The 50,945-nt window shown below is 46.9% G+C and overlaps 3 protein-coding genes across 7 annotated transcripts; 2 read left to right on the forward strand and 1 right to left on the reverse strand.

Annotated features, from left to right (window-relative positions):
• Positions 1 to 336: 336 nt before the first annotated feature.
• On the reverse strand, positions 337 to 15,341 carry DNAJC8 (DnaJ heat shock protein family (Hsp40) member C8). 2 transcript variants are annotated; one of them, XM_054170665.1, is made up of 9 exons: positions 15,240 to 15,341; positions 14,057 to 14,158; positions 11,566 to 11,622; positions 9,862 to 9,928; positions 9,159 to 9,253; positions 7,751 to 7,822; positions 6,577 to 6,668; positions 5,678 to 5,753; positions 337 to 1,116 (listed from the first exon to the last, which is right to left on the reverse strand). In XM_054170665.1, the coding sequence occupies exons 1-9, from the start codon at positions 15,306 to 15,308 to the stop codon at positions 994 to 996; spliced, it is 753 nt and encodes a 250-aa protein (XP_054026640.1). In that variant the 5' UTR covers positions 15,309 to 15,341; the 3' UTR covers positions 337 to 993. The 2 variants fall into 2 exon arrangements, with proteins under 2 accessions (XP_054026640.1, XP_054026641.1); XM_054170666.1 differs by lacking the exon at positions 5,678 to 5,753.
• Positions 15,342 to 15,596: 255 nt separating this feature from the next.
• On the forward strand, positions 15,597 to 16,465 carry ATP5IF1 (ATP synthase inhibitory factor subunit 1). The gene is made up of 3 exons (XM_054170801.1): positions 15,597 to 15,782; positions 15,877 to 15,989; positions 16,195 to 16,465. Exons 1-3 carry the CDS (start codon positions 15,687 to 15,689, stop codon positions 16,331 to 16,333), a joined length of 348 nt encoding a protein of 115 aa, XP_054026776.1. The 5' UTR covers positions 15,597 to 15,686; the 3' UTR covers positions 16,334 to 16,465.
• A 7,378-nt stretch (positions 16,466 to 23,843) lies between these two features.
• On the forward strand, positions 23,844 to 48,389 carry HNRNPR (heterogeneous nuclear ribonucleoprotein R). Of its 4 annotated transcripts, none has more exons than XM_054170735.1 (11): positions 23,845 to 23,952; positions 30,368 to 30,536; positions 32,811 to 32,929; positions 33,346 to 33,453; positions 34,096 to 34,209; positions 40,557 to 40,733; positions 42,855 to 42,990; positions 44,088 to 44,293; positions 45,006 to 45,155; positions 47,132 to 47,253; positions 47,437 to 48,389. In XM_054170735.1, exons 1-11 carry the CDS (start codon positions 23,878 to 23,880, stop codon positions 48,047 to 48,049), a joined length of 1,989 nt encoding a protein of 662 aa, XP_054026710.1. In that variant the 5' UTR covers positions 23,845 to 23,877; the 3' UTR covers positions 48,050 to 48,389. The 4 variants fall into 4 exon arrangements, with proteins under 4 accessions (XP_054026713.1, XP_054026710.1, XP_054026711.1 ...); XM_054170736.1 differs by having other exon boundaries at positions 23,846 to 23,952; positions 30,371 to 30,536; XM_054170738.1 differs by lacking the exon at positions 30,368 to 30,536 and having other exon boundaries at positions 23,844 to 23,952.
• Positions 48,390 to 50,945: the final 2,556 nt, after the last annotated feature.

Here is a 50,945-nt window from a genome sequence, read left to right on the forward strand (position 1 = left end):
CTCTCAAAAATGTACACCACACACAAAGCAGCATTAAAAAGGCCAAAACTCCTGGGTTGAGCTCATCCCACAGCTCTGAGGAGGTGCACTCCCCCAGAGGCAGAGCAGCAGCTGAGCTTTCGGCGCGGGCTCTGGCACACCTGCAGCCCCAGGCGGGGAGAGGGCTCCTGTCCGCCCGGGTGCCCCCCGCAGCGCTGCCACTTCGCCTCGGCACACTTCGGGGTGCCGAAAGACCCTCAGCAGGGAACCTGCTCATGCTGAAGAGCAGCCACACCTCAGTGGGCAGCACTCAACTCACAGACCTGCAAATGCACCTTTGAATAACTCCAGCAAGAGAAGGTTACTTGGGTAAAAATTTATTTTACATACAGACCATCGCAACTCAACTAATCGTCAGGAGAGGTTACTGCTCCTCTGCAGCAAGGGAACACTTGGTCTGAGGTTAACAGAAGTCTGAGCCTGAGAGCTGGGATTTTAGTTTGCAAATCAGATCGTGGGGAAGGGCTCTTCCAAGCACCACTCAGTTCAGTGAGGAGCTGCAGGACTGGAGCCGCAGGTCAGCTGCACTGCACAGCGCTGGGAGCAGACTCCCAGGGTCGGCTCAGCCGTTCCAAAGCTGAACTTGCTGAGCATGACGATGCCTGGGAAGGGAGGGATGCATTCCCAACATTTTGTTCAGCTCTCAGGCTAGAAATGGAAGTGGTGAAACAGCACAATCCGTGAAGTACAAAACATCAAGTTACAGGGCAGCAGACAAACAGGACAGCAGGGGGGCACCCTCCTAAGCCAAGGGTTCTACGTGGAGCGGGCTCCTGGCCGAGTTCCTACTATGGCCCTAGTTCAGATGGACAGAGTACAAAAAATACTTTGACCAATAATTAATTGTACTGGAAACAAAGAGTCTACTAAAAAGCAATTCTTACTCTAGGTGCCAATGAGTCCTTAAAAGCAGGGAGGGAAGTGAGGAGCTGCACTCGGGCAGTGCTGCCGGGATCATTCGCGCTGCTCCATTTTTACTTTGGGAGGTCTCAGGAAGGTCCTGTTCTTCTTTTCCTTCTTCCCCTTTGTATTGGCCTGGAAATTTCTCCAGCTGTCCACACGACCATCTCGACTTTCCTGGTTATGAGAGAGGCAATGGGAGAGTGAAGAAGTGCATGAGCACAGGCAGCACACACTGGTGTCAGCAGAGCAGCAGCAATCTCCCAGCTGTCCAGCACGGAGCACCCTGGCAGCCAGGACAGACACTGTGAGGAGCCAGAACAACAGGCAGCTCAGTGGAACCACAAGTGAGCTCACAAACACCAGCACAAGCTTTAATCTTCTTTCAGAAGCAACCAGCTTGGGATGTGCAGCCCTGAGTGGTGTGGAATTCTCTGACGTGCAAAGGAAACAAGAAACCTCATGCTCAGGGCAGGGCACTAATCTGCCAGCCCAGAAGATGCCATTTCCTTGCTCTGTCCCACACCCCTGAAGCAGCTCTCCTTGAGCTGCAGCCTGGAGACAGGCAGAAAGGGAAGGGAACCACACTGCTGTCTTCTCTCATGCTTCTTGCCCCAAGCTTCATCACCAAGACACAGTGAGAACAGGTCTCCAGTGCCCTCTTTTCTCCTCTCCCTGACCTACCTGTAAAGCAACAGAAACCCCCCCTATAAAAAACAGAACCAAAAAGACTCCCCACAAAGCCAGCCTATGATCCCTGTAGGCTGAAGGTTGCACACAGTAGGACAGAAGTCATCCAAGAATGATCCTCTCCACAGCATGGAATCCATGCACTCAAGGCCCACCTGCCCATGCAGTGCCTGCTTCACTGCCCTCCTTCCCCATGGCACGATGGAGGCCAAGCACCAGCAGTGATCTGGGTGATGGGGCTGAGCACACCCTCAGCAAATTTGCAGGGGACACAAAACTAGGAGGAGAAGCTGACAGGCCAGAGGGTCATGCTGCCATCCAGAGGGACCTCATCAGGCTGGAGACATGAGCATTGAGAACCTCATGCAGTTCAACAAGGAGACAAGGCCTGACCCTGGGAAGGAACAACCCCTGGCACATGCTGGGGGCCACCTGCCTGGAAAAGAGCTTGGAAGAAGAGCAGCTGGAGGTCCTGGTGGACACTAGGTTGAATCTGAGCCAACAATGTGCACTTGTTTCCAAAAAGGGCAGGGGTGTCCTGGGCTGCATTAGGCAAAGTGTGGTCAGCAGGTCAGGAGAGGAGATCCAGTGGTGAGCACTGGTGAGGCCACACCTGGGGTGCTGTGTCCAGTTCTGGGCTCCCCAGTGCAAAGGGTGACATGGACCTACTGGAGAGAGCCCACCAAAGGGCCACAGCATGGCTGCTGGGTGAGCAGTGTCCAGCCTGGAGAAAGAGGCTCGGGGTGGGGTCTCATTGAGGTGCACAAGTATCTGAAGGATGGTGGGCAGCAGGCTCTTCTTGATGTCCAGTGCCAAGGCCAGAGGCCAAGGGCACCAACTGAAACACAGCAAGCTCCACCTGAACATCTGCAAACACGTTTGTGTTGAGAGTGTCTGAGCACTGGAACAGGTTGCCCAGAGAAGCTGCAGACTTTCCAATGCTGAGGATATTCTAAAGTCATCTGGACATGGTCCTGGGCAAGCAGCTCTAGATGGCCCTGCCTGAGCAGGGAAGTTGGATCAGATGGACCCCACAGGTCCCTTCCAACTTCAGCCATTCTGTGACCATACTTTTGCTAGGGACAAGGCTGTATAGCAGCTTCTGCTCTATACTTGTTTCTTCGTTTGCTGGTGGACAGAAGCCCAGCTGTAGGACAGAAACTCAGGGGTTTTCCTAACAGCTGGAACACCATCTGAAGCAGCCAGACAGCTCTTCCCTTAGGATAGCCTCTGAAGGCAGCCACTGAGCTAGCAGCCACAGGAGCAGCCAAGCATTCAGGTGTTTTGTCTCCAGCCACCATCAATGGCAGTCCATTCTGGACACTAGCACCAAGCTCTGATACTCTGTTCACATGGATTAAATGGGCACCAGCAAGGCTGGAGAAGACAGCTGCAAGAGCAGATGTTCAGCTGCCAGGAGTGGTGGAGGACTTGCCAGCTGCAGTATCAGCAGTTCTGCAACTTCCCTGTTTGGTCCCTCCTCACCTGCTTGCAGCACTTGCTCACATCTCAGCTGCTCTGCTTCACTGCATCCCTGCAGCACTGATACCCAACTGCTGTGGCCATGCTGGCACAGGACACAGAACTCCTGCCAGCAGCAAGGCCAATGCCATGCTCACTCTCTGACATGACAAACCACAGCAGCAGTGCAGCAGCTCTCCAGCACATCCCTGTTATGTAGCACATGAACATAAACTCTCCCCAGCTGAGTTTCCTGGCTGGCTGCTTGCCACAGGATGCCAACCCAGCTCAGGCACCTCTCTCCCACACACCCTCTTTTTTAAAGCCCTCTTGAACAGAGACTGGGATCCAGCTTTGGATTAAATGAACAATCCAGGTCACCTTGTCCTGAGGCTCTGCACACCACTGCTGACCTCCTTCCTGCCCACTGCCCCTGCATGTCTCAAGACTGTTGTGTAACAAGGGCAGACCTAGAAGCTCAACCAAATAACCAAATATTTTGGCAGGTAGCAGGTTTGGCCCCTGGCATAGCAGCACAACCACCACAAAGCTGCTGCTAATGGCCTCAACCCCGAGTGCAGGGAGGGTCAAAGTGACAGGGCTCACTCAGGCCTCTGACCTTCGTGGGACATGGGGATCCCTTCAGATCCCCAGCACAGATGGTGAGCTGCGAGGCAACGCATCAGTGCCGGCTTGCTCCGTGCTGTGCTGAGATCTTCAGAAGAGGAAAGAGAGCTCCCAGAGGCAGGGAGACCGAGAGAGAGGAAGGGAGAGGCGATGCGACCCGGCTCGGCGTCTCTCCGGAGGGTGCCCGAGAGGGGGCGTGCCTGGGGGCGTTCCCGGAGAAGCCACCGGAGATGTGAACCCGGCGGCACCGGCAGCGGCTCTCAGGCTTCCAGCCGCAGGCAGCAGCCTCCTTGCAGCAGCCTCCTTGCTCCTTGGAACCCAGCGAGGGGGGCGTGAGAGGGAGGGGCCCGGTCAGACAGCTGGGAGTGCACAGGGGGAGCAGATAGTGACCGAGTGTGCCCCAGGGGCTGCAGCTGCTGGCACGAGCGGGGCGTGTGGGCAGGACACCAGGGGCTGCAGTTCTACTGAAGGCATGAGGGAGGCTACTCGGAGGAGGACGACTCTGCTCCCTGCACACACCAGAATGGGTATCGGCATCTAGGTCACAGGCTGCGAGGAATGCCACAGCCTTTCACAGGCAACAGGGGGCAGCACTGACTATGTGTGCGTGCAGCGTGAGCAGGTTTTTGACCTGCTCAGCCGGTTGGCACAGCTCCAGGGTGAAGTGATGGAGCTCAGGGAAGAGGTAAGTTAAGAAGCATCAGCGAGAGTGACAGGGAAATTGGTAACTTTCACAAACAGATCTTTACAAATACAGAACAGGAGTTGACTCTGAGTGGGGCAGAGGATTTGCTGTCCTCTCATCAGCAAGCCCCCAGCCCTCCTGCAGTAGCTCACATGTGCAGGGTCCAAGGCAGCTACCTGACGAAACAAATGGAGCAAAGGTGCTCCTTTAAGAAGCACACCACCCACAGTGCCCTTGCAGAACAGGTATGAGGCTCTGCAGGAGCTGGTTGTGAGCAAGGACAAGGGCTCACACAGGCCAAAAGTGCCACAAAGGCCACCAAGGCCAGCCTGTGCCAGGCCAGCCATAAACACTGACCCTGAGAAGATGAACGGAAGGGTCATTGTTGTAGGTGACTCCCTGCTGAGGGGAGTGGAGGGCCTGATATGCAGACCAGACCCACTCCATAGAGCTCTGCTGCCTCCCTGGTGCCCAGGTAAAGGATGTCGCAGGTAAACTTCCCACCCTTGTGAGTCCTTCAGACTATCACCTACTGCTGCTTTTTCAGGTGGGTAGTGATGATGCAGCAGTGAGAGGCTCATAATCAATTACAAGAGACTTCAGGACCTTGGGGCAACTGCTAAAGAAGCTCAAGTTGTGTTCTCCTACATCCCTCTGACATCAGCAATGGATGAGGGAACACTGAAGAGCCAAGAGGTCAGCTCATGGCTCTGGGACTGCTGGCATTGACAGGGGTTTGGATTTTATGATCACAGCTCAGTTTACAGGACACCTGAGCTGCAAGCAACCAATGGGATGCACCTGTCTCAGAGGGGCAAAAGGATTCTAGGGCAGGAGTGGGCAGGGCTCATTGATAGGGCTTTAAACCAAGGGGGAGGGGGTTGTTAATCTCATGCTTGCCTGTGACAAACACTGGAGCAGCTCAGCAGAGGCAGAGGGATGGATGCCAGCACTGGCTCTCCACTTGTTGTCCTGAGGCAAGCCAAGGACAAAGCACTGGGGCACCCCAAGGGAATCAAGGGGGATTCACCTAAGAGGGTGGCACAGCCAGCCCAGCTGAAGTGCCTCTATGCTATGGGCAGTGATAGCAAAGCTCCATCAGTGACTTTCTGCCCGCGGCAGGACACCACCTGTGCTCCTGAAGGGTCTTGCCTGCATCCATTGGGATTATTTTACAACACCTGCAGACAGTAAGTCTCTCTGCTCTCTAGAAGCATTCCCTGCAGCATGGGCAAGAACTGCTGAGGCCATGCTGCAAGTTAAGCTGCTGATTACCTCAAAGTTCTTCTGCCATTCTCGCTCTCGTTTGGCTTTCTCTTGTGCCTCAATTTCCTCTTCCCTCTGTCGCTTCCTGCAAGGGAAGCCACAGAGAAGTTCTGAACCCACAAGCATCTACTTCAGAGAAACACAAAAATACTTCCAGAACAAGTCAGAGAGCTCCTCTGCTATCTTGAGAGATGCAAATGCTTATCAGAAAAGATAAATACACACATCTGAAACTTGAAATTTGATTTCAGATCTCGAAGAGCAGGGACCAGAGAAGATGGTTTGGCACCACTGACACCAAGCACCAGTAAGTCAGCTTCTCTTGCTCAGCAAGTAGGTCCAAGTAGTGCCAAGCCTCTAAAAGAGTTGAGAGTGCACATTTTGAGAGGTTACTAAACACTTGAGGATGCAAGGTAAGAATCAAGGGATTTCCCCTAATCAGCAGCAGTGCCCTGCAGTCACCTCCTGGACTGCCCTCAGTGAACAACACAAAGCCCCTGTACAAGGGACAGCCATGGGGAGCACTCAGCAGTGTGTTCAGAACACCCAAACCAGCTCCTGGTAACAATGCCACAGGGTATTTCTGGCACTGAATTAGAATTTAAGAACCAATTCTGGACAGCCTTGCAGTGCTGAGGCTGGCTCCCACTGTGCACACAGCAGGGCAAGCTTCCTGCTGGCAGTTTTCAAGCACAAAGCTCCACACCCCACAGGCTGCCCAGAGAAGAGAGATTCTAATCACTTGACACAACCCTTGTTAATCTAATCCAAGGCCTTGCTTTCAGCAGGAGGCTGGACCAGATGATCTCCAGAGGTCTGTTCCAATTTAGAACCTTTCTAAGACTCTTATCTTCTCTGAGGAAGCCTGAGGTGGGGAGGAAGAGCCTGAAGTAGAATGCTGCTCATACCTTTCATGCATTTCTTTTGCTTCTCTTTCTTTTCTCTTGATTTCCAGTTCAGCAAAAAGCTTCATTGTCTGTTTGTATACAGCTTGTTTGAACTGTAAAGCACAAATTCAGTCTTAAAATAATGCCCATTAACACAGTTAGAGAACTCTGCTTCACATAAGGCTGCTCACAAAGCCCCCATTCCCTGCCTTGACAGCAGGCAGCAGCAAAGGCACGTGGACAGGTGGAAAACACTGCTGACACCAGCAAACAACTCTCACTAGCCTCATTCTGGTCTCATTTTCATTTGTGTCTAAACAGAACTGTTCATTTCAAGCTCTCTTGATCCTCTGTTAAATCTTGCAAGGTTATATTTGACCAAAAAAAGGTCAAATGGTCACTGCTTAGACAATGATTTCCCAACAGAGCTTCTTGGTGTGTTGCAGAAGTCTAGCATTGGCTTTCCAATGGCTTAAACCAAACTCCAGTATTAAAGGAGGGCAAGAGACTTCTGAATGGAAAATAACCTGTTCTGGGGTTGGATACTGTGGTGACATCAGGAGGGGAAAATAATGCTGTGGGAAGGCAAAAAGTTGTCAGTGCTTGGCAATCCCCTGCTGTGGTGCTAAAGCCTTTAACATCACTTGGCTGTTTAAGGCTAGAAGCCAGGGAAGAACACAGCTGTGTCCTGCCTGTTTCACTGACAGTGTTGCAGAGCAGCACAGCAATCCTCACAGCAATCCTCACAGCAATCCTCAGGTGCTGCATGGCACACAGCCAAGCCACTGCTCACTACTGTGCTCCTAAGAGCACACTGGAGAGATGCTGCAGCATGTTCTGCTGGCATCAAGGACACCACAGCTCCAGCATGCAGAATGTAACAAGGAATTCCATTCAGGAAGACTGCCTGAGGCACAAGCAAGGAAGACTTGCTCCACAAAAAGGCCTGGATGTTGTGAGCTACATAATCTTCTGATACATTCACTCTTTACACTACAGGTGACTGCTTTCTAAAGTGCTTAGCTGTTACCCAACACACTGTACTCTGGTGTGACCAGAACTCATTTCTCTCTAACAGGAAGGATGCAGAACACTCTAACAAGTCTATTAAATACTCCAGTACTGTTTTTGACACTTAACTCCTCGAAACACACCTTGTACTCCCCAGTTCCTCTGAACAGTTATTGCAACTTACAACTTCAGGATCATCCTCTTCTACAGTAGGAGGTTTTCCATCCTTCTTCAACTGCTTCTTTTTTTCTTTCACCTAAAGATTAAGAACAAAAATAAGAGCCTAGGAAGTTTTACAGGGTTTACAAAATGATACTCATGCAGTTCTGCAGTCCTACTCTGTATTGTGTCCAGCTCTGGAGCCCTCAGCACAGGAAGGACATGGAGCTGATAGAGCAGGGCCAGAGCAGAGCCATGAAAATGATCAGGAGGATGGAGAATCTCTGCTATGGCTGAGGGAGCTGGGGGTGTTCAGCCTGGAGAACAGAAGGCTCCAGGGAGACCTTAGAGCAGCCTTCCAGTACCTGAAGGTAGCCTGCATGAAGGCTGCAGAGGGACTGTTCCCAAAGGCCTGCAGTTGACAGGAGAGGGGCAATGGTTTGAAATGAGAGCAGAGCAGATTGAGATTAGATGTGAGGAACAAGTTCTGCACCAGGAGGGTGGTGAAACACTGGAACAGGTTGCCCAGGGAGGTGGTTGAATTCCCAGCCCTGGAGATATTCAAGGTGAAGATCAGCAAGGCTCTGTGCAACCTGATCTAGTGGAGGATGTCCCTGCTGACTGCAGGAGGTTGGACTGGATGAACTTTGGAGGTCCCTTCCAAGCCAAACCATTCTGTGATTCTACAGCATGGTGCAGGAAGAACTCTGGATGACAGCAAACTCTTGATTTGGATCAATGTTTTATTTCAAACCAAAGTCCCTGGTCCTAGGTCTAGATAAAGACACACAAGATCACTATCAGCTGAACTCTATTAATTAAAAATCCTGTGTTAGATACTATTCATTCAACCCAATCCCTTTGCTGCTGTTTAAGATACATTAACATGCACCACCCAAACCAGCAGGAAGTTTGTTTTGTAGTACTCAGAAGACTAACAACAACCAGCAGAGCGTAAAGTGTTCCTCGTTGAAAGTATCTGAGCTTTCCCAAGCTTCTTGTGTTGTAGTCCATCCACACAACTCAACTAACTTCTTGCTCAGCACAATCCAAGCTCCTTATCTTGTAGGTCATTTTCCCCCAAAACTTCCCAGTTTCCTGCTGTCACCACTCACTTTCTTCCACCTACACACAACTCAACTGCATCATTTATTCACAGACTTGGAAAAAAAAAATGAGGTCAGATCATGTGCTCTGACCTAATTCTGTGAAGCACTGAATTTCACTGAAGTGTCTTGCACTGAGCTCAGCATCAGTCTTGGATCAAGCACATTTGCTCACGTGCTGAAGTGCTGAGTCTACCTGCACGCTTTCATTAGCTCTCAGCTCACCTTTCAATGACCTACACATGCAGGCAGGTGAACCAAAAAGCATGTTATGAATGACTGACTACCACTCACCTGCACCTCTGGGCATTGCTATGGCATACTTACAGTGTGTTCCACATATTCTTTTCCTGCCTGTATCACATCCAAGGCCCTCTTCTTCTGCTCCTGATCCAGCAGCAACTTGTATGCTTTATCTACAGCTACCAAAAAAGCACCAGCATCAATTGCACCAGCAGGCAGAGCCACAAGGCAGCACAGTACTGCAACCTGCTGACCACACACATTTTGCTTCCTAGAATTTGGGGGATTCTTTGGTTAGGTTTTATTTGTTGGTTTAAATACATATGGGTAAGTGATTAGTCAAATGAAATCTGGGGTACAGCAAAGACAGAAGCTGTCGGGTAGCTTTGGGAGTTAGCAGGGTGAAAGCATCAGTGCTGCCAAGGTACAGGGCATGAGGAAAGGTTAAGGTGCAGAATGCCCCACAGTGACACAGGGAACATCAGACTGCTGCTGTGTGGTCTCTGAATGACACACAAAGCACAGCTCAAAGAGCTTGCAAACAGCCTGGAAAGCCCAGGGCCGAGATTGTCCCCCGCAGGCAGCGCCAGCGCAGTGCCAGCACCAGCGCAGTGCCAGCACCAGCGCAGTGCCAGCACCGTGACTGCCACCTAGCGACGGCTCCGGCCTCGCCCTCCCCGCGGCAACCCTGCCGGGGGCTGCCCCACAGCCAGCAGCTAAAGCAGCTGCAGGAAACAGAGGTCTGACTGCCATCACGCAGCAGCCCAGAACCAGGTGAGAGCATTACCTTCAAATGCCTTCTGGGCTCTGTCTGCATCGTCCTGGTTCTTGTCTGGATGCACCAATATGGACAACTGTGAGAGAGAGGATCTGGCTGTCAACACCACTGTGAAAAGGGAGTGCTTCAGGGATGTTTGTGAGGGGAGGGAAACCACCTCAGACAGAGGGAACCACAGGGGTCACACTCCTTTGGAAACAGACACCAGCTGGTAAGTAGAAATGTGCTTCTGAAGCAAATATAAGCCCTCTAATAAATGTGCTGGCTGGGAGCGACTGCATCCCCAGACACCCTTCAGCTGGAGGGCCTGGGACCAGCACCAACCCCTGGGTCACCCAGATCTCCTTCATCTGAAGAAGAAACAAATCTACAAAAATCCTCCTCAACCACAGTTTACCTTCTAAACAACGTCTCCCACGATGTTCTGCAGTATCCCTAAGGCTCTTCAACTACCAAACCAGGAGGTAACTTTTCCTTAGGCTCCTCTAATGAAAGTTAAAACTCCTTCCTCTCTGCTCTCCCCAGCAGAGACAGGACACTGATCACTACCATCTGTAGTGCAATCTTAAATGGGCTGGAAAGCACATCCTACAACTTCTTCTGCCAGAGAAAGAGAAAATTCCTTCAAGCTTTCCCCACATGGCTTCCCCCCACACACAGCCCACTCTGGTTTTGCTGCTGCTGTCTGGACTCTGGAGTCTCTCACTTATCTGCATCTTTCCCAGCACAATGTTCAAAATCAGTCACAGTGCAGCAACTAAAATGGCATCAGTGCCAAAGAACACAAAATAATTCTTTCCTGAACTCTACAGATGGCACTTCCTGGCCCCCAGAAACAGGTCTGCCTCCAGCCTTAAGCAGCAGCATGCTGCTGATTTACTCTTTGATTTGCTACAGCCAAAGTCTTCTCTCCCTTCTGCTGCCTGTTCCATATTTAGGTGTTTGATTTCTTCAGTGCACAGCTCCATGCTCTTTTTTCCATTTCATCACACTGACTTCAAAGCATTTCTCTGTTATTCCATCAGCTTAAAGCTAAGACAGCCTCAGTTCATTGATTTGCAGAACTGAGAAGTCCACAAGAGTCTAAAAGGTTATCCTCACACTTCCCACACCTACGAGCAGCCCATAGTCCAACTTGGCAGGCATGTTTCTCTGGCAGCTTGTTCAGGTGGCAGGCTCCAGCCTCCAAATACTCTCTTTGCTGCATGCACTCATCAAACTCAAATTCCTCCTGGAGATCTGTCAGCAGACTAAGTCTGGGGTCTTGTTTTCTGCACTGCACAGGGCCCTTCGGAGGAGTTAGCAAGCAGAGCTGCTGCTGTTCACCGCCACCAAGGACCACTGAAACTCTTAAAGGAACCTCAGAAAAATGCCTTTCTCCAAGTCCAGATGTCTGAGGCAAAATATCCTTTCTCAGCTCTTACCTTCTGATGAATTCTGACCTCCTCAGAACTGAAGCTCCTCAAGCTGATTACACCTGGGCATATCAGTTTGCAGCAGCCCCATCACACTGCACAGGCAAAGCAGCAGCACACCATGCATGCAGCAGGGACACTTCTGCAGCTCTCCTCTTGCTGAGACCAAGATTGCTCTATGCATTTCTTCCCTCTACCCAGATATAGCTTTGCCACCATTTTTCTTCTTCCCAAGCACAGCAATCTCTACTGAGCTTCTAGTTTCTTTCCAGAGGCTTCAAGTGCAAAAGCTACATACCTGCCGGAACCTTTTCTTTATCTCTTCATCTGTGGCTTCAGGATCCATCTGCAGGACCTGAAAGAGACCACGAGAGCAGATCTAGTTTGACAACACTCCCCATGTTTCAGGTGCCTGGCAGCAAGCTCTAAACACTTGGTTCTCTGGCATACAATGGCAGAAAGCTCTCCCTACCAGAGAGCTGCTGCAGGAGATGAAGTCTCATGCAGTAAACCAGGAATGTTTAGAGAGACATCATGTTTGGGGTGCTCTGCTTGCAGCACACTACATAGCTCTGCCTGTGCTGGTGTCCTTTCCACACTCAGCTCTCATACAGACAGCTGACATGGCTGAACAGCCACAACTGGTCTAACCCTTCACAACCAGGCCTGCAGCAACACTCAGTCTGGCAGACACAGAAGTGTCTGTGGGGGCTTTGGGACACCATCAGATGATTTGTAAGTGAGAACTCTGGGCAGGAAGCACGCTGCTTTGTGTGGATTTACTCATTCCATCATGTTGAAAGAAGACAGCAGAGTCTGGCTGTTTGGATTCCACCAATAAGCTACTTGCCTGCTGCTCTTTAGGGACGTGGCAGATTTCAGGAGCTCTTGTCTGTCCTACTGAACACAAGTCCTAAACAACAAGTGAGCCTCCCCCATGCTGGTCTGACACTGAGAGCCTGTAACCAAACCACACTCACAGGAAAGCTACAGTCTACCTCAAAATGGCTTTCTTCATTTACCCTCCAAGTCAGGTACACCAAGATCTTCAGAACTCAGTGCTGTCAAGGTGAATCTGCCAACTGATCTGTCTGACCAGCCCTAAATGAGGATTAGGAAATGCACCCAAGGCTTTAAGAAAGGCAGATGATAATGATCTTAGGGAAAAATACACATGAGGAAAGCCAATTCCACATAACAAAAGCTTCTTTTATTTACTGTCTTCAGGACTTCATACTCATTAAGACTTTAGAAGAGACAGCAATTGTCTCTTCTAAAGAGACGAGAGAATTGTCAGGGTTGGAAGGGACCTCAAGGATCATCCAGTTCCAACCCCCCTGCCATGGCCAGGGTCATCTCACACTGGATCAGGTTGCTCACAGCTACCTCCAGCCTGGCTGCAAAAACCTCCAGGGCTGAGGCTTCCACCACCTCCCTGGGCAACCTCTTCCAATGTCTCACCACCCTCATGGGGAAGAACTTCTTCCTAACATCCAATCTGAATCTACCCTCCTCTAGCTTGGATCCATTCCCCCCAGTCCTATCACTCCCTGACACTAAAAAGACCTTCTCCAGCTTTCCTGTAACCTCCTTCAGACACTGGAAGGCCACAAGAAGGTCTCCTTGGAGCCTTCTCCCCTCCAGACTGAACAGCCCCAACTCTCTCAGTCTGCTGCACAGCAGCTCCAGCCCTCTGCTCATCCTCATGGCCTTTCTCTGGACACCTTCCAGCACCTTCAGATCCTTCCTGGAACAGAGGCTCCAGAACTGGACACAGTGCTCCAGGTGGGGTCTCAGCAGAGTGGAGCAGAGGGGGAGAATCACCTCCCTCAACCTGCTGGCTGTGCTTCTCTTGATGTAGCCCAGGCTCTGCTTGGCTTTCTGAGCTGCAAGTGCTCACTGCCTGATCCTGTTGAGCTTCTCATCCCCCAGCACCCCCAAGGCCTTTTCTTCAGGGCTGCTCTCAAGCCAGTCCCTGCCCAGCCTACACTGGTGCTTGGGATTGCCCCAATGCAGATGCAGGACCTTGCACTTTGCCTTGTTGAACCTCTTAAGGTTGTCATGGGCCCAGCTCTGCAGCCTGTCAAGGTCCCTCTGGATGGATCCCATCCTTACAGCGTGTCTGCTGCACCACACAGCTTGGTGTCGTCAGCAAACCGGCAAAACAATATAAGCAGAGCACTGCAGCAGGTTGCCCAGGTGGTTGAGGCCCCATCCCTGGATATATTCAAGGTGAGGCTCAACAGGACTCTGGGCAACCTGATCTAGTAGAGGATGTCCCTGCTGACAGCAGGGGGATTGTCCCAGATGGCCTCTGGAGGTCCCTTCCAATCCAGACCGTTCTATGATAATGTGCAAGGGAATTGTGCAGTGACTCCTCAGATTGCTCACTCCTGTGAGCACTGACAGCCCTTTGCCCATTCCATGCACTACAAGTTCAGTGGGATGAACACCCAAAAGACAGGACACAACCAGGAATTCTGAGGTGCTCAGAACACAACCCGAGGAGCATGCCACCTGCAGCATTCAGAAGACACCTGACTCTCCTCTGCCACACCTTCCAGTGCTGTTATATGAAGGCAAGGTGTCAAAAGAATACACTGTGCCTCTCATAAACCAGTGAAAGAGAGGCAGCACATACTCATCATCCCTCTGTCTTCTGTGCTGCCATCTATACCTGGAGAATTTTTTTCTTTCTTTATGTTTTGTCTTTCTACTGCAATAAATACCCAGTAAATCTGCAAGATATTATACCACCTCAGAAGAGAGAATAAAACATCCAAACTAACCTCAAAAGGGTTCAGGTTGAAGTAGGAAGATCCAGGTCGAGTCAGCCTGTCAATTTGGTTTTTAGATGTCAGAACAGAGTCTCGTTTTTCAATTTGCTTTACCTGAAGAACAAGAGTGACCTATGTTAACTGACCACCACAAGGTGCTTACCTGGGTCACCAGACAACTACTGCATCAGCCAGCATCATCCCATGCAATTAACACCACCTTCTGCTCATCCCAAGCCCGTAGTTCTTTTATTCAAGCACGTTTTATAGCCTTTTCTACAGCACAGCAGTGTTTTTAACATTACATTTTCACTATAACAAACCTTAGAATGCACTTCTGTCTCTCCTATTACTTGCTCAACAGCTGTGGCTTTTCCCCTCACTTTGCTCCTACTCTAGCACCATCACTAGGATTCCTTGGAAACCTACCCACATCATCTAACCTGCCGCTGAAGGCATTGCGACAAGTTTACAGCCCACTTCGTTCTGACCACTGCTCATTTAGGTCACTTCAGTTTACCTTTTGTTTTCGCCAAAGCGAATCATGTGTTTTCATCTAACGCTCACCTTTACCCAGGGTAACAAGCACCCACCGCCGCGGCCCCGGCTCTCTGCGGAGAGGCAGAGGCAGACCAAGCCGCGCACGGCAACGGAGCCTGACAGCGGCTGCGGGCGCAGGCCCCGCGCACTGCCCCAGGGCGCTCCGTCCACACACGGCCTAGCCGCGGAGCACAGCGGAGAAATGCGTTCAGAGGCCGAGGGGTGCACAACTCCCACCGGATTTACGCGGGGAGGGGAGCCAGGGGCTGCCCGCTCGGCTCCTTGACCCAGCCGCAACAGAAGCTTTCCGGAGGGCGGGAGCAGCCGCGGGGCCAGAGGCAGCGAGCACCGGGAACGCCCGCTCTCCCCAGGCCGAGCACAGCCCCGCCGGCAGCTGCCGCTCGCCCACCCCGGCCACTCACTCGTCCCCTGCCCAACACCGCCTGCGGCTTCTCCCGTCCCGCTCGTCCGCCCTCCCTCCCGCCCGCCAGCCAGCAGCCCCGGACGGCCCCCGGAAGCGCCAAGGCCAGGCTCAGGGCCGAGCGGGATCCCCCCCCAGGGCGGCTGGGCCCGGGCGGGCCGGGCCCCGGCGCTGTGAGGAGAGGCCGCGGAGCGCCGGCGGGCGGCGCCGCGGGGGCGGGCGGGCTGCTGGTACCTCGCTGTAGAAGGTGAGGAAAGCCTCCTCCGCGGCGCCCCCCGCCCCGGGCTCCCCCGCCGCCGCCATCGCCTGCACCACGTGACGCCGCGCGTGCGCACGTGACCGAGGCGCTGAGGCCGGCGGCTCCCTCGGCACGTGACCGCCTCGCGCGCCATGGCAACAGGCCCCGCCCCTTCCCGCGCGGCCCGACCCCGGCGGCAGGCGGCCGGCCCGGCCGGCCCGGCCCTCCTTGGCCCTCTCCGCGCCTCTCCGCTCGGGGTAGCTCCCGCCGGGCCGCGGGCCCAGGGCCGTGCAGGCCCAGACCCTCCAGTGCCGCCCGGGCCACAGGAGAAGGAGGCGGTGTGGGAGCGAAGGCTGCGCATGCGCGACCCGTGACGCGGTGGGCTGGGCGCGGCCCCGCGGCGGGGTGAGTCTCGTCCGCGGCGTTCCAAGGGCAGCCGAACCATGGCGGCCGTGGCGGTGGCGGCGGCACGGGGCGGCCTGCGAGGGGCCCTCCTGGTGCAACAGCAGCGCTGGAGCTCGGGCTCGGGCGCTGACCAGGTGGGCGCGGGGTAGCGCGGCGGGCCGGGCCGGGCCGGGGTGTCCCTCCTTCCCTGCCTTCAGTCTCCCCGTTCACCGTCTTCTCTCCCTACAGCTAGGCGAACTGGGCAAAGGCGCCGGGAAGGGCGGCGGCGGTGGCGGCAGCATCCGCGAGGCGGGGGGCGCCTTCGGGAAGAAGCAGGCGGCCGAGGAGGAGCGGTACTTCAGGTGAGCGCCGTGCGGCCTGCGACGGGGGTCTGCACAGGCAGCTTTCCCCGCCAGCCGGATGAGCACCACAGGGCCCGGCGAGGTGGCCTGCAGCTGGGCCTCTGTCAGCCTCGCTTCTAGCCGCCGGCTCCTGAGCCCCCGCGCTCGAGAGTTGCGGCCGGCCCGGGGTGTGCGGCTGTTGCACCCTCGCCGTGCTTTCTTGCAGGGAGAAGGAGAGAGAGCAGCTCTCAGCCTTACGGAAACACCATGAGGAAGAGATTGATCACCACCAGAAAGAGATAGAGCGTCTGCAGAAAGAAATCGAGCGTCATAAGCATAAGATCAAGAAACTTAAAGATAATTAAGATGATGCTGTTCTTGAATGTATATGGCCAATACTGATTGAAGACTGTATGCTTTGGCCACCATAATCCAAATTCATGCAATTGTACTGTGGTCTGCAGCAATGTCAAATAAACTACTCGGTCTCTTCTCTTCTGGTCACTAACTGGTTCATGAAAAACAAAAAACATGCACTGTCTGTTTTTAAACTACACTGTCCTTCCAAAATGAGGATATGTATGCCCTTGTGGAGGCAGTCCTGTGCAGAACTGCATTCTTTTCTTTAGATCCGTTTACAGAAATGACTGCATGTACCTGCTGTGCACATAGTTAAAGCTGCAAGTGGAGTCGGGGCAACAATGGTGCCTCTGGATTCAGGCAGAGGTGTCTCAGGAAGATTGCTGCTGTGGTGTTGGGGGAGGGGCATGGCTCTCCACTGTGAAAAATAAGGATCTTTTGCTACACTTAGTACTTTTCTCTCAGTTTATGGCACTCAATACTATCCTAAGTCTGGTTCTAAGAATAATTGTGATTTCACTTGTGGGGATGCAAGTTCTGGAGCAATACAGCTAAGATCTGGCTTCTGCAGGGACGTTCTTTTCTGCAAAGACTTTAATGCCCTGAGGGTGACTTTTCTCTGTCTCTTAAATCTTGATATTTCTTATCTAAGTCCCTTTCCAAAGAAGGTTGGATTAAGTAATTTTATGTAAATTCAGTCAGATTTGCAACTTTACTACAAGAAATGCATCACAAAACAGGGCAGGAGACCTACTGAAATTGTGTGGCCTTAAAGCAGTAAGCTCTGACAAGAAAATAAGAGTTCAAAGAGTGGTAGTTGGTGCCAAGTCCAGGTGGAGAGCTGTAACTAGTGGAGTCCCCTAGGGATCAGTGCTGGGTCTGGTCCTGTTCAACATCTTCATCAATGACATTGATGAGGGGACAGACAGAGTCTGCTCAACAAGTTTGCTGATGACACCAAACTGGGAGGCTTGGCTGAGACCCCTGAAGGCTGTGAAGCCATTCAGACTTGGACAGACTGAGAGCTGGGCACAGAGGAACCTCATGAGGTTCAACAAGGATGAGTGGAGAGTCCTGCAGCTGGGCAGGAAGAATAAACTGCAGCAGGACAGGTTGGGAGGTGATCTGCTGGAGAGCAGCCCTGTGGAGAAGGACCTGGGAGTGCTGATGGACAAGAAGTTCAGCATGGGACAGCAATGTGCCCTGGTGGCTAAGAAGGCCAATGGGGTCCTGGGGTGCATTAAGAGTGTGTCCAGCAGATCCAGGGAGGTTCTCCTTCCCCTCTGCCCTCGTGAGACCTCACCTGGAATAGTGTGTCCAGTTCTGGGCTCACCAGTTCAGGAGGGACAGGGATCTGCTGGAGAGAGTCCAAGGGAGGGCTACAAGGATGCTGAAGGGCCTGGAGCACTGCCTGGTGAGGAGAGGCTGAGAGCTATTTAGTCTGGAGAAGAGAAGACTGAGAGGGGATTTAATAAACATTTATAAATACCTGAGTGGTGGGAGTCAGGAGGGAGGGCACAGGCTCTGCTCACTTGCTCCCTGTGATAGGACAAGGGGCAATCGATACAAACTACAGCACAGGAAGTTCTACCTCAACATGAGGAGGAACTTCTTCATTGTGAGGGTCATAGAGCACTTGTTGGAACAGGCTGCTCAGAGAGGTTGTGGAGTCTCCTTCTCTGGAGAGAGATGGATGTGTTCCTGTGTGACCTGTGCTGGATTCCATGGTCCTGCTCTGGCAGGATCTTCGGAGGTCCCTTGCAACCCCTAACATCCTCTCATCCTGCGATTCTATGTAGCAAGAAAACAGCCCTTCCACACCTACACTGTCTCGTCCATAAATCAGCCTCAACAGGCTTTGTTTCTACCACTGGTGAAAGCCACTTGTGTCCCAGTCCGCTGTGTGACACTGCAAAGTGTTGAAGTGGAGGCAGACTGGGGGCAGAAGTGGCTGGAATTGCCCTGTCTGAAACAGGAGGTGCCAGGTCAGAGCCTTTGCTGTAGAAGGTGCTTTGGCAAGGGTACAACCAGCTGAAGGTGTCCCAGGTGCATCCCCAGCCAGCTGCTCTTCTTGGACAAAAAGAGTATTGCAGACAGTGATGTCTTGTCTGCACAGTACAGGACAGTGCTGTCACTCTACTGAAGAGTCCTTCAGCTTAAAAACTTGTTAATGAAAATGTCATCTGGAAGCCTATGGTGGTTTGGCCCTGGCTGGGGGCTGCTCCTTCTTAGATGGACAGGGGAGAGGGGAAAATATTACACATCCCAGTAATAAGATGGAAGGAATTAAATAATCATGATAAGCACAAGCTAAGGCTGTGTGGAAGCAAGAGCAGAGAGCAGTGAATCTTTGCTGTCCATCAGCACACGGTGGTCACTCCCAGGCAGGGCTCTGGGCCTGTCAGTTGCTTTGGAGGACACACACCATGGACCAAGCTCTCACACTGTCTTCTTTCACTTTCTTCTTACATCTGAGCTGATGTCACATGGCAAGGAGCACCCCTTTGGACAGTTTGGGTCAGCTGGCCTGGCTGTGTCGTCTCCCAAGATCTTGCCCACCTCTCAGTGTACTCTTGGAGCAGGGGAATGTTGGAAAAGCACAGCCTGGATGCTTGTTCAGCAGTAGCCAAAACACTGCTGTGTTAGCAACACCCAGCTACAGGACTGCAAAACACAGCTCTAGAAAGATGCTCTGAGGAGAATTAACTCCAGCCCAGCCAAACCCAATACAAAGAGAAAGGCTGCATGCCTCATTCACAGGATGCTAGGGGTTGGAAGGGACCTTTGGCTTTGCTCAGTCTGGGAGATGGTTGTGCATAGAGCTGGCTGTGGGCTTCATTCTTTTTACTTAGGGCTGGTTAATGTGAGACAAAAATATTGCTGTCTCCTCCTGGAGTATGAAACCTGGTGGGAGGAAATGCATCATGCAAAGTAATTGATTACTGACCTGCTTAGTTTCTAGCCTTTAAAAAAATCTCTTTCCCATTGTAGCTATCAGTTGTTCGTTTTCTCCCAAAAGCTGTGGAGCCATTCATGAGATGTCCCCACTAAAGACCAATTTGTTGGCATCAAAGTCACAGTGGACTATGAAACAGCTGAAACAAATACTAGGACAACTTTATACTCTGAAGCGAACAGATGAGGGCTTAATGCTTTGGGATTTACTCTGCATTGTTGTACACCACAACAATGTTTGTAGCTATGCCATGTGAGCTCATCCATTCCACAATTCCACCCAAGTGCCTGTAAGGGAGAGGAGGATCTGCTGTGAGACTCAGTGCTGTGACTAAGACCACTGTCATCTACCATGCCACAAGCCCTCTGATGTCCCCTGGAGCTCAGGTGTGTGATACAGGATCTTTGCTATAGAGCAGAGAGCTGTCTTGCCTGCCAGCGCCCTCTGAAATCTCTCTTTCCTCGTGTTCCAACTTTGCAAAAGTTTCAGGGGGGCACCTATGCTGGTAGAGGTGCTGGGTCCCTTCCCACATGCTCACAAACCCATCCCATGTTCTGGAGAGGAATGTCCAGTTAATGCCCTACTTTGCAGTCACCCTGAACCTCAGGCCTTGGCAATGGGAGCACAGACAGAAGTCCCTTTGGGCTGCAGTTTGACAGGCAGATGATGATCATAAATCCACACCCACAGACTGTGACTGCTGGAGAAGCTGAACAGATTAATGCTCCTGCTGTGTAGAGAGGATGGTTCCCCTGCTGCTGGCACCTGTTCTCCCTTTCATTCTCAGGTGTGTTGGACTCCTGGGGGAAGTCATTCAGCCTGCTGCCTCACTAGCCCGTATTTTTGTTCTGAGCCTGGTGAATCTTTGGCTGGGTCAGCAAACTGAATGGCTTGTGGAGTTCCAAAGTACCCAAATCCCTAGCAAGCAGGTGTGGCAAGTATTGAGGAGAAAGGCAGTGGGGAGCAGACTCATCCCACCTCTTGAAATTAACTTTGCTAAATGATACAGGCTTCTATGTTTATCCAGCTGGCACAGTAATTGATTTTGCAGCCATCCTCCTAGCAGGGATTCCACTTGACTGTGAACCTTAATGCCTTGGGTAGCATCTGTTAAATTTGTCCTCCTGATGAGGTTTCTCTACTATATTCTACCCACTGACCTCCTCTTCAGGAAGTCCCAATAACCTAAATATCCTTACAACCAGCCTGCTCTAGTTTAGTGCAGGTGGCACTCAGCCATTCTTAGTTAACAGGATGTTCCTTGTTTCATTTCCTTGAAACACAAATCTCTCTGCCTGCCAAAAGACTTCTCTCCTGGACTTGTCTCTAGAAATCACAAGCACTTCACCCATCCCTCTCTTGTACCAACTCTACCAGGGGAAATTTTGGGAGCAGCTGCAGCTCACAGAATCATAGAATTGTTGAGGCTGGAAGGGACCTCAAGAATCATCCAGTTCCAACCCTCTGCCATGGGCAGGGACACCTCAGATTAGATCAGGTTGCCCGGAGCCACATCCAGCCTGGCTTTAAAAAATTCCAGGGACAAGGCTTCCACCACCTCCCTGGGCAACCTGTTCCAGTGTTTTACCACCCTCATGGGGAAGAACTTCTTTCTTGGACAGGGTTTCCATTAGAAAACACAAGGCAGGTAAATGTGGAAGATGCCTGAGGTACAGACAGAGGTCTTACCACAAGTGTTCCAGCCACAATCCAGGCAGAGAGGATTGGAGGTGATGAGCATTTCTCCAGCAGGCTTTGTTATCCTGGAGCACACTGCAATGTTGAAGGGCTTCTGACAAAAGATGTGAGCATTTCTGTGACCAGGAGCAAGCAGAGAACCTGGGGCTCAGTCATCCACTTCCAGTGCTAGCAGATGTAGAGATGCCAGCCACAGACTGCAGCCACTTCTGTGGTTTGCTGTGGAACTCCAGTTCAGAGCAACAGCACTGTGGAGTAAAACAGGATCCCACCTCAGACCTGACCTGATGGCTGTGAGGTTAAGAAGGTAGGAGCTGTATAGAGACCTTCCCAGATCTCCCCTCAGTCCAGTGTGACCTGGAGGAGAGAGCTCAGCTCTCTTGGAAATGAGAAGCTACCAATCTGTGGTTGAGGCCCCTTCCCTGAAGACATTCAAGGTGAGGCTTGACAAGGCCTTGGGGAGCCTCGATCTAGTTGGGGATGTCCCTGCTGAGTGTGGGGAGGTCAGACTGGATGACCTTTGGAGGTCCCTTCTGGCACAGACCATTCTGGCATTCTGTGATTCCAAGGCAGCTCTCTGCTGCAGAGCAACCAGAATCCAAAGCTGACGTTGGAGCCTCGCAAGGCTGCAAGGATGTCACTTAGCTCGGACAACAAGCCAGAGAAGGGCTGATTGTTCTGGGCTTCCTCAACTGCTCTGGAATGGCTGAGGGCCTGAATTCCTCCTTTCTCTATCACACAGGCACAGGGGTAGACAAAGGAAGGGATTCTTCTCTCTGGCCTGCCAGCCCTGGTGCACCCAATCACTCAGCTGTTCCTCAGGGTTGGGCTGACTCCACTCACAATGCCCTAACTCTCAACAGCCACCTACAGCAGCTTCAGAAAGACAAAGCTTCACTTCTTGGAGTGGCTTTTACAACTTGACGAGATGCATGTCCTTCCTTACCCCAGGTCCTGCTGCACCTTGCTCCTAGAGGTCATGGCCCACTGCAGAAGCAGGAAAAGTGCATTTTTCTTGGGTAAAAGTGAGCTGGTGATTATTGCTGCAGCCAACACAACCTTCCCAAGGTGCTTAGGTTGTGCTAAAAGGGGAATAATTTCAGTGTGAGTATAACATTCCAATGAAAAAGTCTAGGTCTAGGTCTTCTTCAAGAACAGGGGGTAGGAGCATAGACTTAATCCATGTTTCATCACAAATTCCATTTTATGAACATCAATTTATGAACTGCTTCAATTATTAATCTCTCATCAGAAAAACAGTGTGCTGAAGGGCTGTACTGGCAACACCATGCCAGGTTTACTACAAAATCAATATTGATTTTGGGCAGGAAAGAAGAGCTACCCAAAAAAGCCCTAGCCCACAAACTCCTGCTAATGCTCACAACTATCTGCATGCCAGTGCACAACAGACAGAGTCAGCACTGCCATTGAGGCTTTTATCTTTGCAATTAGTACATGAGGAATCTTCCTGGTGCAAGATCTTGCAGCACCCAACAACAGCCGTCACACTGCCAGGTGCAGATGTACCTCAGTGTACACTCTTCTGTAGTCTCATCGTATTGTCAGCTGACAGATGTGTCAGCACATTTCATATTTCACTCCTGGACACAGGAATATAAAATATTTAAGAGCTCTGCAGGACATTTATTAAGCACCACTAAAGTGACAGATGTTCAGGTCCCTCAATTCTTCTCAATTTTTATGCTGCAAGAACTCCTTAAACTTATCATTCTTGCCTCCTAGTGAAATAAATGGCTGCAGTGAACTCAGATGAATAAGGCAATGAACAATTATATCTCCTTCCATCTTCATGCCACGGTAGACTGCATTCAGCAAAGAACTGTCACTTCTGCCACATCAGGACAGGGAAATCACAGAGGCAGGAGATTTTGCAAGAGCAGCAGCACGTCTGCCACCAGACAGGTTCAGCAGGACCGACTGAACACCTCCAACATCTGTACAAGTTCTCCCGAGTTCTGGTTCCAAAAGCTTCTTTTATTAATATCAGCCAACACGTACAGTTGTTGCCCCTGCTCTGCACGAGCACTGATGGAACCAGACTCAGACACAGGCAGTCTTCAGGAGAGTCAGTTCTGGTTATACTCCTGGAAGGACAGCAAGAGCCTGGTCAAGCGAATCACGAATGCTACATTTAATCACAGATTAATTACAGAGAAGCAGTCCCTCACGACGATGTCCTGAGAGGGGTCTGAGCTGCTCCTGGCTGGCTAACAGTGGGGAAGGCTCCGGCGGTGCCCACCGTGCCTCAGATACCTTCGCTCAGCGGCACCGGCGGCAGCACGGGCAGGGAGCTCTGCACCAAGGCCTGTGCCCACAGCTGCCCTGGCCAGCGCCATGGCCAGCCCGACGCCGCCACCTTCGGCACGGAAGCGTTAGTGCGGGAGGCAGCGTCCAGGAGAGACTGAGCAGGGCCCAGCCCGGGCAACAGATAATCCACCCGCCGCTCACCCTCCAAGCCATAGGTAACCCTGCCAGGCAACGGCCCCACACCAGCGGGCCCAGACAGCGGCCGAGCCCGCTCTTCTTGGGCTGAGGCTCTATGGGCGGCTCCACCCTTACGCTACACGGGAAGGCGGAGGCGGAACAGCCCCGCGCACTCGCCGCGCTCCCTTTGTTCAAAGGCCACGGGTGGCGCTACGTCTTTAAGTGCTCCCAGCGCCGGCCCTACCGGCGCGCCGAGCTGAGGGAGCCGCGTGATTGGTTATGGTGCCGCCCTTTGATTGGTCTCCGGGCGGAACGTCGCGTCCCGCCTCCCACGTCTAATAGGCGCCGCGGGCCGCTCGTTCGGAGCGTGAGCTGCTGAGTGGGTGAGGCAGCGGTCCCTGGAAACAGTTCCGGGAAACCCCGCGTGTTGCCGGGGTCGCGCCGCCGTCCATGAGGAGAAGGAGGAGCGCGCGCCATTTGCCGTCGCTGCTTGGGCCCGAGCTGCGCCGCGCAGGCCCCGCTCCGGTGAGTCCCTGGGAGGTGCCGGGGGCACTGGGGGTCGGCCTCGCGCAGAGGGGGGGGCGCTCCGCGGCCGCGGGCGAGGGCTCCCGCGCAGGCACCCCCCGTCATCGCGGCGGCGCGGGCAGCCGCGGGCTCCGGCTAGGCCCGGCGCTGGTGGAGGCGGGCATAGGGCGCTAGCGCCGCGTAGAAGAGCGGGGTGGGGGCGTCTGGGGGTGTCGGCCGCGGCGTGTCCGCTCTGTAGGCCGCGGCGGAGCGGGCGGGCCGGCTGCGCGCGGGAGCTGGCGCCGGGGGCGGGCCCTGCGGCCTGGCGGGTGGAGGGGGGGCGGCTCGGCCCGGCGTGGGCCCTGCATGGGGAGGGCGGCGCGGCCGCGGGCTCCGTCCGGCTGTGCGGATTAGGCTTGCATGTGGCGAGGAGCCGGGACGCGCTCTTCTCGCGGTACTGCTGCGAGGGGTAGTGGTGGTGCGTCCGCGGTGCTTTGCCGATTTTGTCCCGGCGCTGCGGAGCAGTACTACCTTAACGGTGCGGGCGTCCTGCTAGGCAGCGTCCCCGGCTGCTGCCCGGCCTGCGCCGCAGTGTGCTGGGGGAGACTGAAGGAAGCTTTCAGTAGAACACGTACCGCGGTTGCAGCGCTCTGAATCTTGCGTAGCCCATACTGTGATCGAGCTGGCTCTAGAGAGGGCAGACGGCGGTGCGCCTACTCGCAGCGCTCAGATCGCGTTTGATTCTTTTATTGAAAGAGTAACGCCTGATAAGTGCTCCAAGGGAGAAACGCCAGAATTTTGTTGCAAAGACGTTGCTTTTCTTAACCGTTCTTTTACAAAAAGGCCTTTACCAAGTTTTGCAAAGTTTTGCTTAAATAAACGATTATCGTCGCTGTTATTTTTAAAGTGAGGGTGTAATTATTGGATCTTAGGAGCCTTGTTACCTGTCGGTATTTGAACGTGGCTAAGTCTGTACTTAAGCTGTACCAGACTTCTCCTTTCGAAAAAGTTGCTTGGATTCCCTTTACCCTGTATGCCACAGTAAAGAGTCGCACCAGCGGTTTGTGCTGCGAAGGATGTGAATTCTCACGAAGCTGAGGTTTTAGGGGTTTGTTGTTGGTTTTTTGGTTGGTTGTGGTTTTGTTCTTGTGTTTTTTTTTTCTTTGTCTTTTTTCTTTTCTTTGAGGTTACAATTTAGCACTGAATTTTTACCTGTCTTCTGAAAGTGAAAATAATCCAACTACTGTTCTGCATCTTGCAGTGTCATTTATTTATATTTTTTTTTTTACTGATGCAAACTGTGATGTTTGCAAGCTAGCAGAGTCTGCTTGATAATTTTGTATCTTGGAAACTTTTTTTCCCATGAGTACTTTGTATCTTTGCTGCTCAATTTTACTGTCTAGATATAAATAATATTTGGAATAATATTTGAGCCTCCTGCTCGCACTCAACTTACTAGTTTTGTCAGAAAGGTCAACATTTCCTGCCTGCTTAGGCAAAGACCTGAAAAATTCTTTGAGGAGAAATTCATCTGAGCAAAGCTCATTTTCGTTGAAATGTTGCTTTGAACTGGAGTGACATAAATGTTCTGTACAACCCAGACAGCCAGATGAGCTATGAATGGCCAACTTCAGTTAGTAACAAGCAGGTACAGACTTAAAGTGCAGGTTAGCAAAATGTAGAAGCTGCTGATGCAGTCAGTGTTGTGTACTCACAGCGCTGATGTGCACCTTGCTAGCATGTAATGTGTTGTGGTCATCTCTTGGTGATGCTTGTGTAGATGTTGAAGCGTAGTTTCTGTACGGGCTGTGCTAATCTCTTGCTCAGTATCATGACAGAGGTTCTCTGATTTTTTTCATTCCATTGGGTTTTGGAGTGAGAAAGGCTGAGAACTCTGTGCTGGAGGGGTGTGGGTGCTCTAGCTACCATTTGCTCTAAAGAGTCTGCCACTGAAATGCTGGTATGGAAACCCGGTTAATGTGTAAGGTCTTCAGAGTTGGATAACTTTGAAAAAAGATGTATTGTCATTCATGCTAATGAACAATATCATAATTAAGCTATTAAAATGTACTTTCTGTGGTTGATAAGCTATGGTACAAAAGAACTGGCTAGAATGCCTTCATGTAACAAGTAAAGGGATGGGCCAGTTATGTTTGCAAATAAGTGAGTCTTTAATAAATCCCCATTTTAGTCTCTCAGTGTGAGTTCTTATCTTCCCCTCACTCGTTTGTCTCATTTCTTCCTGTTTTGACAAGGACCTTCTTGAAGTCTTAAGCTTAATTATAAGGGGTAGCTAAGTATGTTTTCTTGTGGTTCATTAAAAAAACTAAACTAAGAACAATGTAAAGAAAAAGCCCAAAGTTCTCCTGAATGCTGTTTTTCATGCTTGTCATGAAAACTGGATAGAAGGAATAAACTAAGGAATAAGCAAATTGAGTTAGTCTGGGGCAGATTTTTTAATGTATGAATTAGTTACATTGCTTGTGCCCATGAGCTAAATAAGTTAAATTCCTCTATAAAATCAAAAGTCAGAAGGCTGAAAACAGTATTGATGTATAATCACTGAAGTTGGTTATGGTAGTTTGAGATACTGTCCCTTTGCAAGCAACTTCCATTGCTGTTCATATAAGCTGTTACTAAGCATGTTTTGTTAACTAGTCTGTGAATTTATAATTAATTGCATGGAGTTATACTTAGATAGTCTGTGGGTGGCAACCTCTGTTAAGAGGCATGGTATAAAATGCAGGGAATAGTAACATCATGGTTATTTAACCTGTGGTTGTTGGGTTGAGGCTGAGATCCAGTTTCTGTTTTCAAGATCCCAGACACAGGCCCAGATGTAGAATATTTTTTTTTTTTAAATATCCCCACCTAGGAAAATGACTATTTGAGTTATTAAACATGAAAAAGAAGGTTGTTCCTGGGTAATTTAGAACCACCTGTAGTTTTATCCTCCTACTTGTCATATGATTAGGGCTTAAACAAAATGGACTAGTCTCTTCGCAAGTTGCTCTTTTCAGATGCAGGAATCCTAGGTGAAAGGTAGTGGATGGCTAAACCTGTGTTTTGCGTCAGGAAGTATTCATAGTCTTCAGAGATACTTGTTGGCAGCAGCAGTGTGAAGTTTGAAACAAGGCAATCCTCCCTTTCCCTGTACACAGCTCTGAGGTGGTGAGAGTCAGCCTCTCAGGTACCAGAGGAAATTCTCCTTGCCTGTGTAAGGTTGCCTTCAGTGTGTCTTTAGTACTGCTGCTTATTTGGTAAGCACGTTTTTGCATACACTCTTTTAAAGTCATCCATTTCTGCATGTTTTAAAACCACGTAGGTATCACGAATGTACTAATGTACATAATCTTTTACTTACAATACACACTTAAAAGCTTTTTGATTCAACCAGTCCCCCTCTTCTAGATACTTGACTTGCTCAATGCAGATGAAAAACTTGAGAGTGTGTGTGTGCTCTTCTATGTGGCCTGGCCTGTTAGAGGCTGTCACATGGACACAGGGCCCATGCAGACATAGGGATCACTCCCCTCTTTAACCTGCTTTCAACGGTTTTCAGAGGACAGCAAAACTGTTAGTAAAATCATGATGCGTTTTCCTTACTCATAAAATTCAGTGAAAAATACTTCTCTTGATAGCTATGTGTAGCTCATGTTATCTAGAGGGAGGGCCAAATGATCTTTTTCAGCTGTGCCTTTCACCTACGTATCTCTGCTGAACTCAGGGTGCAGATTCAGTATTGTGAGAGATGTAATTTTGCCTGTTGGTGATCATTCAGGAAGAAAACTCAGTCTAATCTCAGATTTCAGGTCAAGCTTGCAAAGCCAGCAGGGAACCTATTACTGTATCTGTGAACAATATATTTCTTCTGGATGCTGTCAGGACCTGAATATTTTGACAACGATGTCACTTCAAAATTTTCTAGAATAAATTGTTTTAAGAAAGTCTTTAAATTATGTTTCTGTGACAGGAAATAGGTAACTTTTGAACACCCGAGTGAACTTCTCTGGCTGGTGAATGTGCATTTGATTTTAGTTCTTTATGAGGATACTAATTCTAGACCCAAAATAAACAACAGTGAATTAAAATGCTGAGACTTAATTTACCTTTTCTAGAAGCTTACTTTATAAAGCATTTGATCAGCTGTAGTCCTGTGCAGTAATCTGATACCTAGGGGTTAGGTAGTGCTGCAGACACTGGTGTAGTTTGTGATGAAGGTAGATACCTTTTCATGCTGCTAGGCTGCAAATCTTCCCTGACAGAAGTTTGAGTTACTGAACTGCAGATGAGGGGTTTCTTCAGAATAGTGCTCAGCCTTTTGTTCAGCTGTAGGGACCACTGAAAACAGTGCTAAACTTTGGAGTATGTGACACTTGAAAGCTAATTGGGAGGAAAAAACATGTCCGGGAGCACTACCATAAGCTCTTGAAGTTTAGAAGGTGCTTTAGGTATTAGTTTAGCCTCACAGTTCTTGGTAGGCTGTTTTGTTTCTTGGTTTTTCCCTTTTTTCTTTTTTCTGGTCTTGTGTTGTTTTTTATTTGTTGTAAAGAAAAGACCTTATATGTGTATGTAGTTGGTTTTATAAGGCAGTATAAAGGCAAACACCAAAATACTGCACTCTGTATCTTTTTTTATATGTGCATTTTTGAGAAGAGGGGTTGAGAATGGTTCTGTACTTAGAGCATTTTCAGTTGAACTAAACCCCCTTGCCCTGTTTCATATTTGAGGTCTTGCAGGGGCACTCTAGCAAGCAGACATTTTGCTGATTTTTGTTTTCCATGACTTTTGTAACCTATAGAAAATTCATGTCCAGTTGGTGGTTTGAACATGCAGTTAATAGCTGTAGTCTTCAGGTGGCTGCTTGTTGTTGTTGTGATGAAGCCATAGTCATGGTTGCTTTTAAGTGAACTGAATTGGTTAGGAAGAATTTCTTTGTCAAATAACAGTGTGTGTGCTTGTTACACCTATGTGCTAGGTAGCTACCCAGAACTTTCTTTCTTTTCTTCATTAATTTCCGAAGAACATGACGTTTGACAGAGAAGCAGTGCAAGGCTCTTGGGTGTTTCTACAATTGCCCTTCAAGCCAAGATGGCTTTAGTGAAATTATGACTTTTCTATTGGAAGAAAAAAATATATATATATTTTTTTTCTTTTCCTTTGCTCAAGCTTGCAGAGCTTCATAGGATATCTTCCAAAAAGTTCCTGAGCTGTAGCCTAGAAGGGATGGGCACAGAAGTGACTTTAGAGGTGTGGTTATGTTTGGAGGGTCACTTTGCAGCATAGTAAATAGCTTGAGGCTTCAGCATTTTTTAAAAAACCCTGTTCTTGAATCATCTCCATACCTGTATTCCAGTACTTAATGCATTGCTCCCACCATGCTGCATATGTCCATCTGGGTATCATTTTGCTGCTGATCATTGACTTCTTCCCTGTCTTTTAAAGCCTGAGCCTCATTTCATTTCTGAACTTAACAGCTGATCATCCTAATATTCTCTGCTGGGTAGTTGAATTGTCTCTTGTCAGCCTTTTTATTTTGTGACTGCTAAATATCAGCTGGCTGGCTAATTGAGAAATTGGAACTGTTTTTAATGAATTGGGCAAAGCCCACTGGAATTGTCTGAGAATATCTTTGTGCATTTTTCAGTGCACTTATTTGGAATCAGTTTACTAATTCTGAAAGCAAGTCTTTTGATTCATGTATGAACTAAAGATGCTGCAGTCATGGCTTCCTTGTAAACCACTAAGTTATATGTTGTAAAATAACAAGCTGTGATTTGTAGAGCTCCTGTTTGAGTCAAATGTGGAAACAGTTCAGTTGCAGCTACAAATTCTAATGTGCATTAAGTGCAATTTTCCTCCTGTCCTCCTTGAGTTCTGACAGTGCCATCAGAAAGTGTTTGGCTAGTCGTGTGCAGTACACTGGGTTTGAAGGAAGACATGGCACCAAGCCAAGAAAGTGGAAAATTAGCAGAAAGTATTGACATTTTTGTACGTGAAAGCTACCCTGCAGGGCTTTGTGTTCACTACATTTTAAATGATTGTTTTTGAAAGTAGAGGAATGGGAAATGCAAATAGTGCTAGAGCTCTTCTGATTCTGGTTGAAGGATGTTGTTCTCGTGTCCCCGTACATTCTAGCTGCTATGGTAACCAGCTGACTTCCTGCAAACCAGCAGATAAAGTTTAGACCTCGTTATGTACATGAAGTCCATTTTTTTAAGATGATGTAAATCCTTCCATGTACATTTGCCACAGTATGAAGAGTTGTACTTTCTTTTGAAACTTTAGATCAGCTGCATCCAAAAAAAGTATTAAATAAACCTTTTGATACAGGTCATTTGCAGCATGTATACAAATTAGTTTAGTTAACTCATGCATTGTCCTACAAACTAGTTATTTCTGGCTTATTGTAATATAGCTCCTGAATTTTTTCCAGCAGCATAATAAAATGGCTAATCAGGTGAATGGTAATGCGGTACAGTTAAAAGAAGAGGAAGAACCAATGGATACTTCCAGTGTAACTCACACAGAACACTACAAGACACTGATAGAGGCAGGCCTCCCACAGAAGGTGGCAGAGAGACTTGATGAAATATTTCAGACAGGTATAATATGCATTTCTTGTTTCTGACTGGTTATGAAAGTGAGGGCATACCATTTTCAAATTTTTATAGATTAAGGTTTAAAAATTCATTGTTTTTGATCTGTGCAGCTCTGAATGTTTTGCTACTTTGACTTCCCTAAAGGCAAATTGGGTTTGACATTGACTAATACTTGACGCATCCTTAGTGTTTAATGTGATATCTTAGTCGCTTTAGGGCACAGAGCACTAGTTTCCTAGACGCTGTCAAATAAACATATATGTTGGAGCATACTAAACTGTACTTTGATTTATTATTTTTTTTCTTCAATCCAAATCATCATTTTGCTTTTACTTTTCTACTGTCAACTCCTCACAGTGGTTCTTAAACACTGAAAGGCTGGATAGATGACTTAGTGAGGGAAGCAGCTAGCTTGTCTTGCCTGGGACTACATTTGAATTGAGTCTGCCTGTGGATTTTTTGTTCTCTCTAGTTCTGAGTGGACAGTTTAATCCATGCTGGTTATTACACTGAAATGTTCAGTTTGACACAAACTGCTTTTCAACAAAGTTGAGGACTAAGCTATCTAGCAAACTTGAGTAATGCCTTGCTGGTAGCAAGTGTCTCTGCAACTTTTAGTAAGGTTTCTTTATACATACAAAGGTTTTTCTATTTTGATTTTGTAACCTTCTTATGATTTTGTTCTATAGACAGAAGCTTCCCTTTCCTCTTCAGAGTGTGTTCTGTGAACAGATTTACACAAAGCAGTAGAACTGCTCTATGTGCTGATCTTGAATGCCTTGGTGGCAAGATGACAGTTTTTGTTGAAAAGAGTCAAAATTGCACTGATCAAGTGAAGGCAGTTCAAAAACAATACCTTATCAATCTCCAGTGTGATGCTCTGGCTCACGTGGGTGGTGTCTTTTGGAAATCATTCACTGTGAGCTTTCATCAAGCTTTCATTAGCGTTAGACAGACACTTTCTAACTGTGGGTCACAGTGATGTGCACTTGATGGTTTGAGAGAAGGTGTAAGTGCCTGGGCAGAGGAACTTGTGGGGCTCTAACACGTGTTGCAGTTAGGTTGTGTTATGAGGAGTTCTCAAGGGATTTAAAAGCTTTTCATCCCAGAATCTGACTACTTAGTAGAATTACACTGCATGAGTAACCTGAAAACATTTATTCAGCTTCCTTAATGACACTGAAGATGTTTGCATTGTGCAGGGGCTTGTCAGTGAAGCACACTACTTTTGAGCTAAATTTGGGGTTGAATTTAGAGATTTTTAATCTCCTGAGGTCTTACATGAAAGATACAGGTGCCTTCCAATATGCAGGATCACTTCTGAAATGTAGTCCTCGGGCTTGGCACTACTGTGCATTTTTGAACTGAAGTACAATTGACCAATCTGTGTATTCTGGAGAGCAAGCTGTTGCAAAGCGTGTGGAGTTCTTGGTATCTCTTCTAAACTTTGCCGTGTAGTTTAAAAAGTGCAAATCTCGAAGGCTAGACTTGTCACGCTCCACAGCTTGTGCAAGTGCATAAGGAAAGACCCTTAAAAAGAAAAAAAAGTGCTTCAGAACTGGTCCAGTGTTTCTTGGGGGAGTCTGTACCTGTAAAATTAACATTTAGCTTTTTTTGGGTACATAGCAGGGCTCGAAATGATCTCTTTTTGAATTCTGGCTCTTGGCATAAAGCAACAAAATGGCTAAAAGATAAAATGAAATACTATTTTATACCTGCAGGAAGTCCACTGATTTTTTTTTTTGCTTTTTGAAGTTGGAGGAAAGAGTGAACAAACAATTCTACTTCTGAATATTTTGTGGGGTAGAGCTTCATAAGTATTTGATTGCCAGCTCCTCGTCACAAGACAGTAGAACACCAGCAATGCTCACATGTCAGCTTACTCCAGATTAGCTCCATTCCAGAAAAGGAAGAGTGAACCCTAAGTGAAAGACAAACCCCAAATTATAAGTGAGCCAGAGTTCGTTGTTTCAAACCCTGGTGTGTAATGCTGCTTTTATGCAGCAGATTGGGGTCCTGAACGTTAGCAAACTGTTACACATGGGGTATAACCTTGCACATCAGTTAGTGCTTAGGAGTATACATTTTAATTTTAACTTTTTTTTCATTGTTGTACTCATGTTCTTTCATATACTTGTGTAGGAATATGTAATGATATTAAATGTATAATTCTGTTGCTATGGAACGTAACTTTTGATTTTTAAAAGCAAACTGCTTAGTTCTTAGTTTCTATGGAATTCAATAGAAATCTGTAACTTCTTTATCTTTAACTTTTAGGGTTGGTAGCTTATGTCGATCTTGATGAAAGAGCAATTGATGCTCTTAGGGAATTTAATGAAGAAGGAGCCCTCTCTGTATTACAGCAGTTTAAAGAAAGTGACCTGTCGCATGTACAGGTAAGGTGAGAGCTCCAGGAGTGTGAGCACTTCAGTATAAATAGCGTTCTGGCACTACTGGGAGGAGAGCTGTAACTTAGAAATTCGTTGATGTTGCTCTGTTCTTACGTTTCGAACCCAAATCGCAGGCCTGTTAAGAACTGCCTTAAATGTGTAGGTATTTGAGTGCAAAGCAAAAGCTCCCAGCTAACAAAAATGAGTGTGCAATTGAGGATGGAAGGTAAAAATGGAGTCTGCCTTCTCTCAGTCTTGACAAGTTTGCTCAATGAATTGTTGTGTTTTTCTAAAGGATTCTTTTGCCATTTGGTTTATTGCATTGGGTTGAGGTAGTGGCTTCATGGTATGGAGTGTAAGATTCAGGATTCTGAGGGCTTGTCATACACACAATTGAATTATTTTGTAAATTGTATCTACAGAACAAAAGTGCATTTTTATGTGGAGTTATGAAGACCTACAGGCAAAGAGAGAAACAAGGCAGCAAAGTACAGGAATCGACGAAGGGACCAGATGAAGCAAAGATCAAGGTAACATTTAGAAGAACTCTGATTCTGATTGCACAGACAAGTGATTTTGAATGCATTTACAAAGAATCGGTACTGCCTGGGTACTTGAAAGAAATGTGTGCATGGTAGTGATTCAGAAGAGAGCTTGTTTGAAATGCACATCTTCCTGATGACACAATTGCCAAAATGCCTGAACTGAATGTTCCCTAAGGGCTGTGAAAACATTGGTATCTATGTAAGAATGGTCCGAGTTGTCCTTTTTATTAAAGCTTTTATGTACTCATGAAACTACTAATGGGACATTTCAGCAAGTTACTGTTGTGTTAAGAAACACTTCTGTTGTGCAAAACCCCTAAGTACAGAGCGGGTGGAAAGAAGGGCCTGGTGTGCTGGAGTTCTTGGGGTACTGCATTTGAAGTGGAGAATAGTGAAAAAGAAACACGAGCTCTTTTCAGTGATCGTGAAGCATGAGAAAAGTGTAGCTGTTTGTGGTGGTTTTTTGAACTCCAAAAATAACATTTTTTTGGTAGGTTCTGTCTGTATATACCTTGTTATCAAGTGTGGTAAGAAGCAGATAAATTCTTATCTTAGGACACTTCAGTTTCTGTATTTTAACCTCCTATCCCTCCCTGGTAACTGATGTGACACCTTTGTTTTTTTCAGGCTCTGCTAGAGAGGACTGGTTACACTTTGGATGTAACTACAGGACAGAGGAAATATGGGGGTCCTCCTCCAGATACTGTATATTCAGGTGTGCAGCCTGGTATTGGAACAGAGGTTAGTATCTACAGACTGCTCTGATTGTTATTTTGTATGCTTGTGCAATCTGATACATAAAAAGCACTTGAAACCAAATTATTGCACAAGTAAAAGCTTACTGTTGAGGAAAGAATTCTTCTATGCATGTGTCCTCATTGGTCTGTCTTAGTCCTCAGTGTTCTGCAAAAGCCAGATAATTGAGAGGGGAGAAGCAGGTGGAATGCAGTAGGAAAGGCTATGTCAAACTTGTTAGAATGTGAAATAAATCAGTAAATTGCCAGACTTGATGGCCCACCCTGCAGCTTATGGTCCATCACTTAACAAGTGACCAGTGTAGGGGATGGCTGTAGAGCTAAACAAAAGTGGGATTAAAAGGTCTTTGCTTACATCATCAATGGAATTTAAGTGACAGTGACAAGGTCTATTTCATGCAGCTTGCTGAAAGTGCAAAGGACTTGGGTGCTGTATAAAGATACTCCTACAAAGTTTGGAAGAGGACAGCTGAGATGAGTCATTACTAAGGAATTGTTTATTTGCTTTTGTTTCAATCTACATGAAAACATCCTCGCTGCTTGCATGGATTGGCAGTCAAACTGCCACACTGAAAGAGTCCCTGCAACTTGTTTTCTGGTGTAAACCTTTACATTTCTGTGTTCAGAAAGGTGGCTTAGAAGTTGTTTACCAACTTAATGGTGTTGCCAGGGTGATTATGTAATGGTATAAAGTGTTCCTTAATTACACTGTCTGTTGACATTAGGAAGCATTTCTTTACTGAGAGGACAGTCAGACACTGGAACAGGCTCCCTAGAGAGGTGGTTGCTGCCCAAGCCTGTCTGTTTGGAAGCATTTGAACAATGCCCTCAGTGATGTGCTTTGACCTTGGTCAGCTCTGAAGTGGTGAGGCAGTCAGGCCAGATGGCCATTGTGGGTCACTTCCAACTGATACTAAAGTTGAGCTTTCATTATATTTAAACATTTCAAATGTAAAGCATTTTTCTTATAGTGAGGCCCCATTTTTGGAGGTGTTTATGGGATGAGAATGGAAGCAATTCTTTGGTGTTTCCTTCTTTCCTTATTCTGTCTTTGGTAACTGCCTATCCTTGAGGGGCTTGTACAGGTTTTGCTTCAGATTTCTAAGATACGTTTTTTCTCTGCCTTTCATAGAATCATGCCTTGGTTGGAAAAGACCTCTGAGGTCATCAATCCAACCCTCTGCCCAGCACCTCCATGACCACTAGACCATATCTTGAAGTGTGCCACATCTACTTATTTCTTGAATACCTTCAGGGGCAGTGATTCCACCACCTCCCTGGGCAGCCTTTTCCAATCCCTGACTGATCTTACAGCAAAGAAGATTTCCCTTGATCTCCAACCTAAACCTCCCCTGACACAATTCCAGGCCATTTCCTCTCCTTCTATCACCCAAGATTAGGGAGAAGAGACCAACCCCCACCCTACTGCAACCTCCTTTTAGTGAGTTGTAGAGAACAGTGAATTCTTCCCTACAGCTGCTGTCACTCAGCACACCCAGGTCCTTTTCTACCAGGCAGCTTCCCAGCCACTCTGCCCCAAGCCTGGAGTGTTCGTGGGGTGGTTGTGACCCATGCTCAGGACCCAGCATTTGGCCTTGTTGAACCTCATACAACTGACCTTGGCCCATGGATCCAGCCTGGCCAAATCCTTCCTTCCTACCCTCAAGCAGATCCACACTGCCACCCAATTTATCATCTACAAACTTGCTGAGGGTGCCTCAATCCCCTCATCCAGATCATTGATAAAGATATTAAACAAGATTGACCCCAAAAGGGGCCCTTGCCTTTCCTTACCTTCATTTACAGCACCTGTTCTTTCTAAAGTTAAAGATGGTTAGAAGAGTTTCAAAGATAGATACATATATTGCACACTTTTTTTTTTTTTTTTTTTTTTCCCCTCCCAAAAGTCAAGGCCTGGTCATGAAGCATGGCTGGGAATTCAGGATCATGACTTAAGCTGTGCCTCTTGCTGGCAAACTGAGCAGTCTTTGGTTTGGTCATGAAAATGCTTCAGTTGTGTGTTGCCTTCTTACCTATTCTGCAAAGCTCTGGGCTCTAGCAGCCTGTTCCCTGGCTTGCTCTAGATGTTTTGAATGCTATCAATCTTGCTTGTGACTTGCCTTTGAAACAGGAGCTTCTCTGGAGCTTTTTCTGTAAGCCACCAGATGAACTTTAAGAAAATCATCAACTCCTTGGATGTCTTTCAGTTCATAGGTCAGTTTTCCCTCCTTTGGGATGCCTGAAGCTTTTGTTTGTGCTGTCAAGAAGATGCTCAGCAGTGTCACAGTAAAGATGGATTGTAAAGAAATTATTCATATTCCACAAATGAAAATGGTGCAGAGGAAATGATTAGACTGAAATTTAGTAACTGATGATTGGCAGGACTTCTGAAGCTGTGCTTGAGTGAGCTTGTTCTATGCTAATTGTAGTGTGTTATTTTACTGAAGTGTGTATGTAAGAAATGCTGGAAAAAATTCTTAAAATCTTAACAATTTTTTTTAGATGCAACTACTTTACCTTGTCCTGCTGGGGTTTAAAATAAACCCAGTTCAGCAGCGCTGGAGGGAGCACAGCACAGGCAGCAGTAGCATCTACTAGCAATTTCAGTAAGTTTTTGAGATCAAGTGCAGACAAGACAAGGAAATCAAATGTTAGAAATGTTTCATTAAATTCAGTTGCAAGCAAGGAGGAGTTAACATGCAGATGGTCCTGTCCAGGCTAATGGTACTACAACAGCACAGGAAGTGACTGATGTGGCTCTTGATTTCTATCCTTCACCTTCTGGTGTAAACTGATACACCACCATTTAAGGCATGATGTGAAGAACAGGAGGATTCAATTGATAACTGTAAGATACCAGCCCTCTGCCCCACAATAACAGGGGCTGGGGGAAAGCCCTTCTCGGAATAGGCACAGTGCAGCTGGCATGAAGAAAGAGAAGAGCAGATTTAGATTGGATGTGAGGAACAAGTTCTGCACCAGGAGGATGCTGGAACAGGTTGCCCAGGGAGGTGGTTGAGGCCCCATCCTTTGAGGTGTTCAAGGTGAGGCTCAACAGGGCTCTGGGCAGTCTGATCTAGTGGAGGATGTCCCTGCTGACTGCAGAGGGGGTTGGGCTAGATGAGCTTTGGAGGTCCCTTCCAAACCATTCTATGATTTTGTGATCAACTAGTCTGTACTGATTGCTGGATTGGTTTCAGTGTTACTGATGGGTCTCAAGATTAAGTAGAAACTGCTGAGGCTGAGGCAGTGCTATGGCAGTGCTTATCAGGGACATGAAATAAAAACTTGAAAACTCTGCAAATAGATTGCTTGCCCATAATGCACTAAGATGACGTTCAAGCTTTGATGTCTGTATGGCAGCTTGGATTGTAGACAGTGGAGGGATTGCTGCATGTCCTTTTCAGAGCTGAAATGTATTGGGTGAGTATAAGAGAAACATCTTCTTTGTAGGGACAGAACTGTGGGGCTTCCAAATCTTTGCACTGTGCCAGAAGGATTTTCCTCTTTTTTGAAGAAGATTGTAGATTGAGATGAGGTGAAGCAGTCATGTGGCCTATATGAATTAGCACTTAAATCTGGTGTTTGGGGAAGTTTGACTTCAGAGTACATGAAGAGCACCACTGAAAGGATGGGCTTTGAAGAAGCTCTTGCAGCACTGCAATACACTGCCTGTAGCTTGCGCTGCACACAGAAGAGGCTCAGCTGTTGAGACTACTGAAGGGCCCATCATCTAGAGTGCAGAGGGGGATGCACTCCTCAGTAATGCTTTACAGAGGTGTTCAGGAAAGTGTAATTCACTTGTTTCCTAGTTAAGACTTGGCATTATCAGTCCAAACCAGTAAAATGAAGTACTTTTGTACAAGTCCTTTGGGAAGCAAAACTTGAAGTCTTAGGGCCAGAGATTACAACAAAGGCCCAGAAGTGCTGTACTTACATCCTGCTGAGACAAAATGTCTGACATTGGTTTGTTGACAGAGCCAGGTTCCAAAGGCTTTCCACAGTACTCTTGTTGTGGAACTGAAAAAGAAAACCAGACATCTGATATTTGCATTCTTTGGTATTTCATAGAATCATTAAGTCTAACCATCCACCTGAGACCACCGTGGCCACGACACTGCAGAACAGAGTTTAGTGGCCACAGGTTTCATGAAGGACACACGCAGGACCCAGCACTTGGCCTTGTTGAACCTCATACAATTGACCTTTATCACAGATCCAGCCTCTCCAGGTCCCTCTGCAGGGCCTTCCTCCCTTCAGCAGATCACATGCGTACTCACTTTGGTGTGATCTGCAAATTTGCTGAAGGTGCTCTTAATCTGATCATCCACATCATTGATAAAGACATTACACAAGGGTGACCCCAAAACTGGCCCCTGGGGGACACCAGTAGTGACTGGCCACCAACTGGACTTCACTCCATTGTCGCTCACCTGGTTTTCAGCAACTTTATTAAAGCCTTTCAATAAATCTAAAACAAAGGCACTGCAGGTGTTTCTTCTGGCCCCTGTGAGATGTTCACCTGCTGTTTGTCCTGCCTGGTACTGACCCTGTGTTCCTTAACATAGTAAATTTTACAGGCTCAGACCAGGTCCACTTGGATGTGAGTAACTGCCTCAGAGCTGGGTAGTCCTATTCCCAGTGCAGCCTCCAGCAGAGGTCAGGTGGGAATAGATTCAGAGGAGATTGTTGGTTCTCTTCCTCATGGTGGTTTCTAGGGTGTATTGCCTGAACTGGCAGAGAAGTATGGTGGCATTGGCCATTGTCTAATGTTTATAGAGTGAGCTGAAGAGACTGAGGAAAGAAGGGAGGAGTCAGAAATGTTTAGGGTGATAAATCTTTGATAAATAGCTGGGAAAGTAGACTTGGGATTGGGATTAGGGATTTTTCTTCAGCCTTCTATTCAGTTTCTGCTGGAGATGGTGGCATCTGAGACAACATAATGTGGATTTCTTACATTTGGCTGACTTAAAGACAGTTAGACTTTGTGGAGAGTTCAGCTGACAGTGTCAGTAGCAACTTGGAGTTCTTGTGCTGTGTGTTTCCATGATGGCCTCAATCTGTTTTGTCTGTGAAAGCTGCACGTGGGCTCATGGGTTTTGGAATTAAATGTTCTAGATGGGATGACAAAGGGAATTGTGATGTCCTGACAATCCCTACTGTTCTGTAGGGATTTCTGAACTTTCTGGGGAGGTGACAGGAGGAGAGCCTGTTGGCTCTGCCTTTACATTTTCACACAGTATGATAAATACTTTGGGTTTTTTCCCCCAATAGCAAATAAATCTTGGTCAGTTGGCATTCACACTGAACTCAGAGAGGCTAAGCTAAGTGAAAGTAGTGTTCTGGAAGCTGAATTTAAGGCATCTAAAGGTTCTAGCTTTCCTTTTGGGGGAAAATAATTTGTTTTGCACACTTTTAAAATGAGAGTCATTAAGCTGTCTTCATGGGTTTGCTGGTGTCAGTGCTTATGTGGGCATTCCAGGTGCCTTTAGCCTTGAATTGTCTGCTGGTCCTTCAGCACCAGCTGTGACTAGCAAGGCTTTGCCTGAATGGCAAAGGCTTTAATGCAAAAAGTTCTTCCAAGTTAAAAATAAATAGAATTTGATCTTTATGGGGGTTTGAAATACTTTGCTTGTATTAGCTATTCAGAGCTTTTGACAATTCAGAGGAGAGCTGCAATGATTAAATGATTAGGGGGTGGAGACCTGCCTCAGCTGAAGAGATTCAGCTCCTTACCAGACCTTTACCACAGTTCATTGTCATTGCTCTGTGCAAGCTACAAGATAAGAGGTCTCCAGGTTTTCTCTGATGTTCAAACATTTTATTGGTGGAAGCTGAAACAAATGCAGACTAGAAATAAGACTGCAGTGTATATTAAAAGTTGAAAGTGTGCATTGGGCAATGTAAGGATTTGTGCAGACTTCTTCTGTCTCTGTAGCTTTCCAGTGAAGATTGAATTACAGAATGACTCAGATGAGCAGGGAAGTGCTCCACCTGCCTTAACCTGCATACCCAGCTAGGTAGCCTGTAAGGTCTTAGTTTTTAATTGCCAAAATTCTGACCAGGTAAGAGCCATTTACCTCTTCAGTGGTGGAAATGTTTCTTCAATACAAGTTACAAACCCAGGTTTTCCATAGGTCAAACCCAGTACTGAGAGCAGGAGGTGTGTTAGGCTTGGGAGGGCATCTACTAATGCTGTCTGCAGTTATGGCTACAGTGTTTCTGCTGTGGTGGTTTATACTGCAGTGGTCTTCCTTTCCCAGGAGCTTCCAATGTTAAAAGTAAGTCTGGATTTTTGAAGAAGCTTGGTTTAAGTGTCCTCTTCCTTTTTAGGTTTTTGTTGGTAAGATTCCCCGAGACCTGTATGAAGATGAGCTGGTGCCACTCTTTGAGAAGGCTGGCCCCATCTGGGACCTGCGCCTCATGATGGATCCTCTTTCTGGTCAAAACAGAGGCTATGCTTTCATTACTTTTTGTAGTAAAGATGCAGCACAGGAAGCAGTCAAACTGGTGAGTAACTTACTTGCAGGCTGGCCAAGATAATGCAAATAGCAAGCAGGTTGGTGATCTCTCAAATAATGAAGTCTTTAGAGCATACATTAACAGACTCAGTTTAACTTCCTCAATGTGATACCCTCCAATAATGTTCTGCTTCTAGGACCACACTCTGCTGTAGCCTCCTGCAGTCTGTTGGAGTACCTGGGTGTCCTGGGAACAGTTTACATTATTACCACTGGAAAAATGCTTCCCTGTTCTTTACCATCCTTCCTAGGAAAAGAGCTGATTAAATGTGCTTTGTTTTGCTGCTGCCATGGAGGAGGTCTCTAACTTGCTCGTTCCGGTTCACAATGCCCTTTAATTCTTTCCAGTGGCAGTCATGGGGTCTGCTTACTATGTGGACACCTGACTTAGGCTGTGCTGAGGTGGCTTAGCAAAGGACACAATGCAAGCCCAAGAGAGTTAACATGAGAGACAGCAGCCTGACTGGTGCCCTGCTGCATTTGGCCTTGCCTCTGCCTGAGAGGAGCCAGCAGAATTAGGCAGATCAAAGTGTGTCTCACAAAGATTTTGGGGTTGGCTGTGGAATGCTGCTTGCACTTTGAAGCAAATCAGGTGAAATGCTCTTTGTCATTTGCCTTGGCAGAATTCAGCTGATCCTGTATGAGAGAGAGAGGGAGACTAGTGAAGCTATGGGACAAACTTTAAAGTACTTCCTACTGTATTGTAAAGGCTTCATAAGGGCTTTCTGCCTCTAACTGTTTGGGCTTTTGTTCCTCAGATACTTTCCTGTGTTTGGAAACAGTTGCAGTTTTGTTAGGCATTTCTGGGGCTGGAAGTGGTCTGTCCACGCTTGAGGCTGTGTTTCCTTTCTGGAACCTACTTGTGTGTTTCCTGAATGTTTTTGCAGCTGATTGCCTCTGGGACTCAGTGTTTGAAGGTGGTGGATATGAGTTACTGTCACTAAGGAGGAAAAATTGTTTTGAAACTTTCACTTTATTTTTTTTTTTTACCAGATAGAAGATGCTCAGAGCTGTTACCTTAAATTTTTATTGATAGAGGGAGATGAAGGGGAGGGTACTGAAGTAAGAGGAGATGTAGCAAGAGATCTGCCACTGATGGTGACATTTTCTTTCAGAAAAACACATTTGAAATCTTGTAGATGAAGCAAAACTCTGAAATGTTTTTGTCTTCCTTAAAGTGATCTTGTTTGGCCTGTGGTAGCTTAATGTTATCCTGGTTCTTGTCAATTACAAAGGTTAGTGACAGTGTTGTGCTGCCATCTTCATGGCTGTGCCTCAGCTAAACAAAGGCTGAAAACTTAGTTTTAAAGAATTGGGTGAGATTTTCAGGAGCTGGCTGATGATCAAATGTCCATTCTCTAAGGTTGTGGTTGAATATCTTACCTAAACCAGAAGTGATGTGTGTTTTGAAGGGGTTTTATGGGAGGGGTTATTTTGTTTGCTTTCTTTTAAGCTGAACCCTTGTATCTTCAAAGACCTATCAGGGTGGTGGTGTTCAGGGGAATCCAGCTGTAGGCACAAGTCTGAAGCAGTGGGCTCAGGTTATTTAAATGGGAACCTTTAAATTTCACAGAAGATCTACAAAGGCCTCTAGCATTTACAAGGTCCCTGCTTCAGGGTTGGGAGGTGGTGGTGGGATCAAGGTCATGCACTGATGGAGACTTGAGTATCTCCCAGCAAATGTGCTCAGTGCTGAAAGCTCTTGGAGAGCTCCCAGAATCTCTAATACTCTGTGCTTGCTTCTTAATAACAGCAGCAACAGTTGATACTGAGCCCCAGCACAGGAAGCAGTCACAGACTAGGAAGGTCTCTCACATCTGGGACAAGCAGTGGGTGAATGAGTGGAGGCTGTGCAGTTTGGATGTTCAGGGTTGTTCCTTCTCTATCGGTTTCTTTGCAGCTTTCCCTTAGAACTTTGGACATTCCTGTGCTTTGCAGTGTTCTTCCAAGGGAAAGCAGACCCCAGACCTACAGTTTTAGTAATCCTCTTGCCATGTGCTGTGTATAAAAGTGGTGGAACATGAAGAAAATAGCTGATTTGATAGTTTTGGGGATCTTTTTATCCAGATTGATGTGGGTAAAGCAAATGAATGGCTTTTTATCTTCTCAGTGTGACAATTATGAAATCCGTCCTGGGAAGCACCTTGGAGTGTGCATCTCTGTGGCTAACAACAGGTTATTTGTTGGGTCAATTCCAAAGAACAAGACTAAGGAAAACATATTGGAAGAGTTCAATAAAGTCACAGGTAAGACTTTCTTGGTGAGAGTTCAACATTGATCCCAGAATACCCTTCAGGTCCTTTGTTTTGTAGGTCTGGGTATTTGACAGAGGTGTTTAGCTCTCATTTAAACTGCTCCCAGGTTGGATGCCAAATTCTTGTCTGGTAGAAATTTTACAGCTCAGGTATCTTTTAGGTCTAGTTGACAGATTCTTAAACGAATGATGTTGTAGGTTTACAAATTGAGATGGAAACAGCACAAACTCAGAGAAGATGTGAAGGTCCTAGTTGTGTTACCTGTTGCAGCTTCCTGTTGGAAGGTTGTGCATTCCTAGCTGGATCTGCAGCAGATTCTGCTTTCACAGCTGAGAAGTTTTTGGGAAGCCTCAAATAAACATACTGATAAATGATGGGGTGGAGAGAGTGCCAAGTAATTGTAAAGGGAATGCTACTGTAGAAATAATGACAGATGAATCTCTGTCCCAATCCATCAGTGTTATTCCCCAGTGTATGCAGCAAGTAGGAGGAAGGGATGTCAGCTCAGTGACAGCAGAAGGATGCTTCTACTTTAAATGAGAGAATGAGGTTCTTGGTCACTGGCTTTTGCTCCTGTAGGAAAGTTTTAACTTGCTGCTTCTTTTTAAGGATTGCTATTTATAAGTACTTCAGGGAAGTGGTGAAAACAGAAGGTGAACATTAATTTAGTTCTCTCCCCTCTTTGGAGAAATGTGGAAGAAATTCTTTGCAGCTTCCCCTGGAGGCAGGAGTGATGCCACATAGTAATGCTGACTGCTTCTCAAAAATGTAGAAGTGCTAAAACAAAATACAGGAAACTTACACAGTGTGAACTGTTCAGGTTGGTGTTTTGCAAGGCCTAATGGTCAGGTAAGTTCATTCTGCAGAGTTTTCACCTGCTGGATAGCCTGTTTGTGAGTGAATTGGATGGAAAGCTGTTATTTGGGTTGCTTTTCTTCTGCTCCATCCTGCTTTCAGCAGCTAGATTGAAGGCTGTGTGTTACAAAAAACAAGGGAAGGCATTTTAGAACAGGCTCTGGATTGGGTTTTGTTTACTTTTGTTTGTTTGTTTTCCTTTTGAAGCTGAATACTAAAGACCTGTTTTTCAGAGGGTTTGGTGGATGTAATCTTATATCATCAACCTGATGATAAGAAGAAGAATCGAGGATTCTGCTTCTTGGAATATGAGGATCACAAGTCAGCAGCTCAAGCTCGCCGCCGCCTGATGAGTGGGAAAGTAAAAGTCTGGGGAAACGTTGTGACGGTGGAATGGGCTGATCCAGTAGAGGAACCTGACCCAGAAGTCATGGCAAAGGTAAATACTGAACAGGATGCCCTCGTGCTTCAGGACAAATGGCCGTGTGCCACAGTGACAAAGATTTGCTCCAGCTAAGCAATAGTAGTTTTAAGGCAGAAAAAGCTATTAGAGGGCATTCTTGTATTGAACCAGGTAAGCTAGCGTGATCTGAGCACTGCAGGTGAGTGGCTTTTGGGAAGGTGCTGGTGTAAGCTGCCCTTCACCTTTGAACTGGTAGTGTGCAGGGCTGCCCTGCCTTGGCACAGCAGGCTGCTCATGAACATGAGGTGGGTATTCTGCCAAATTGTATCCAGGGTGAGGTGAAGGTCAAGTGCAGTGTAGGGAACAACAGCCTTTTTATTCCTGTGTTCCGGGATAATTCTTTGCTGCTCTTGACCTGTTAGTAAAACTTTACTGGGATTTGTAGCATCCCAGAAACAGCAAATCAAAATTGGATATTCTTCTGGTCATGGGGGAAAAAAAAAATCTGTGGAAGGAGAGAAGTTGTAGGAACTTCATACAGGTGACTACAAGGTGGTGGGGGGTGGTTTTGGGTTTGTGGTTTGTTGGGTTTTTTAAAAACTAGTGCTGAATTCCCAAGGTCAGCCAGAACTTGGATGCAGAGAGGAAGGCATCACATCTTACCAGTTTCTGTTAAGTTTCCTTTTGTGTTTGACTCAGAGATTGCATCTTTTCATTCTCATGGGTTTGGTTTTTTTTGCTTCACCAGGTTAAAGTTTTATTTGTAAGAAACTTGGCCACTACTGTGACAGAGGAAATTCTTGAGAAATCGTTTTCTGAATTTGGAAAGCTGGAAAGAGTAAAGAAGTTGAAGGATTATGCCTTTGTTCATTTTGAGGACAGAGGTGCAGCAGTGAAGGTAGGTTGATTTGTCTTTCCCAGCTAAATTGATGTCAGCAGTTTCTTTTGTACAAGTGGTTTAAAGACCTCTCTTTAGACTGAATATCTCTAGCTAAGACATTTGTAGAGCCCATGTGATAGGGTTCCCCTTGTGACAACTGTAACACTAATGATTTTGTTCATATGATTTCAGTAGCTAGGAGGATGTGAGACTTGCAAAGGACAAAACTGTAGCAAGTTAACAAGTAGACTGGAAAAGAGCTATAGACCAGTGCAGGAGTCTAGAGAAGAGGAAAAAAACCCAACCTAGTCAATTATTCTGAGGAAACACAGACAGAAGGTATTGGTTGTCTCTCCAAGACCCCTGTTAAAAGGCTGTGTGTAGCTTTGGAGTGCCAGAAGTATTGAACAGAAATTGCAAGGGGAGAAGAATGGCACTAGCAGCTCTCTTAATGTATTGCCTGTTTTTAACTCTCTGTTCTCCCTACAAGGTTTCCTTTAAAAGACTTCTTAAACATTGGAGGTCATTACTGTAAGCTCCAAAGGCATCTTCTGTTGTTTCTAAGAGCAGCTGAAGGTCATGAATCTCTGCTTGTACTTCAGTGGATTGAAATTGATAGAAATGACTCCACATGCTTTTTAAATCCATAATTTATGGGGTGAAGAAGGAGGGGAAGAAGTGTTCTGCACCTGGGTGTCTTGAGCTAGCATTGTGCATGTGATGTATGTGGCTACACAGATCCAAGGCTCTTGAGTCAACTGTTTGCAGCTTTTTATAACAATTTAATCACTTAACATTTTCCTACCCACCCAAAGAAGGCTTAGAATACTCTTGACTTTGGCTTTAGGATGAATGCCACTCATTTAATGGAGCTGAAGTCTGTTTTGGGTAGGTTTAGACCATGTTCAAAAGAGGGTAAGATCTTGTTAGCAGAGAGGGTAGGTCAGCAGTACTTCTGCCAATGGTTTGTTGTAGTGTGTCTTTAAATATCCTCCAGTCCCTGCCCAGCAGGCCTTACTGCTGAGTGCTCTTATCCAAGAGCAGCTGAAAACTTGTAGCAGAGGAGAGAGATCAAAGACAGCACAGCATAGCATCTTTTGATGCTCATCTCTGCAGTACTACCTGGACCACCAGCTGGAATTCTCACATCTCCCCCCCTGTGACTGCTTTATGGCTACTGCATTTGTTTGTGAATTTGACAAGAGATTTTTTGTATATGGCTGTGTTGGTTTTTTTAATGGAAACTGGAATGCATGGAATTGGTTCACTGATTCCAGTGCCTGCTTATCTTCATGCCTTCTTTGAAATAAATAACCATGATCCCTCATGCTCTTGAGGCATATAGCTGTACAGACATGGAAAGTTTGTGTTAATGCAAACGGTAACACCTGGAAATGTTAAATGTCAAGCAGATAACTGCGGGTGAAGAGCTGTGGGGGAGAGCATGTATGTGTGTGGTGATCTGTGTCTGCATTTGAGACAAATGACATCACTTCTGCTGGAGGATTCTGGCCTCCCTTGAGGAGATCACCGGGTTTCAGTAACGTTGTTGTTGTCCTTAAGTATACATCCTCAGCAGTAGATTTCATCAGAGGCACTCATGCAGCACACTGAGCCAGCTAGGAAGCCTGCATATAGTAGTGCTCTTTTCCTCCCTGTATGTCTGAGCACTCTCTAGAGGGTATAGGAACATAAAGTGATGGTAGTATGTCTGATTAAAAAAACAAATACAATGTTTTAATCCCATTCCTTTACCTTATGAGATAGAGGTCTTTTTTTTTTTTTACTTAAATGCTGTTTCTGTAACTGCTGAAAACAGTGGGCCTTGAGAGAATGCTGCCTGAGATCTTGTTGAAGTGTCACAGGAGCCGTGCCTGTGGCATAGTTTGGCCTGGAGCAGCCTAACCATCTCCATCTTGTTTGTTTCAGTAGGTTTTAGCTTCCTTTTGAATGGAAAGAAGTTGTTAAATGTTTCTCTTTTGATTGTTTTACAGGCTATGAATGAAATGAATGGGAAAGAGATAGAAGGGGAAGAAATTGAAATAGTGTTAGCAAAGCCACCGGACAAGAAAAGGAAAGAGCGTCAGGCAGCCAGACAGGCCTCCAGGAGCACTGCGTGAGTGTCCCTTCCTGCACTACCACTCTGCTGCAGACCAGGTGCTGCTGTCAGAGGGGAGATAGGTTGGAAGAGCCTGAAGGGCTTCTCTGTGTGTTGGGGGGTGTTAATGGACCAGAGGGAATGTCTGCTGTTTGGGAGCCTTCTGAAGATCAGTAACTGCATGTTTCTTTCTCTTACTAGGTATGAAGACTATTATTACTATCCTCCACCTCGCATGCCACCTCCTATTAGAGGCAGAGGCCGTGGAGGCAGAGGTGGCTATGGCTACCCCCCAGATTACTATGGCTATGAAGATTACTATGATGATTACTATGGCTATGACTATCATGACTACCGTGGTGGCTACGAAGATCCCTATTACGGCTACGATGATGGCTATGCTATAAGAGGAAGAGGAGGAGGAGGAAGGGGTGGGAGAGGTGCCCCTCCACCACCTAGGGGGCGGGGAGCACCACCACCAAGAGGTAGAGCTGGCTATTCACAGAGGGGGGCACCCATGGGACCGCCGAGAGGAGCCAGGGGTGGGAGAGGGGGTCCTGCACAGCAGCAGAGAGGACGCGGTGCTCGTGGAGCCAGGGGCAACCGTGGGGGCAACGTAGGAGGCAAGAGAAAGGCAGATGGGTACAACCAGCCCGATTCCAAGCGCCGCCAGACCAACAACCAGCAGAACTGGGGCTCCCAACCCATCGCTCAGCAGCCGCTCCAGCAAGGTGGTGACTATGCCGGTAACTATGGTTACAATAATGACAACCAGGAATTTTATCAGGATACTTATGGGCAACAGTGGAAGTAGACAAGTGAGGAGGGATTTGAGAGGGTATTGGAAAGATAGAATTGGTTCTAGCTCTACATCCTTCAAAACAAAATTGGCTTAATGTTCATCCTTCCGTAGCGATTGGCTGCCACCTGTGCTGGCTGAAGAATCTCTCTCGTGTATATACTCCAGGCTCTTAGGTTTCTTTTTTCATAACGCACTTGGACGTTCCTGGGCTTGCAGAATTTCCTGAACTCCATACGGGGTTTCAACGCTTTTATCATTTTAGGCTTCATTTTAGCAGTTTAAAAGCAGGAATGGCACACTGTTCAATCATGATTTTGCAGAACCTCTGGTTTTTGGACAGGTTTTTTGTTTTGGTTTTGTTGGGTTTTTTGTTGGTTTTTTTTTTTTTTTCCTTTTCTCTTTTTTTTTTTTCCTTTTATTTTTTGGTTCCTTTTTTTTTTTTATTTGGGATAGACTACATAGGAGTATGCTGTACATAAAAGTAAAAGCTAGTGCTTTGTCTTAGTAGTTTCAAGAAATTACAACAAATTTAAGTTTTTTTTCCTGTATTGAAAAATAACATGATTGTATGTTTTGCATTCCTAGAAGTAGGTTAACTGTGTTTTTAAATTGTTATAACTTCACACCTTTTTGAAAATCTGCCCTACAAAAAAAAAAAAAAAAAATTTGTTTGGCTTAAAAAAAAAAAAAAGAAAAAAGAAAAAAAGAAAAAAAAAAACAAACACCACCACCACAACAACAACGTCAAAGCCGTGGCAATTTGTTCCTTGATGTGATTGTATTTCCAATTTCTTGTTCATGTAAGATTTCAATAAAACTCAAAAATCTATTGAAAACATTTACCTATTTCAAATTCAATTGTGTCCTAAAACATTCTTTCATTGGGAACTGCTTTCAAAGTCTAAACTGCCTATGTGAGTGATCAAATCCCTGCAAAATTTCTTGTGCTTTCCAACGTGTGGCACTGCGGATACCAGACTGAGAACTAGGAGAGATCACAGCTGGCCCACGGGGCACTCTTTGTTTAATTGCTGTCCAGCAACTTACCAGCATCTAATTTTGAAGCTAATTTTTTTTTTTTCCCCCCTCTTTCCCCTTCAAGTGTTGAAATGTATCCAAACGTTCACAGAGATCTAATTTAAATACAATCTTCTAATGCAATGTGGAGAAGGAAGCAGAGCCTACAGTGGTGTTAATTTTGCTCTTCCGATTGTGCTGCGCAGGCCCTCCAGAGGCTCTCGTGCTAGGATCCGGCTCTATCCTGTCACTCAGTGTCCAAACAGAGACGTGGGTCTGATCTCCAGAATCTTAGCCTAATTTAGGAGAACATTTGACTAGGAGTGAGAATGATGAATTAGGTCCTGTGGCGCAGTAAACCTCTTGCTACAGATCACACAAACGTAACTCTCCATATTCTGCTTATTTCTGTCTTGATGGTTTTAATTTGATGTTCTGCCATGATGAACAATTTGCCTTAGAATTTTCATGCCTTGTAATAAAGGCTGCTCAAAAAAACCCAACAACCTAGTACCTTTTGGGGGCATTACTGGCTACATGATTGGGGTATGATGTGTTGCTTTGACCCTTGTCTTGGACATTCCCAGATGTCATTTTTAACTGGCAGGTCATGACATTGCTCTTCTGTTGCATCTGAGCCATTCTGTACCCCAATGAAGAACATTTTCTTCTCAAGAAAAGAGAGAAACAAACGGATTTAAACTTGCTCTAAAGAAAACTATTGCTGCACCTCTAAATACCCAAATCAGATACATTGCTCATACCTGATTTACAGCATTCTAAACACAGGCTGTTGAGGAAGTTAAACTTCAGTGGTCATACTCCTCCCTTTGTCTTCTATTCCTGTCTGGTGTCTCTCAACTGTATTATGTCAGAATGTAAAGTGAAAGCTGAGTCTCCCACGCTGTACTGTTGTGGGGCTGGTACCTGACTGCATGGTTTGACCTGAAGTGAAGTGAGGATGTCTTACCTGCTTCTCAAAAATGGATTTGCCCCTCCTTTTCAAATTGGTCATAAGTAATCTAAAGTGCTTTTCAAAATTCCTATTTGGTATGTTTCAAACCCTGTTTGGATTTTGGGGGTTTATTTTTGGGGGTGTTTGGTTGGTTTTTTTTTTGCTTTGCCTCAATTGCTTTATTTTTAAACACTACCAAGCAAATAGGGCCAAATCCTGTCCTCTCTGTTCCTTACTTGAGCAGAGAAGTCAGAGGGGTATTGCCTGGGTTTCAGGCTTGTGGGTAAGAGTCTGGCTTCTAATTCTGTTTTAATAAAAGGACTGACTTAGAGTCATTACATAGCTTTTGTGGTGCTGAGCAGAACCTGTAGTGCCAATAAATATTTCATTGTGAAGGGAGCCTAACTGGAAGCAAACTTAAAGCACTCTCCCAACCCCTACCATTCTGTGACTCTGGAAGCAGCTTAATCTGTCCTTACGGCACCGTTCAAGTGTTAGCCCAGGAGAGGGGAAGTGCCAGAGCATGCTTATGGGGGGGGGGTGTGGGGAGGAAGTGAAGCACTTCAATTCTAAAGTTTGCAAAACAACTAAGGGACAAAAATGTTCAAATGTCTTCGAGAACTGTAAAGCTGCATCTTGGATCTGGTGATAACCTGCTCAAAGCACCAGGCCTGTTAATGTTGTTGTTGAACAGCAGAAGCTGAGCTATACATTTTTATAAGAGAAAGTTAAAATTAGTAGAAATTGCTGTTTACAAGGCATACCAAGTTCTTCAATTTACATGATGTATGGATACTTAAATTCACCATCTTAAATTTGCAGCAGTGCTTTGCTGAATCCTTAACAATTGCCTGTGCTCCATACAGCTGCCTCGAGTAGTGTGGATATTGGACTTGAACTTAATTATTGAACAAAGAGACTGTAGCACAGTGGGAA

Source organism: Dryobates pubescens, chromosome 20 (assembly GCF_014839835.1).
Source record: "Dryobates pubescens isolate bDryPub1 chromosome 20, bDryPub1.pri, whole genome shotgun sequence".
Lineage (NCBI taxonomy): Eukaryota > Metazoa > Chordata > Aves > Piciformes > Picidae > Dryobates > Dryobates pubescens.

Excerpts from the sequence above, each read along its gene's own strand:
- HNRNPR (XM_054170735.1), top strand. The coding sequence starts at position 23,878 with ATGAGGAGAAGGAGGAGCGCGCGCCATTTGCCGTCGCTGCTTGGGCCC. Across the intron at positions 23,953-30,367 it reads GCCGCGCAGGCCCCGCTCCG|CAGCATAATAAAATGGCTAA; the intron begins GTGAGTCCCTGG and ends AATTTTTTCCAG. Across the intron at positions 32,930-33,345 it reads GTGACCTGTCGCATGTACAG|AACAAAAGTGCATTTTTATG; the intron begins GTAAGGTGAGAG and ends TTGTATCTACAG.
- ATP5IF1 (XM_054170801.1), top strand. The coding sequence starts at position 15,687 with ATGGCGGCCGTGGCGGTGGCGGCGGCACGGGGCGGCCTGCGAGGGGCC. Across the intron at positions 15,783-15,876 it reads CGGGCTCGGGCGCTGACCAG|CTAGGCGAACTGGGCAAAGG; the intron begins GTGGGCGCGGGG and ends CTCTCCCTACAG. Across the intron at positions 15,990-16,194 it reads GAGGAGGAGCGGTACTTCAG|GGAGAAGGAGAGAGAGCAGC; the intron begins GTGAGCGCCGTG and ends GCTTTCTTGCAG.
- DNAJC8 (XM_054170665.1), bottom strand. The coding sequence starts at position 15,308 with ATGGCGGCGGCGGGGGAGCCCGGGGCGGGGGGCGCCGCGGAGGAGGCT. Across the intron at positions 7,823-9,158 it reads AAGAATATGTGGAACACACT|GTGAAAGAAAAAAAGAAGCA; the intron begins GTAAGTATGCCA and ends CTTAATCTTTAG. Across the intron at positions 6,669-7,750 it reads AAGAGGATGATCCTGAAGTT|TTCAAACAAGCTGTATACAA; the intron begins GTAAGTTGCAAT and ends TGTGCTTTACAG.